We start from the raw sequence: 70,103 nt of genomic DNA, 5'->3' as shown, positions 1-70,103 counted from the left end.
AAGCTATCCCTCTCCACTTGCTCTCCCTCTCCCTCTCCCTCTCCCTCCCTCTCTTTGCCTCTCCATCTCCCTCTCCCTCTCCACTCGCTGTCCATCTCACTTTCCCTCTCCCTCTCCCCCCCTCTCTCTGCCTCTCCATCTCCCTCTCCCTCTCCACTCGCTCTTCGTCTCACTTTCCCTCTCCCTCTCCCCCCCTCTCTCTGCCTCTCCATCTCCCTCTAACTCTCCCTCTCTCTCTCTCTCTCTCTCTCTCTCTCTCTCCTCGGTCCTCTACTGCAGTTCAGCCTTCCGCTGGTTGTGAATCTCCGATTCTCAGGTATGATGTAAACCTTTTCCCTTCTTGCCGTTGCTTTCTGCAATTTAGAATACCTGATTAGGGATTTGCATTTTTGAATCCCTTTTTAGGGATTTGCATTGTCGAAACCCTTTTTTAGGGTTAGCATACCAAGGAGCATTCATCTGTGGTTGAGTGGGTGAAATCCTTGGATGAATTTCAAGGTAATGCCACTGGACTGAAAGAGAGTAGGGGGGTTTAGGCCTTTGGACTCCTTACCCTTGAGACCTGAAATCAGTTGTAATTCCACCTGTTCTAAGGACATCACAAGCAGGCTAATGAAAAAATAAACATGCATTTTGCATGTTCAGGTATTTGAAATTGATTTTTTTTATTTCCTTTCCCTTAAGGAATTGATGGATCTGATCAGGAATCAAATTCCTATGCTAGGACAAAAAGTTAGCCACTGCAGAACATGTTGCTGTATAATCTCATGAGCCCTGTTTGTGCAGACCGGGCTATTAAATTTTTATGCAAAATGCCAAGTGATTGGCTGTGCACATGGGGTGTTCGATGAAATTCCTAAGAGGAATTTGATCGATTGGAGTGCACTTGTTTCGATTATTATATTCAGCAAGTGTACTAAATAACTCCTATTGCTTAGTGGAAAAATGAGCCAATTAAAAATGCTTTTGGTTTTCTTAATTCAACAAATGCTTATAGTCATGGATGTGCAATTTGGCCATAAATGCTACGCCATTTGCAATTTCAGTGCAACACATATGATTGCTTTATTTTTCCATTTGATTTCATTTTGACTTGATTCATGATTTTTTTTGCTCAGTTTTAATACTTCATTGCTTTGAAGCATTACTGGAATTTTTTGTTGTTGTCAATGTGGTGGCATGTTGCCTGGTTTAAGGATTTAATTTATGGATCTTAGGCCCTTCATTTGCATTTAAGAATAATCAATTGTCCTATTTGTCTTGTGGGTTTGAGATCTGATGAATCTGATGGTTTGAGAATCTTTTACATTACTCGAATATATTCAATGCAGGTGCAGATGCAAGTAAATCTCCTACCATAGATGCCTTAATTGGCTATCAAATCCTTTTAGCCTAGACTTCCCCTTTGTTTAATTGATCACTATGGGATGCACCTTGAATGAAATGCACATTGTCATCGGTTTACCCACACTATGGGATGCACCTTGAACTCATCCATGCATACATAAAGGTCCATTCACATGCATGCAAAATAAAAAATAAAAAAACACATATATGCATACATTTTTTTTTCCTATTAGAAAACCTATTCTGAATTGTTGTTTGGAAGCAATTCTCTTTTTATTTTTTGTGTTTGAAGGAGTTGTTGATTGTCTACTTGTTGCTTCCAGGAACTGGACTTTCTGACAGCAGTATGCTTTCAGATTTTTGTGACTAGTGTAGCTGTACCTAAACTGTCTTGGAGTTTTGTGTGGCGCCTCTAATGCATTTCTGCTTTCATTTTTGTTGCCTATTTGCTTATGCTTGATGGAACTTGTTGTTAGTGTTTTACCTATTTGATCTATTATGTTACAGCCTCAGTCTGTCTAGTTAACGATCTTGGCCTGACTCAGTCAACTAACAAGTACTAGAGGCTTGGAGAGTTTAAATAAGTCATGACCAGTGAGTTTCTTAGGCCATTAAGAAGATAAAAACCCTGGCCTACCCCAAATAATCATTGGCTTCAAAGTAGAATTCTCACCCCTGTTTGAATGTTTTTAGCCCAAATAGATATGGTGAACATGTTTCCAATTGCATACCTGAATTTCTTACTTCCTGTTTCCCCAATGTTTATTTTCACATATTTACATAATTGCGATGACAAATAAGAGAAAAAGACTTGGAAATAGAAAAAGCTCATTTGTATTGGATATTCTTCACTTATCATGTTAAAATGAAGACCCCCTACATGTATATATAGGCCTTTTAGGATCCCTTTTACACAATTCTTTACATTTAATGAAATTCTATCTACTTCAACTACCTATATCATTTTCCATACGAATTTAAATAATAAAACTTCTAGACAGCTCTCTTGAAGTTTCTACTCTTACACTACTTAGTTTACCACACTATAATAATTTTACAAAATTTATATTTATTTCTCAACAATCCTTAGTGATTTGCATCTATAAAACTTGTTAAAAAACAAAAGCTGCCTTGGGTTTTTGGATATACCATTAAATTGAATTGAAATTTATTTGATTTATGAACTCAAAATAATCAAATTGTGGTCTGCTTCCTTAGCTTTAGTATACAGGGTCTGGGGTGCCTACTGCAATTATGTTAATTTCTAGTTAGACAGTAACAATAATTGAAATTTGAGGGTTAATATCTTCTTTAATTGGGTTTCGTGTTTTCCTGGTGACATGCATAGTGGCGATATGCCACGGTTTTCAATTCTTTTTCGAAAGAAGTAAACAGGCTTTCTTTCCATAACTCTCTTACCTTAGCTCGGCACTTGTAATCATATCCTACAGTTCTGTTCTGCCAATACATATAACAGATCCAAGTCCCGTGCACTTAGATATCCAAGGAAAACAGGCAATGAGTCTGAATAAATTTCCATATCAAAATTGGACTTGGTTAGCAGTTGACAACTCTTGGACACATCCGTATCTGATACAAATTAGATTTTCTTACCTTTTTTCTTAATTTAAGTTCTTTGGATATTATTTAACTTGTGCCCCCTTGAAATTTATGTCATCAATCATGCTTTAACTCAGTATTTTTTTTCTTAGCAGTCTTTTTTCTTAATGTTTTCAAATGCAATCTTTTGCTGCAACTGTCAATTTGTTTCTGTTGGAGTTAGATGGAAGCTTTGTAAAATAGAACTCTTGGAAATGAAATTGACCTGTTTCTTGTATGTATTCATGTCCAAAGATTGGGTCAGCACGTGGTCCGCTCCCTCATATTATTGGCTCAAAAGAGAATATTGATGACAACAACTGTGGGCTAGCAATTTGTATCTTATTTTGTGGATATTTAATTATTAATGTTTTCTTATTTTGTTGTACACCTTAAATTTATATATGATTCATTTTTGGGATCCATGAGTATGTTTACATCCCTTGCTTTTTGTATAGGTTGGTTTTTGGATTTCTAATTCCCTTTCTGTTTTGGTTGTGTAATTTTTTAGGACTTTTTTGGTTGTTATTTGTGTCCTTTTTCTTTTTATTTTATGAAATAAAAGATTGCCAAATGATGTAGCTGTTTTCGGTTGAAAATGGCTAACCATGATGTGGACTGTACAACAACTATGTTTTCTCTATGGGGATAAACATTGGTGTCTGATGGCTCTCTTTTTTTCTTTGATGGTTAGATCTCTTACATTTATTTGATGGGGTGATCTTGATTGCTACTGGTTTCCGGTTGTCCATTTATGGTCTTCTTCAATGGGCAGTTTCCTAAATTACTTTTGATAGTTTTTTTTTTCTGGATAGACTTGGTGGTTAAAGGCGATCCTAACCACTGGATTATGTCCTAAGAATGCCATAAATGGTTCAGATTTAATGGAAAAGGGCTAGAGATTTGAATGACTACATGTTCAATATTTCCAAGATTTGATATTCCAAAGAACAGCAGCCATGTTCAATCATTCATCCTCAAATTATGTTTGCACTACATTATGTAATACTTCAGAAGAAGCATGGATTTTTATTGGTCATTAATGATGTAAGTGTGGCTTCCAATTCCAATTAGAGCTGCATGATTGTGCCATACAAAATAGTGATTGATCTGATGCACTGGCATTTACCTGGAGTTTCTTCAGGCCCATGGGACACTAGTTTGTGGCAAGCATGGTGGAAAGACTTTTGGCATTTGCACAGCAGCCCCTTCTTCACAGGTATGTATTTGCTATTGTGTTGCCAACTGTCTATAAAGAATGGAAATGCTTCCTTAACTCTCGTTAATATGAAAATTCCATGTTTTCCTTTGTTTATGATGTTATCGGATGAAATAGTCTAGTATGTTTTCCCAATAAATTCAATTTATATTGTTTTAATAAACTCAGATGTTTGTGGAGTATTGTCTTACAATGTCCACAAAATGCAGGTTAATTTGTCTACTAGTCAAATGGTGGATTTGATACCTTGATGCTTGTCAAACATAGCCAATAGGCACAATCAGTGGAAGGGACTGTTTGGTAGGTTGGATTAGGAAGGAAGCTTCCCAACCTCCATCACAGACCCTCAGCCCATGGGTAAGGTTGGCATGTGCTTTCACCTATGCCTGGTGTTTACTATCCCCCATACAGAATGGGATTCATTGTCAGGCCCGTATCCTAGACCGTACCGTTCTGTAGGCTCACGCGATCCTCCCAGTCGAATTCCGGCGACTCGGGATCTGTTATCGGCGTTTGCGCGTGACCCTGAGACGTGTCCCATATATCAGAGTTGACTCAACCCGAGAGTTGTACCAGTGCACCGCATCGTCGAGCACTGTGTTGTATCCATCCATCCACACGTGTGAGGACCACACGTGTGGGGCCTACCATGTAATTTATGGGTTTAATCCACACCTTCCACTGTGTGGGACGGTGTGACCCACTGGGATATCTATGTCTTATTTCCACCGTCCAGTGATCTGGACGGTAGACCACACCATGATGAATTTGTTCATCCACACTGTCCAGATGATCTGAACAATGCTGGACGTGTTTGGACGGTGATGAGGACTCCACCATGATGTATGTATTTTATGTCCACGCCGTCCTTCTACCGATCCCACCTTGATGGATGTGATTCATCCACACCGCCCGGCCATGTGATAGGGCCCACCTGTAATGTATATTTGAGGCCCACTTGTTGTATATTGGCCCATTGGTGCAGACCATGTGATGCGGCCCTTTTGATGTATATGAGACCCATGTGTTGCGGCCACTGAGATGTATTTTCGGCCCATATAGTGCGGCTCATTTGATGTATATGAGACCCATGAGTTGCGGCCCACTGAGATGTATTTTCGGCCCATATGTCGTGGCCCATTGTGATGTATTCGAGGCCCATGCGATACGGCTCATCATGATGTGTATTAGGCCCATGAGATGCGGCCCATCGCGACATGATTGGCCCAGGAGATGCGGCCCACTGTGGTGTGTATTAGGACCATGAGATGCTGCCCATAGTGATGTGTATGTAGCCCTTGTATGAGGCCCAAAGTGATGTATGTTGGCCCACATGACGAGGCCGATGTGACGTAAATGAGGCCTATCGTGATTGTATGTGAGGCCATGGGCCCACTATATGTTTAGCCCTATGTAGGTCACTCCTTAAGAACAATGTTGGTTAGATGTCCACATTGATAAGCAATGACGGTTAGATGTCCTCATTGTAACCTTTCCTTAGGCCTTGTTAAGCCATTCTCTTCGTGGGTTAACCCAAATAAATGGGCCCCATTCGCCTTAGACTGGCTCCATATCATTGGATTTGATATAACTACAACCAAGGGCCGATCTTTACTTATGGTTTGATCAGCCGTTCATATATGGATCCCGCCGTGTATATTGACCGATTAGCGATCGAGGCCGATTATCGTGACCGATTGCCGATTCTGATTATCGAGGCTAAGTATCGATCGATTCCGATTGTCGTGGCCGATTGCCAATTCTGATTGTCGTGGCCGATTGACCGATTAGCGATCGAGGCCGATCATCATGACCGATTGTTGATTCCAATTATTGAGGCCGAGTATCTATCGATTCTGATTGTTGTGGCCGATTGCCAATTCTGATTGTCGTGGTCGATTGACCGATTAGTGATCGAGGCTGATTATCGTGACCGATTACTGATTTCGATTATTGAGGCCGATTCCAATTTGTTGAGGCCGATTATATAGGCCGAATCCGATTGTCGAGGCCGATTGTAAAGGCCGAATCCAATTGTCAAGGCCGATTTCGATTGTCGAGACCGATTCCGATTACCAAGGCCGATTATCGAGACCTATGTGATGTATGTGAGGCTTATGTGATGAGGCCCATTGTGATGCATTTGAGGGCCAAGCGATGGAGCCCATTGTGATGTATGTTAGGCCCATGTGAAAGGCCCATCATGATGTGTATTAAGTTCTTGAGTGAGGCCCATGGTGTTGTATATCAGGCCCTTTGTGAGGCCATGGGTCCACTATAGGTTAGGCTCTATGTGGGCCACCCCTTGGGGGCAATGTTGGTTAAATGTCCACATTGTCGAGGCCGATTGTCGATACCGATTATTGAGGCCGGTTATTAATACCGATTATGAGTATGTGACAGCATAGCATCATGATACATGCGCATACGCATCATCTGCATGTTTGTTATAAGATGTGATTGACCATTGCATATGCTATAGGGCAACTTGTTGATTGGGCTCCCTGATAGGTGGAGTTGCCCCACATGAGCGCATGGTATGCGCAAGATCGATGCATGATTGGACTGTGTGACTCATGCATCTCGCATTTGTGTGACATGACCACCGTACGCCTTAGCGACATCAGGGCCGTAGCCTCCACGGGTATTTCGTGGATGGCTAGATGGGACACCGAAAATCTGTTTTACATGGGGTGCTATAGATATCCCTGGGTGAAAGTCCCTAAACCCTCTTGGTTCCAAAGGTTGCTCCAACGTCTAGACCGAGTGGATGCATGAGCGCATGAGGGCCGTATACCGTTAGGCCGTGTCTCCCACTGTGTCATGGTCGGTTGGAAGGAGGTACGGCCTTACCTGCCCGAGAGGAGGGGGTAATGCTAGGCTGAGTCTGACCAGCTCGAGGAATGGGTCCGCTATCGACGAGTTGGGCCCGATTTGGCAGGCGGATAGTGAGGTCTCTTAAACTTACCTTGTTGCGTGCGATGGGGTGGCAATCTGGTTTGTAGTGTAATAAACCCCAGTGATTTCTCCAGAAAGTAACTGTACTGATATGTAGACTTATTGAGCAAGAATTGCATATCCATTCATTCATTCATTCATTCACTATCCACTCAGGCTGGTGGTGCGTAACTATTTGTTACGTGTACCTTCACATGGCCAGGATTTTGGTTGGGCGCACGACTAACCTGAGATCAGGAGTTTACTACATCGAGTCGAACTATTCAAATTTAGGTATGGGACTTGTTTGGATAGAAGTCCCTTGTGGTGGACCCCGTAACCTGCGATACTACGTACTATTATCCCGACTTCACATTCCAGCATGGTCATTTCATTCGCACCGTATGTTACATTGCATCTGCAGTACTTAGTATTTTTGGTTACTATGTTTTTGCACTTATATAGCCTAGATGAGGTTGATGGTATTTATGGCTCGTCAGGATTTGCATATTGCATTGCATCCTCAGCATCTGTTATTGTCTTTTTATGTTTCGCATCGCATGGCCTTGGTATAGCCGATAGCATTCATGTCTTTCATCCCATAACTTTGGTACAGCTGATAGCATTCATGGACTTACCGCATATTTCTGCATTACTCTGATATTGTATGATTCGTGATCTTGTCAATATTCCCGCTTATTTCGATGGTGTATGATTTATGGGCTTTATTATATACTTGGCACTTACCTTACACACACTTTCACCACCCTCTAAGCTTTCTATAAGCTTATGCACGATAGATGCGTGCAGGTGGCGTTAGGTTGCAGCAGCGTTGAGCTTGGAGCGTGCAACGGTCTTCTGGAGTTTTGATTTTCGACATATGTATTTCCCTTTCAGCATTGTATTCAAATATTTATATTAGTGGATATGTGATGATGATGTTGCCTTTGTAATTTGGGTAAACTTGTGGTTATGCTCCATATAAAAAAAATCATACTGAAAATCCTCCTCGTAGGATCCCAGGATCGGAATCTTGCGCATGCGCGCTGGGAGCCGAGAATGGGGTACTACGAAGGCTGTCAGCACCGGATTCGGCGATCAGAAATTTTGTGAGCCTAGTTTCTGAGTTTGGAGCATGACAGTGCGCATCAGAAGTTTGTGAGGCCATTTGGACCTATTCCTCATGAAAATGAAAAATTACATGGTGTTTTTCCCCAAATGTCTAGAATGATTAGGACCATGGACTTACGAAACCAAGTTTAAGTGAACAAGTCACGATTTGATCCAAATTCTAAATCCTAGGAAATTACCAATGAACTCAATGCGTTGATCAAGCATAAGATTGATGTATCAAGCTCACGCCCACTATAACTGTCTTTCTGTGTTAGTCGAACAACGAAAATAGAAATTTTTTACTATGGATAGTGGGGATTTATCATCATAAATCATAATCCTTTGAAATTTTTCTAAGAAAATCTCGAGGATGAAAATGTTTAAGGGGGTAGATCTTCATAATAACTTAAGTACCTACCCGCACACCAGCCTATCACAATGGACTCAGTGGAAACTCACACATCACGAACCGTAGTGTCTTTACCAATTTATACAACAAAAACATTAGGAAATTTTGGGCAAAAAATTGTTGTAAGGGGGGTGGATTGTAACAGCCTAAATTTTTACCGCTTAGGATTTCAAAAATTCTTGTAAAGTTTTTGCTAGAATTATTTTAATCCATCACTTAGGGATATTTAATTCGCAATCCTAACGAAAATGCAGGTGTTGCCATTAAAAGAACCGTACAAGTTCAATTAGACACTCTTAGAAACCTATCAAATACATCCAATCACCTAAATGTTAGGACTAGCCTTGAGATTTGATATCTTGAATATCTCACCTACCTAAACTATAAGACTCGTAACCCTGTGAGACTGACCATATGCTTTGTTTTCAGTACTAGCATGTTCCAGGCAGACCAGATTGATGAGTTTTTATTGTGACTCTATTTTAATATTGCAACACTCTGAGACTTGTACCATAGCGACCGTACGAGCATTACAATTCCAACGCCGCGTGGCACGCCCCATTACGATCCCTAAATTAGAAGCTGAAGTTTTTGTAAAATCTAAGATGGGCCACATAACGCACGCGGGCCCTACTTGTACAAACTCTAATGTTGTCCAATCAATCAATACATCCATCCATCAATCAATCAAGTCATCATTTATCTCTCCCCATTAGTCAAAGCAACCCATGCCTCCTATCATGCAACCTATGCCTAGCTATCCCTCTTTCCTTCTTTCTCTTCCCATTCTACTCCTCCATCTTCTTCTTATTCCCTCTCTATCCTAAAAGTTCTACCGCAAAATTCCCTCACTCCCTCTTATTTCTACCATTTTCTAGTAAGAGAGTAGAAAGAGATTAAGAGAAAGAAAAAGATGAGAGAGAATTAGGGAGATATTAAGAGAGAAAGAAAGAAAAGAAAGAAAGATTAGGAGATGGTTTAAGAGAAAAGAGAGAGACCTTCAGAAAGAATTAGGAGGGATTAAAAGGGTAAGAGAAACATAGATGAGAAAAGAGTAATTAGAGGACGTTAAGGGTGGAGAAGAGCTTGGTGGACTGTCCGATCATCGATCCAACCGTTCATCTAACGTTGTGAGTGCATGGGAGGGTCAAAAGCCTCAATTTCTTTATGATTTATCTGTTTTTGGTGGGCCCACAAGGGTGGGACTCACCTTAATCATGTATGGTGGACCCCATAGTGGCAGGGGACCACCCCAATGGACGGATCTTCTTACCTTGCTTTCCTTTCCTATCTTTTCATTCCTTTTCTTTTATGATGAGTGGGGCCCACAAGTGGGCCACACCGTTGGAGGGCATGCCCTAAATGCTATCACAGTGTGGAGCAACTTGTGTGGCCCACCATGATGTTTATTTCCTATTTAATATGTTGATATGGGCAACCATTTTGGATGGTGGGAAACCATCGAAATTGGTTCGATCCAAAGCCATTAGCTCACAATGACCTTGCCAATTCGACGTATGGAGTGGATTTGTCTAGGTGGACCTCACCACCCTTAAAATGAACCAAGAGAGAGGGAGGGGTAGCAGCCGTAGCTATTGGTTGCAAATAGAGTATAGGGACGCTGCCGCGCAGCAGCCCAATAGCCAGTGCACCGGGAGGAATGGGGTCTCCACTCATGAGACCCACCTTGATGTATTTATTCCATCCATGTCGTCCATCCACTTCCCTGGATCATTTTGGCCATTGGGCCCAAAAATGAAGTAGATCGATATCCCCAATGGACCACACTGCGAGGTGCAAGGGTGCTGGGAAGCCCCTACGTCAATGATGCTTTTCCTTGGGAGAGTTGGGGTGAGTTTCCACTCGTGGGACTCACCTTGATGTTTTCCTTAAATCCACACCATCCACCTCTTTACCCCAGGTTATTTTGACGATGAGTCCAAAAATCAGGATGATCCAACGATCAAGTAGAACCCACCAGAAGCAACTGTGGGCCCGGAGCACCCCCTCATGTCAACCAAGTGGATGCGGGGTGGGGACATCCCAGTGGTGGACCCTACCTTGATGTATATGCCTAATCCATGCCATCCACCTATTTATTCCAATCATTTTAGGCCATACTCCAAAATATGAGGCAGATCTAAGTCTTGAGTGGACCTCACTTAGCGAAACAATTTTAGAGTGTTGAAACCTTTCAAGGCCCTCTATGGAGTCCCTATTCGCCTAGACCAGTCTAATTCATGGCCCATTAGCCTCAATCCAGGTGGCTTAGACGGTGGACGAGTCAAATAATCCACTTGGGGCCCACCTTCTTGTTGTGTCCAAACAAAAAAAAAATGCATATAAAAAAATTAAAACAGGCTGTCAAATGGTGGGCGGACACCCAGCCAGGGGTGTGGATTGGGGCCCACTCGTGGGACACCCATGTATTTGATTTATCCATTCCGTTCATCCGTTTTTCCATATCATGTAAGGCCATGGGCCAAAAGTTCAAGCCAATCTGAATCTAAGGAGGACTGCACGAAGGGAAACAAAGTCCATCTATTGAAACCTTTCAAGGGCCACTGTGGGCTCCCTGTTCGTCCAAACTAGTCCCAGAGACCATTGGATTCCTCTTGAGCTGGCCCATCTGGTGGACAGATTGGATTGTCCGAATGGACTCGATGGTGGAATATATATATATATAGGTGGCGTGGAGTGGGGGCCCATAGTGCATGTATTTCATGCATGCCACCCATCTATTTTACCAAATCATTTTAGGCCAGGAGCCCAAAAATCAAACCGATTGAGATCTCAGGTGGGCTGCGCCACAGGAAACAATGAGGGCAATATTGATGTCTATTATTAAAACCTTCCTTAGTCCTCTTTGATATTTCTTTCCTAGCCACTAGGGACTTAGGATCCCACCTTAAAGAATGTGTTGGCTACCCTAGGGGCATGGGCTTGGATTTAAGAGGGCCACATCGTAAAAACAAAGTGGTTTAGTTTCAGAAATCTTCCTAGACTCAAAGTAATATATAATTGTTATCTAACTTGACTAAGGGGCCCACCATAATGTCTATTGTGCTTCCAACTGTTTGGAGCCTAACCTTATGTAAGAGTTATATGCAGCATGGGGCCCGCTATGATATTTGTTTGTGATCCAACTTAGTTGCAGGCCCTCCTTGATATGTGTATTGTTGCCACACCTTTTTTGCCATGGAACTTACTCTTAAGATTGTGGGGACATGCCGTTTGAGTCTGACACTCTTCCCATGTTAAGCATATCTCTGTCCGTGTTTGGTTACTTTTAGACCGTCCTCTTAGCCTTTACTCGGGGATGGTTGTAGGGCCCCCTTTGATGTCTGTCTTGGGCCTACCATGATTGTTTGTGGATCCTATGATGGATGCCCTGATTAGATGTCGATAGTAGCATGTTTTGGCCGCTTGTATGCAAGGTTATTGAGTAGGCTCATTGGCTTGAAAGACGAGCCTTTTGGGCCTCAATGGACTTGGTTTCCAAGTGGGTTCCACCTATTATGAATGGAGAATTTTTCTTATCATATGGTGCGATATTATACATTTATGTTCATACAATACATCCTTGATAATTTATATAGCATTAACGTAGTAATTTGTGTTATGTTTATACTTATGATTTTTATAACATTTCTTTTACATTGATATAGTGCTTCCTTTATATTCATCTTGCATTTATTTTCTATTAGATGTTGCATTGCTTTTGCATTTGAATTAACATTGTTTTATATTGATTTAGCCTTACTTTATGCTTGATAGTATTACACGCCTCATACATGGTGGTTATGATTGTATGTTATCATATCTCATTCGCATCATATATGCATGACTTGGATGATAGCTCATTCATGGTTTTGGCTTACCTGTGTACAACAAAGTTGATGTCCCTATGGCTTAGGACATTTTAGGGGACTTATATGAGATAGGGCCGCCGTGCATGTATGCATGATTTGCATGATATGGTTGGATGACTCGGATGATGGTCTCATGCATTCACACATTTCATTATGTATTCAATTAACATACATTGTTGTGATAAAATGCTATTGATGTAAACATTATTGCATATATGGTAAGTTATATTGTTATTGTAATAACTCGAGCCTTGCCAATCGTTAAAGCAAGGGATGTTTGCCGTAGTTAGTCATTCCCAACTTATGTGGCTGACCTATGTGGAATATGGGCAATCGACAGTAGTTGGAACTACATGGATGCTTTGCACCTAATGCAGATTTGTCCGGGTTTCACCTTGGTCAATCAGATCAATCTAATGCCTAGCTTAGTCGCCTTTATGTTTGATGAATGTACGGCACATTAAAGAATCCAAGATACCCTGTTACTAGTGAATGAGGTTCATTCCTAAATGTTAGCGCGTTACGATCCAATAAGGCTCGAGAGTTGGGCATGGTTGTATAAGACATCGTATTCGAGCTATTGGCTTATGCTGGGGTGACGTGCTTGCTACATTGACAAAACATTGGGTGATGAGCTTGTCATATTAGTAAAACATTTGGTGACGAGCCTTCCTGTAGTGACCAACAAGCACTGATGAATGTCGTGATCCTATCATGTTGTTATTAGTTTTGGTAGTGTGCCTTCTCCATAATTAGAGCTTGGGTGATGACCTTTCACCTAATTGTGATTGTACTTGGGCATCGAGCCCTAAATTAATATGATTAAGTTATATGAACTATTGGGTGATGAACCCAAATTTGGATCAAGGGACACTGGTGAAAAGCCACATATTGCTGCAATAAGTTATGTGATCCAGGTAGGAACCCGTAATACGATGGTGGTATCTTAGCTTCGTTAACCTATGGTTTAAACTGTGAATAATAATTACTTGGTTAATCATGCATATCATTATGGCAAATATTATTGAGTTGTGCTACAGGCCAAGTATTATATATATCATCATAGTAAACATTGTTGGATTATGTTACAGGCCAACCATTGTGCATATCATCATGTTATTCATGTATTTAAATAATTAACTTAGGAATCGTTTGTTTTGTAATACTATTATTGCCTATGCTAGATTGTATTAATAACATGTGTAACTTAAAAAATGATACCACTGAGTTAGCTACTCACTCCCACCTGGTACGGTATTTTAAAATACCAAACAAATGATATTATTAAGGCAGGTACCACCGAGGTCTTATATATGCAGTCATAGACTGGCTCGCTTCATCGCTGATGTTTTTGGGGCATTAGGCGATAATAAAAAACCTTACAGTTTATTTATTTTAGGCATGTATATAGTGGAGTCCCTAGATGGGTGGACTTCGAGGATTAGTATTATTGATTGTATATTGTGCCTTTTGTAGTCTTCATTATGAGTGGATATCACTTTTGGAATTGTATAGTTGAATATTAGCCATATATTTTTGAATTTAGTTACATCTGCTTAATTTTTTATGTCATTGATTTAAAACAACTCTTATTATTAATTATGGATAAATGTTAACCGAACTGCACGAGCACGTGTGAACTTTCCCACATGCATTTTACTAAGTTCATACTTGAAAACTCTAAATCAAAGTCTTTGTACTAAGGTGCCGAATTTCAAACCACGGATGAACATTGTGAATTTCTCAGGAACCATCGAAAGGGCACCACCTGACTTCCCAGTGCAAGAACTTTGCAGGCAGTCCGTCTCCCTTACCAATTGTACGTGCAAGTGACATACAATTAAAAAAAAATAAAAATTGACTAAATTATGAAACTTGACTTTGACTCACCGTGGTTGAACAATTCCAAACTCTGATTTGTGGACACGTTTTTGTTAAAGTAAGACCGTTTCCACTAATCTGATTGTTAAATGATAAACTAAAATAGTTCATGGGATCCATAATTTGGACAGTTTAATTTGAATTACTTTCATACACATGCAATTCCTGAGTAGTTTTTTTGTTCTTGCATATCAACAATCATAATACCAGAGTATCAAACTTTTCCTCACTCTGAAATAGAGTTCTGCTCAAAATTCAATGGTACATTTTCATATCATTGTGACTGCTATGCATACAAATCAATCAAGATGATATGAAAATCCATCACCTTGGTTATTTCCTCTAATAATTATTGTTATGACAGATTTTCATTTCAGTTATTTCCTCTAGTAATCCTATCCGTTGAGTCATGCCTTCCATATAGATGGTTGAGATGATCAAGAGTTGACATTTAATGAAGGAGATCCTCCAATTGAATAATTAGGAATTAGCATTGATTAATCAATGGTAAACAGGAGGTTTCTAATGATCCAGATGCAGTCGATCCATCAGTCTCTACGAGAGAGCCTATCTAATCTGAATATATGTGCCACATCCAATCCATCCATCAGAGGGGAACCATTACTTAGCCATAGCCCAAGAATCAGGACAGTCTGCTAATCATGTGGACCACAGTTTACAAAACAAATGCACGGATTCTAACCCGTTCAACTGTTTCTATTATTGGGCCCACCTGCTCAGTGGACAAATTCGTTTTTGGCAAGAACACGGTCGGACCTGCCTGATGGATGGCTTGGATTATGCACCTATCTGCCACGCTGGCACGTGGGAGCCTGTACAAGACTTCCTTGTAAAAGTTCCCATGTACCAATGGATCTCAGTCAATTCCCTCTACTATTCAACGTGTCCCACGTGCATTTTATCCAATCCGTCCAAAAAAATGGGCCACCATGATAAGCTGCTGACACTAAAAGTAGGATGGTCGAACTCATTGGGTGGACCACGGCAGTACATCGAGTGTCATCATCGGTTGTCCATTTATGCCCTAGACGATGACTGGATATGCCTGATTTTCATACATGGTGATGATGATGGTGTGGCCGACCTTTTTACAACACGAATAAGTGGCTGATTTTATCCATTTGATTTGTTGTACGGAAGAAGTGACTTTACATGAAAGTTCACATACAGCCGCTGTATATGATCAAAAGCTGATTTTATAGTGTGGACTTACAATCGCTTTGGTTGGGATTCAAACTTCACCCACAAGACGCCCTAAAAAAATATTAAAAAGCGTAGGCTACGTTAATAGTTCGCTGTCATTTCCTTAGGCTGTGGTGCCTCTTGCATCACGCATGAGGCATGCATTTACAACAATCCAGACCGTCTGAACTATGGGCCTCTTTGTGGATAGATGACAATCCAAAATTCATGCCAATTGAACAGTCATAATCTCCTAATTCGGTCCTTGAATTTCGATCACTGAAAACTTTATTTCACCTTCTATAATTGGTAGTAACTAATTGAATGGTTAGGATCATTATGTGTGCTTTTCAGGCTATATATAATTTATCCATAATACGACACAAATGTGTGCCACGTGTACGGTGGATAAGATCCCACAGCCTAAGAAAATGATAAAAGGGTCTTGGTCGTCTTGGTATAAATAATGTTATCGTTTCAAAGTCGGCAGCCCAAGTCAGAAACCAGCTACCCCAGTAAAGCCTTCTCATCTCATGGTCTGATGGGGGTTTGATTCTATATTAGTTGTGTGTCATTTAAAAAATATAGCCAACACCGCACAAATCATTGACCCATATGTAGGTAGATGGAGCATGCATAATCTAAACTAAATTGCATTGAGAAGATGACATTGACCATGCATTTGATAGCCATTAATTGGATGCTTAAGATCAATTTTCAGTGTAATTATATACACACAAAGACCTTTGGTCTCCGGCGAACCTTGATGGGCAACTCGTACATCAGATGTGTTAACCCATGTTAGGCCTAGGGACCAAAAATAAAAAATCAGTCCTACCTGTGATTCAAGTGAGCCACATGGCTGGAAACAATGTTAAAGGAGGACACCACCCTTTAAATTATTTTCCTTCATGTGGCCCGCCGAAATTATGTATAAGATTGATTGTTAGGAGCTGAGTATAGATCTTAGTTTGGCGTACGATGGTGGGAGTGAATTTCATATAATTATTATAGTGGCCCTTGAAAAAAATTCAAGAGATGGACATTTCCATTTCAATTGCTTTCTTTGGTATGGGTCATTGTAATAACATTCGAGCGTGATGTTTTGGCCTTAGACCTAATGTTGGATGAAGCATCAAATCTTCAGAGTAGATTTCTCTTAAATATATCTGTGGACTTTGTACAAATCAAGGGTGGATTTCTCTCTCGACTATTTCTAATCTTACAGCTCACTTGAAGTATAACTGAGGCTGATTTTTAGTCCTGCAATTAAAATAGAGTGGTGGGTTATTGAGTGTGTGTGTGTGTGTGTGTATATATATATATATATGAAAATGGTACTATGAGATCAGCCTCATGGGAACTTCTCATGAGGTCAAGCTGGGTGGGCGCCACCATGATGTGTGTTGAACATGTATCCCATCAGCCAGATGCACCATTCCAAAGTGGGCCAAGGGCTTGAAAATCAAGTTAATCCATAACTCGGGTGGGCCACACCACATACAACATTTGAGAGGGTTACCCTCCCATTAAAAAATTCATAATCATTTATTGGGCCCACTGAGATGTGGTTCACAAATCTAGCCCATCCATTGTGTGTGTCCCACTTGGATGAGGGGTCAGACCAAATTTCAGCTGCATCCAAAACTCAAGTGGACCCAACCAAGTGATTTTATATTTTTTAGCTGTCTTCACATGGTTTTAGATGGTATGGCCTACCTAAGTTCCATATCGGGTTGAATTTGGCATATCCCATAACCTAAAGGACACCCATCAAATGCAGGGTGTTGACGTTCGACACACATCACGGTGGGGCCCACACAACTTGACCCCATGGGAGGTTCCCATGAGGTTGACCTCATGCTACCATTTCCCATATGGTACTACGAGGTGAATTCATAGGAACTTCCCATGAGGTCAAGCTGTGTGGGCCCTACCATGATGTGTGTTGAACATCTATCCCATAAGCTAGATGCACGATTCCAAAGTGGGCCAAAGCTTAAAAATCAAGTTAATCCATGACTTGGGTGGGCCATACCACATACAACAGTTGAGAGGGATTACCCTCCCATTAAAGCATTCATAATCATTTATTGGGCGCACTGAGATGTGGTTCACAAATCCAACCTATCCATTGTGTGTCCCACTCGGATGAGGGGTCAGACCAAGTTTCAGCCGCATCCAAAACTCAGGTGAACCCCACCTAGTGCTTTTATATGTTTTAGGCATGTTTTCACATGGTTTTAGATGGTATCTCCCACCTGAGTTCCATATATGATTGAGTTTTTGGATATTCCATGACCTAAAGAGAACCCATCAAATGCAAGGTGTTGATGTTCACCACATATCACGGTTGGGCCCACAGAGCCGGACCTCATAGTACCATTTCCACGCACACACATTATATATATATATATATGAAGTCTGGTGAGTTTACAGGAAACCTCACTACAGTTCTCCGGGTGGGGTCCGCATGGTTTTTTTTTAATGTAAAATTCACCCCAACCAATAATCCTAGATTAGGTTCAGGGCCTAAAAATCAGCCGCATCTTTGATTCATATAAACCACACAATTAGAAAGTGCATAGGGCTTACATTCCAAACTGTCCCTGCCAATGGTCTATATGGGCTTGAATTTTGAGCCCCAGCCTGGAGTCTACATAATCATTTTGATGGGACTAATAAAAATTAAGGGTGGATGTTTCTCCTAATTTTTTTCTTAATGTGACCCACCTGAATTACAACACATCCTAATTTTTTTGGCTCGAGGCTAACGTGGTATTATACATCTAATTGTCAGAGTAGATCTCACACGCACATCACGAGTGGGCCTGTAAAGGAAATATAAAATTTTAAAAAAATAAAAATAAAAATTTATAGAGATCACGGTGGTCACGCACATTTTCTTCCTGCAAGTGGATTACGCGGTGGGACACGCGACCAACTTCGGTGGTGTTTTTGGTCTCCAAGTTCTATAGGCCCGGGTCCTTACTCTTGCTCGGATGGTAGACTCTAGGAGTTTCAACTCCCGGTCAAGGGTTCGATTGCCCATAGGTGGTGAAATTCCACTAGCGTGAGTGTGTGTGGGGGTGTGTGTGCTTGTGTTAAAAAAAATAAAATAATAATAATAAATAAAATAAAATAAATCTGTAGGCCCACAAAAATGAATATATCATATCCACACCGTCCATCGTTTTGGAGAGATCATTTTATTTCATTAAGCCCAAAAGTTAGGCAGATACAAAGGTCAAGTGAACCACACCACGGAGAGCAGTGGAGACAATGACGACCACCGTTGAAACTTTTCTAAGGCCCATCATGATGTTCATTCACAATCTAACCTGTTAATAATGTCACATAGATCTGGATGAACAGTGAAAAAAATATCAGCTTAATCCTAAACTTCTATGGCTCTTAAAAAAGTTTTCAATGGTAGACGATCAATCCCCACTGTTTTCTATGGTGTGGTCCATTCGAGATTCTTATATACATTATTTTTGGGTTAGTGGCCTAAAATTCCCTCTCCAACTGGATGGACGGTTTGGATATAATACAAAGATCATGATGGAGCCCACAGATCTTAGTGACAGTTGAAGGGTCGTGGAGGACTCTCAAGGTAGTGTGAGGTGCATTTACACCGTAAATTTTTAATTTTATTTTCCAACGGCTGACGAGAGTATATGTATCAACATCACAATAGCGTTGCATGAGTGCGACTTATGAGGATGATGAGTCACCACCATTTCTTAATTAGTAGAAAATTAATATAGGAGACTAGCAATAACCTGATATATAGACCGAGAGAGATACAGGGACGCTAGAGGCGCTTACACAGAGAATAGACAGAGAATCCATCTATCTATTATCCTCTCCATAGAAATGGTGCTCAGGTTGTACGGTAATGCCAAGACCACGTGCACGGCACGTGTGCTATTATGTCTCTACGAGAAGGATGTCGAATTCGACCTTGTGCCGATCGATCTTTTCGCTGGTGAACACAAGCAACCACAATACCTCTCCACCAAGAACGTACGTTCTTACAACTCTCCATTTCTTTATGTTTTTTTTTCTTCTTCTTCTTCCTTTCAAGGGGATGATATGCAAGTTAATCAATTCATCAATCTTGATACTACGTTTGGTCCAACTCCAACCAACACTTTTGTGGGCCATATTTACTGGACAATCCTAGCCATCCTTGATATTCGAAAACATTTATCCATCGACCCATATATATATATATATATATATATATATATATATATATATATATATATATATATATATATATAGATGTGGGAAAAGGTTCTATACGGTCAAGCTTGTGGGAACTCCCCGTGAGGTCGAGCTGTGTGGGCCCCACCATGATGTATGTCAAACATCAACACCGTGCATTTGATGGGTCCCCTTTAAATTATGGGATATCCCAAAAATCAGCCACATATGGAACTCAGGTGGGCCATACCATCTAAAATCATGTGAAGACATGCCTAAAATATATAAAAGCACTTGGTGGGGCCCACCTGAAATTTGGATGCATCTGAAACTTGGTCTAACCCCTCATCCAAGTGGGACACACATAATGGATGGGCTAGATTTGTGAACCACATCTCCGTGGATCCAAAAAATGATTATAAATGTTTTAATGGAGGGTAACCCCTCTCAACTTTTGTATGTGGTGTGGCCCACACAAGTCACAGATTGACTTGATTTTTAAGCCCTAGGCCCATTATGGAATGGTACATCTGACTGATGGGGTAGATGTTCGACATACATCCTGGTGGGGCCCACACAGCTCAACCTCATGGGGAGTTTCCATGAGCTCGACCGTGTAGAACTTTTTCCATATATATATATAATCACCTCCATTACTATTAGTCTGCTTCAACATCATTATGGGAGAGAAAGTTGTTATATGTGGATACAACCATAACAGGCCTATTTTGAAAACTTTTTTTTTTTTTTTTTTTCATCTTTTCCACTTTGTTCTTCATTTCAAACAGGAAAAAGGCTCAGAAACTAATTGGGAAATTGACCATACTAACCTTGAAGTTTAGGCAAATTACCTAGAAAGTTACGACATTCCATATATCTTAAGAGTGGCCTTCTGACATGCTTTAGAAAATTACTTGGACCAAAATGCCATTGTCCTTGTTTCAGTATAGTTGTATGGTTTTCTAGGGAATATGAAGTTACGATCGTATTTAATGCCAAGAAAGTGATGTGTACGGAACTCTTTTTTTGTGCATGGGCAAGGATCAAACTCGTGGGGCCGACATTGATGTATGTGTATAATCCATGCCGCCCATCCTTTTTACAATGTCATTCTAGGGCTAGGGCCCAAATATCAGCCTGATCCAGATCTCGCGTGGGTCATATAATAGAAAAAAATTGTGACAATGGAACCCATTGTTAAAACTTTCCAGGCCAAGACTTTTTGGGCCCACGCCGCCCATCCTTTTTTGTCATGTCATTTTAGGGCCCAAATATCAGCCTGATCCAGAGCTCGTGTGGCTAGTGCTTGATGGTCTGTGGGCCACTAAGCACAGTTGGGATGTCAAATAAACAGTACAGTGAGAACATGTTTATATGAGATTCATTCCATCCATCTGATCATATTTTCACCATGTATCATAAATTTCATTTAAATATAATAGTCATTTGTATCACATCATAAGGAAAAGTGTCATATCCATGACCCATTTAACATGAGAACCACGACCCATTTAACATGACAACCACGATCCATATATATTGACAACCACAACCCAAGGAAACGACGACCCATTATAACCACGACCCATATAACATGAGAACCACGACCCCAAATTACATGACAACTACGATCCATGACAACCATGACCCATGGGATTTCCCATTGATGACCAGATGCGTACCATTTCTGTCATTGAGCTACAGAGTTGTCCTTAATGACCATAATTACAATACAATATGAATAACAGTTCTCTTCAACGGGCACCCAGCGAGTTGAAAAACTCTATTGAGAATGTCTTGTTTTAGCCTGATTAAAAACTCTGTTGAGAAAGTCAGGCTTAAAAAGACATTCTTAATAAAGTTTTTCAGCTCGCTAGGTGCCCATTGAATAAAATTGTTATTCACATTGTATTATAATTATGGTCGTGGTTGTCATGTTATATAGGGTCGTGGTTGTTACGTTATATTGGTCGTGGTTGTTATGTTACATGGGTCGTGGTTGTCATGGATCGTAGTTATCATGTTATATGGGTCGTGGTTGTCATGGATCGTAGTTATCATGTTATATGGGTCGTGGTTGTCATGGATCGTATCATGAGGTCAAGCTGGGTGGGCCCTACCATGATGTGTGTTGAACATCTATCCCATCAGCCAGATGCACCATTCCAAAGTGGGCCAAGGGCTTGAAAATTAAGTTAATCTATGACTCGGGTGGGCCACACCACATACAACAGTTGAGAGGTTTACCCTCTCATTAAAAAATTCATAATCATTTACTGGGCCCACTGAGATGTGGTTCACAAATCTAGCCCATCCATTGTGTGTGTCCCACTTGGATGAGGGGTCAAACCAAATTTCAGCTACATCCAAAACTCAGGTGGACCCGACCAAGTGATTTTATAATTTTTTGTCATATCTTCACATGATTTTAGATGGTATGGCCCACCTAAGTTCCATATCGGGTTGAATTTTGGGATATCCCATAACCTAAAGGACACCCATCAAAAGCAAGGTGTTGACATTCGACACACATCATGGTGGGGTCTGTAAGTTTAACTCCATGGGAAGTTCCCATGAGGTTGACCTCATGCTACCATCCCACACAGCTTGACCCCATGGGAAGTTCCCATGAGGTTGACCTCATGTTACCATTTCCCATATGGTACTACGAGGTGAATTCATAGGAACTTCCCATGAGGTTAAGCTATGTGGGCCCTACCGTGATGTGTGTTGAACATCTATCCCATCAGCCGGATGCACCATTCCAAAGTGGGCCAAGGGCTTGAAAATCAAGCTAATCCATGACTTGGGTGGGCCACACCACATACAACATTGAGAGGGGCTGCCCTCCTGTTAAAACATTCATAATCATTTAATAGGCATATCAAGACGTGGTTCTCAAATCTAGCCCATCCATTGTGTGTGTCCCACTTGGATGAGGGGTCATACCAAGTTTCAGCTGCATCCAAAACTCCTATCGGCCCCACCAAGTGATTTTATAATTTTTTGTCATATCTTCACATGATTTTAGATGGTATGGCCCACCTAAGTTCCATATCGGGTTGAATTTTGGGATATCCCATAACCTAAAGGACACCCATCAAAAGCAAGGTGTTGACATTCGACACACATCATGGTGGGGCCCACACAACTTGACCCCATGGGAAGTTCCCATGAGGTTGACATCATGCTACCATTTCCCATATGGTACTACGAGGTGAATTCATAGGAATTTCCCATGAGGTCAAGTTATGCGGGCCCTACCTTGATGTGTGTTGAACATCTATCCCATGAGCCAGATGCACGATTCCAAAGTGGGCCAAAGCTTAAAAATCAAGTTAATCCACGACTTGGGTGGGCCATGCCACATACAACAGTTTAGAGGGATTACCCTCCCATTAAAACATTCATAATCATTTATTGGGCGCACTAAGATGTGGTTCACAAATCCAACATATCCATTGTGTGTCCTACTTGGATGACGGGTCAGACCAAGTTTCAGCCACATCCAAAACTCAAGTAAACCCCACCTAGTGCTTTTATATGTTTTAGGCATGCATGTTTTCACATGGTTTTAGCTGGTATGTCCCACAAGAGTTCCATATATGATTGATTTTTTGGATATTCCATGACCTAAAGGGAACCCATCAAATGCAAGGTGTTGATGTTCGCCACGTATCACAGTTGAGCCCACACAGCCGGACCTCATAGTACCATTTCCACTCACACACATTATATATATACACCATTTCCACGCACACACATTATATATATATTATAGAAGTCTGGTGAGTTTACAGGAAACCTCACTACAGTTCTGCGGGTGGGCTCTGCGTGGTTTTTTTTAGTAAAATTCAGCCCAACCAATAATCCTAGATTAGGTTCAGGGCCTAAAAATCAGCCGCATCTTTGATTCATATAGACCACACAATTAGAAAGTGCATAGGGCTATGCTTACCTTCCAAACTGTCCCTGCCAATGGTCCACCTGAATCATATATGGGCTTGATTTTTGAGCTCCAGCGTGGAGTCTATATAATCATTATGATGGGACTTGTAAAAATTAACGGCGGATGTTTCTCCTAATTTTTTTCTTAATGTGACCCACCTGCATTACAACACATCCTAATTTTTTTGGCACGGAGGCTAACGTGGTATTATACATCTAATTGTCAGAGTAGATCTCACACGCACATCACGAGTGGGCCTGTAAAGGAAATATAATAATAAAAAAAAAAATTATAGAGTTCACGGTGGTCACGCACATTTTCTTCCTGCAAGTGGATTACGCGGTGGAACACACGCGACCCACTTCGGTGGTGTGTTTGGTCACCAAGTTCTATAGGCCCGGGTCCTTACTCTTGCTCCGGTGGTAGACTCTCAGGAGTTTCAACTCCCCGTCAGGGGTTCGAGTGCCCATAGGTGGTGAAATTCCACTAGCGTGTGTGTGTGGGGGTGTGTGCGCGTATGTAAAAAATAATAATAATAATAATAATAATAAATAAAATAAATCTGTAGGCCCATAAAAATGAATATATCATATCCACACCGTCCATCGTTTTGGAGAGATCATTTTATTTCATTAAGCCCAAAAGTTAGGCAGATACAAAGCTCAAGTGAACCACACCACAGAGAACAGTGGAGACAATGACGACCACCGTTGAAACTTTTCTAAGGCCCATGATGATGTTCATTCACAATCTAACCTGTTAATAACGTCACATAGATCTGGATGAACGGTGAAAAATAATATCAGCTTAATCTTAAACTTCTATGGCCCCAAAAGAAGTTTTCAATGGTAGACGAACAATCCCCACTTTTTTCTATGGTGTGGTCCATTCGAGATTCTTATATACATTATTTTTGGGTTAGTGGCCTAAAGTTCTCTCTCCAACTGGATGGACGGTTTGGATATAATACAAACATCATGGTGGAGCCCACAGATCTTAGTGATAGTTGAAGGGTCGGGGAGGACTCCTCTCAAGGTAGTGTGAGGTGCATTTACACCGTAAATTTTTTATTTTATTATCCAACGGCTGACGAGAATGTATGAATCAACATCGCAATAGCGTTTCATGAGTGCGACTTATGAGGATGATGAGTCATCACCATTTCTTAATTAGTAGAAAATTAATATAGGAGACTAGCCATAACCTGATATATAGACCGAGAGAGATACAAGGACGCTAGACGCGCCTACACAAAGAGAATAGACAGAGAATCCATCTATCTATTATCCTCTCCATAGAAATGGTGCTCAGGTTGTACGGTAATGCCAAGACCACGTGCACGGCACGTGTGCTATCATGTCTCCACGAGAAGGACGTCGAATTCGACCTTGTGCCGATCGATCTTTTCGCTGGTGAACACAAGCAACCACAATACCTCTCCACCAAGAACGTACGTTCTTCCAACTCTCCATTTCTTTCTGTTTTTTCTTCTTCTTCTTCTTCCTTTCAAGGGGATGATATGCAAGTTAATCAATTCATCAATCTTGATACTACGTTTGGTCCAACTCCAACCAACACTTTTGTGGTCCATATTTACTGGACAATCCTAGCCATTCATGATATTCGAAAACATTTATCCATCAATTCACACACACACACACACACACACACACACACACAGGAAAAGGTTCTATACAGTCGAGCTCTTGGGAACTCCCCGTGAGGTCAATCTGTGTGGGCCCCACCATAATGTATGTCAAACATCAACACCATGCATTTGATGGGTCCCCTTTAAATTATGGGATATCCCAAAAATCAGCCATATACGGAACTCATGTGGGCCATACCATCTAAAATCATGTGAAGACATGCCTAAAACATATACAAGCACTTGGTGGGGTCTACCGAAATTTGGATGCATCTAAAACTTGGTCTGACCGCTCATCCAAGTGGGACACACATAATGGATGGGCTGGATTTGTGAACCACATCTCGGTGGGCCCAAAACATGATTATAAATATTTTAATGGAGGGTAACCTCTCTCAACTTTTGTATGTGGTGTGGCCCACACAAGTCACTGATTGACTTGTTTTTAAGCCCTAGGTCCACTATGGGATGGTGCATTTGACTGATGGGATAGATGTTTGACATATATCATGGTGGGGCCACACGACTCGACCATATAGATCCTTTTATATATATATATATATATATATATATATATATATATATATATATATATATATATATAATCACCTCCATTACTATTAGTCTGCATCAACATCATTATGGGAGAGAAAGTTGTTATATGTGGATACAACCATAACAGGCCTATTTTGAAAACTTTTTTTTTCATCTTTTCCCCATTGTTCTTCATTTCAAACTGGAGAAAGGCTTAGAAACTAATTGGGAAATTGATCGTACTACCTTGAAGTTTGGGCAAATTACCTAAAAAGCTACAACACTCCATATATCCTAAGAGTGACCTTCTGACATGCTTTAGAAAATTACTTGGACCAAAATGTCATTGTCCTTGTTTTAGTAGTTGTATGGTTTTCTAGGGAATATGAAGTTATGATCGTATTTAATGCCAAGAAAGTGATGTATACGGAACTCTTTTTTTGTGTGTGGGCAAGGATCAAACTCATGGGGCTGACATTGATGTATGTGTATAATCCATGCCACCCATCCTTTTTACAGTGTCATTTTAGGGCTAGGGCCCAAATATCAGCCTGATCCAGAGCTCATGTGGGTCACATAATAGAAAAAAATTGTGATAATGGAACCCATTGTTGAAACTTTCTAGGCCAAGACTTTTTAGGCCTACACCACCCATCCTTTTTTGTCGTGTCATTTTAGGGCCCAAATATCAGCCTGATCCAGAGCTCGTGTGGCTGGTGCGCGGTGATCTATAGGCCACCAAGCACAGTTGGGATGTCAAATAAACAGTATAGTGAGAACATGTTTATATGAGATTCATTCCATCCATCTGATAAGGAATCATATTTTCACCATGTATCATAAATTTCATTTAAATATAATAGTCATTTGTATCACATCATAAGGAAAAGTGTCATATCCACGACCCATTTAACATGAGAACCACGACCCAGGAAAAGTGTCATATCCATGACCCATTTAACATGACAACCATGACCAATGGAAACGACAACCCATTACAACCACGACCCATATAACATGAGTACCACGACCCCATATTACATGACAACTACGATCCATGACAACCACGACTCATGGGATTTTCCATTGATGACCAGGGGCATACCATTTCTGTCATTGAGCCATAGAGTTGTCCTCCATGACTATAAACAAATATATAAGCTTAATTAGAAACTACCGTGGCCCTTAGAAGTTTGAACGGTGGACATCACTGTCCACTACTGTAAATGGTGGGGGTCCACTTGAACTATAGATCTGTCTCATTTTTCTCATGCCATCAAATAATCTCTTAAAATAGTTGGAAGGTGTGGATACAACACATGCATCATGGTAAGGTCCACACACATGGCCCACCAATTAAATGGACAGTTTGGATATAACACAGACATCAAGGGTGGGGCCTATTGGTCGTCCAGCAAATGCCTAGACGGCATTGATAACACATACATGGTGGGTTCCACCATCCACTGCCATGGACAGTGTGAATAAAACACATACATCATTGTGGGTCCCACGTGGGGCCCACCATAACATAAATTTTCCATCCAATCTGCTGCTAAGGTCACGCAGACCTGGAGGCAGAGGAAAAATAAATTTTCATATTGACCCAAAGCTTCTGTAATACCCAAAAAGGGTTCAATGACAGCCGTTCAATCACCATTTTTTCCTATGATGTGGGCCACCTGAGCCATGTATATGGCTGATTTTAGGAAGGGGGCCCCCTGCCCTATGGGGCCCACCAATGCACGGTGTGGATGCCCAACACACATCACGATGGGGCCCACGTATGGGACCCCTGTCTTGCCCGCCCGTCCATGGTGACGCCAGCAGTAGTGTCCTGCGTTGCTGACACTACAGCAGCAGCTGCTGCATGATTATTTATTTATTTTTAAAAATCGATTTCTTAGGGTTTTTCCCAAGTGGGGCCCACATCAGGTGGATCCACTCCACCCATTGGATTCCATAGCTCAAGACTGTCCAAAGGAGCCCAATATGCAGCATGTTTCGGCAAGTAAAATATCAAGGTGGGTTTTTAATGATAACAATACGGTTTTCTATGCTATGGCCCGCCAGAAAACTGGATTGACTTCATTTTTCGGCTCAACGCCTAAAACAGGCTGAGGAATGGAATAGACGGTGTGGATTGAATACATACATTAAGGTGGGGCCTGCATGAGCGGCCCTTCCCAAGAGCTTGAACCAAAGCTAATATTTGTGTTTTCAGTTGACGTCTAGCGTCCCTGGACACTGGACGGTTTGAGCTTACCACGCATATAAGGTGTGCCCTACTCAGGTGGGCCACCGAATGATGGATGGTGTGGATAAGACATACATCAAGATGGGGTCCATCCGAGTGGGTCACACGGCCACATCATCACACAAAGAAAATAAAAAAAGAGAGGGAGAGAGAGAGTGAGAGATAGACACACACGTGTGATGAAGGGTAGGGACCCCGCCACTATGGGCCCTCCCTATATACATACAACAAGATGTGTCCCACATATGTGGGCCCTCAAATCACCAAATCAATAAATAAAAGCACCCACCTTTGATCTCCTCTTCCTTCTTCCACCAACGCATTCCATAACTCCAAAGAATGGATTTTAACGGTCGAAATGGACTTTGGATGGTGGGGATGGGAGATAGGAAGGTGGGCCACACTAGCTATCTCATGCGGAGCTTGGACCTGGGTTGCTTGGGATGAAAAAAAATGAGAGAGAGAATGAGAGAGAGAGAGAGATGATGGAAGAAGAGTGATGGGAGAGAGGGATGGATGTGTATACTTGGGTAAGGAAGAGAGTTGACTTTAGGTAAGGGTGATGTAAGAGGGGGATGGTTGCTTGTACTTGACTTGATGGGATGGAGTACTTGACTTTTGATATGATTGATTGGACATTCTCTTGAGATTGCAACGCGTTACATTTTTCCTCAAACTGAACGTGGGTCCACATCCCCCTGCCCGGGTACCGGATTAGTATGCAAGACACGACATTGGAACTGCGGCAACTGTGTGGTCGCAATAGTACAAGTCTCGGATTAAGCCGACTCAAATCTACGGGATATGACTTAAGGTCACCCGCAAACGTCGATTACAAATCGCGAGTTGCCGAAATTTGACGAGAAGGATCACGGAAGCCTACGGAATGGTACGGTTTAGGATACGGGCCTTATACACGCTGATTCCAAAGGGAAGGGTCGTGGATATCACGAATAATGGGTTGTGTTTGTCATACACACTGGGTCGTGGCCTAACCACGACCCAGTGTGTATGAACCACGACTCTGTGTGTATGACAACCATGACCCTATCATGTGATAGTGGTTAACATGTACATTGGATCGTGGTTTTTATATAGGTTGGATCATGGTTGTCATCCAATGTCGAATCATGGATCGGGGGAAAATGGAATAGCAACCACAACCCGTGTAACATGAAAATGATGACCCATATCACATTACAACCATGACCCTCGTGATTGTCATATTATATGGGTCGTGGTTCTCATTTCCTGCTCCCAGATTGCATCATGTTATATGGGTTGTGGTTCTCATTTCCTACTCCCAGATTGCATCATGTTATATGGGTCGTGGTTTGCATGGGTCATAGTTGCTATGTTGCATGGGTCATGGTTGTCATGTTATATGGGTCGTGGTTCTCATTTCCTACTCCCAGATTGTATCATGTTATATGGGTCATAGTTCTCATTTCCTGCTCCCAAATTGCATGACAACCACGACCCATACATGCACATAAGATCCTTACCATCCATCAAGGTTCGAAAAGTAACGTGCCCTTCCGTACAAAAGCTATCCTGGCATTTTTCGAATATGAGTTATCATGTTATATGGACAGCATGAATTATGGACGGCAAAAAGGGTGGGCGGCATGAATTATGGACGGCATAATCCATCGGTCGTGATTATCATGTTATATGGGTCGTAGTTGTTATGTTATATGGGTCGAGGTGTCATGGATCATAGTTCTCATGTGATATTGGTCGTGGTTATCATGTGATATGGGTCGTGGTTGTGATTATGGACGACATGAATTATGGACGGCATGGATGGGTGGCATGATCTATGGACGGCAAAAAGGATGGGTGGCATAAATTATGGACGGCATAATCCGTGGATCATGGTTGTCATGTTATATGGGTCGTGGTGTCATGGATCGTAGTTCTCATGTGATATGGGTCATGGTTGTCATGTTATATGGGTCGTAGTTGTTATATTATATGGGTCGTGGTGTCATGGATCGTAGTTCTCATGTGATATGGGTCGTAGTTGTCATGTGATATGGGTCGTAGTTATAATGGGTCGTAGTTGTTATATTATATAGGTCCTGGTTGTCATGTTATATGGGTCGTGGTTGTGATTATAGATGGGTCGTCATGTTAAATGGGTCGTGGTTATCATGTTATATGGGACGTGGTTCTCATTTTAGGGCCAAGGCCTATAAAATGGAGACAACCACGACCCATGTAACATAACAACCATGACCCATATATCACGACAACCGCAACCCTTATAAGTGATTTCACACTTTTCCCTGTGATGTGATACAAATGACTATTATATTTAAATGAACTTTAGGATACATGGTGAAAAATTGATTCCTTGTGAGATGGATGGAATGGATCTCATATAAACACTATGATGTATATGCCATCTGGACGGTATGGATGCAACACATACATGGTGGTGAGGCCCACAAACCACCGAGCACCAGCCATTGGCTGGTGGGGCAGGGGGAGTAGCCATCCCGTCACTTTCTCAGATTTTGTAAAAGAAGTTAACTTCTTATTCACTCCAAGACCATACAACTTCTAAACCAAGACAGGGGCATTTTCATCCAAAACATGTTAGAAGGCCACCCTTAGGATATATGGAATGTCGTAGCTTTCTAGGTAATTTCCCCGTACTTCGAAGTCAGTACGGTCAATTTCCCAAACTAATTTGAAATTACATCTACGCTTATTTTGAAGATTAAAAGCACACTTCAAATAAAATTCAAAAAATAAATTAGAGTGGACTTTTTCTTTTAAAACACAATTTGCATATTTTAGGATTAAAACATAATTTGCATATTTTAGTCTTTCATCCCTCTCTATGACTTTTTCTTTTTATTTATATATATTTTCTTACTAATATTTGTTATGTTTCATTTTCTTGGTATGTTTTACAGCCATTTGGTCAAACACCTGCCTTAGAGGATGGCAATCTCACACTCTTTGGTTAGTTTCCTCCGTAAAATTTTTGTGTTGAACATCAAAAGAGAATAATCACTTCTATTTAGTTTTTGTTTAAGCCCAACTAAGGGTTGAAGAGAACTAATCAACACAGCTTGTTGTATCATACCATCATTTCTGCCAACACACCACCTGTGTAGGAAATCAGTACCATAAAAACAAGAGGCTCCACTATAAAGATAACGGCCCCTTAAAATCAAGATGATTCGATCACCAAGTTGGCCACAAGTGTATGATGAGTCGGACTATCAATTGTGCATTGATTCCAAAGGTGTGGCCCACCTGATGAACGAAGCCTGATTTTTGTGTCAGGTGATCTTCATGGTGGGAGCTACTTTTTCCATTCCACTTATATCCTATTCAAATATATCGGGAGGAAAGCCTATAGAAAAGGCGATCAATTATATATATATATATGCTCATTAACAACTGTTTGGTGTGTGAGACTCAATCATGGTGTTTGCATGCTATCACAGCCTTCTATCACCCATGATAAAAGGGGGATGTCCCAAAAATCACATCGATCCAGGTTTTTGGGTGGCCATTTTCTGTTTTCTATGGTGTGGCCCAGATGATAGTTGGATGACATGATTTTTAGGGCATTTCATTTTCATGGAGGGAGTACCTTGGATGGGTTGGATGTTATACAAACACCGTAATGAGCATCACACAATTAGTTGGATATACAATATTGGTGGTTGAGCATCTCTCTCACACATAATTAGTTGGCATTCTAACTAGTGTTTATTATATACAAGGTAATCCTACTTTTATGGGTATATCCCCTATCCATTTTAATGCTATGTGTGATACTAAATTGTCGATTAGAACAGTTCATTTAGTAAGCCATCAATCACAACAATTCATTGAGTAAGTCATGGTGCAAATCATGTTGATTGGATGTCTTAACCCTTTTAACGAGGCCAATTTGTTATAATTTTCCATTATTTACAAGTCACTAGACACATATTTAGAATAATCAAACCTAAGTGCTAATCTGCAATCATAAGCAACATAAAGTTGAAATCTATCTTGTAGATGTTTCAGGATGGTGGAATGGAGCTATTTTTGTTCATCCACTCAATCTTAGCTACCAATTTTCCATGCAATTGATAAGATGCTCAAGACCCTTCAATTGGCATAAATTTTACACCATGCATGGCTTGTTCCTAATTGCATGAACAAATGAACAGTTCAGATCAATCATAAGTCATCGCATGTACCATTAAATCGATTAGGGGACATTGCTAACATCCCCGTGAAGAGTAAAGGGTGTGTGTATGTGTATGTTCCGTTAAGGTCCCGCTTAACATTTCTTAGGAAACCACACAAGTTTTGTTTCTATGTGCAACTCATTAGGACTAACAATATAAAAGATTTAGTGGATAAAAATAACTTCTAACACAAACAAGAAAATCATCAAACACGTAGGATGTAAGAGACATTAGGATTTTTTACGCGAAAAACCCTCCAATGTTAAGTAAAAAACCACAAGACCTAACTAGATACAAATCCACTATAATTAAAATGATGGAAGTACAATCATCAAGAGACCTCTATTGGATATCCTAACTACATCACCCAAAGGTGGATTGCATGTAACATAAAATAAATGAATTCTCACTAACTAGGAATCATAGGAAATTTCTAACACAACCCTTGGAGAAGACAATCGAAGGAACTGGTGTTGTGGATGGAGCTTCACGAACCTAGATAAGGAGATTTCGGTAGTATAAGGCTCTTGTTCTTCTTCTCTTACAAAATTCTCATTTTTCTTCTTCTTTCTCTTTTTTTCTTAAAGAAAGAAAACCCCAAATGTTACTCTAACTATCTCTAAGCAAAAGAACATTTTTTTTCTTATTTTAGTTGCTAAGCCAAAAGACTAAAATGCCCTCACATACATGTGGCATTAAAATGCTACTTAAGCCCACACATGGGGTCCCACTTAACATGAAGAGGGACCCCAACAATTTCCCCTTCCCGACTCATGAGGAGAGCTTTGACATGCCTAAACCTATTATACTTTTGCAAAACTTATGATTGTCTCTAGGTAGGGCATTGGTCATGATATCCGAACCACTCTTGTCGGTATGGATCTTCTCAAGTTGTAGTAATTTTTGTTTAAGAGCATTCTGAATCCAATGATATCTTACATCTATGTGCTTAGATTTGGAATTGAGACTTAGATTTTTACTGAGGTGGATGACACTTTGACTGTCATAATAAATAACATAACTCTCTTGCATCAAGCTAAGTTCTTAAAAGAATCTCTTCATCCACAATATTTTCTTGCAAGCTTTTGTCATTGCAATGTACTCAGTTTCTATAACAGATAAGGCCACACATTTTTTGCAACTTAGATTGCAATGACACTGCTCCACTACAAAAGTAAGCATATACCCGATGTGGACTTCCTGAAGTCAATGTCGCCTGTCGTATTTGCAGATGTGTAACCTTCTAACATATGCTTACCACCTCCAAAGCATAAACACACATTTGACGAACCCCTAAAATATTTGAGAATCCATTTAACTGCTTCTCAATGCTCTTTGTCAAGATTTGTAAGAAATCTACTAACAATACCAACTGCATCTGCGATATCGAGCCTCGTGCATACAATAACATACATCAAACTTCCTATTGTCGATGCATAGGGAGCTTTCTTCATTTCTTCATTTTCTTTCTCACTTGGGGGACTTTTCTCACTTCTTAACTTGAACTGTCCTACAAGTGGGGAACCGACAGGTATTGCCTTGTCCATATGGAATCTTTCAAGTACTTTCTAAATGTACATTTCTTATGATAACCAAACCAAGCTTGCCAACTTTTCTATCATGAGAGATCTTCATGCCTAAAATTTGTTCTACGAGTCCTAAGTCCTTTACGACAAAGGACTTGCTTAACTCCTTTTTTAACCCGTCACTTTTGCAAATATCTTGACCAAGTATCAACATATGATCAACATAGAGCGAAAGAATAACAAAATCACCATCAAAAAATTTCTTAGTAAATACACAATGGTCTGAAGTGGTTCTTTTATACCCATGATCTACCATAAATGAATCAAACTTTTTGTACCACTGCCTTGAAGCCTGTTTTAACCTGTATATGCTCTTCTTCAACTTGCAAACTATGTGCTCATTGCCTTTGACTTGAAAACCTTCTGTCTGTTTCATATATATCTCTTCTTCTAAATCACCATGTGTTCACTCCCCAAGTATAGGGTTGTGATGTAGTAATAAACTCGGTAAGACCGAGGTCGAATCCACAGGGACTGATACCTGTACGTTATCTAAAATCAAGTAGAAATAGAACTAGACTAAGAAGTGATATAATTTAGGAAATAATTGTGGAATAATTATCTAAGACTTTAAGGAATTCAGAGGAAGGAAACTAGGGATTCAGAGGATCCACTTGTAGAGATCAGGGAGATCTTATGCCAGTATCACAAATTATGGAAATTTACTGAACTGCCATTGATATAGGTTTCAAGAGATGAAAGGTGTATGAATTAGAATGGATTCCATCACCAAACCATGCCCAGAAGACAAAGCAAACAACAGAATAAATCTAATTACCAATCAATCAACATGATTATGAAGGTTAGGAAGGGTACCAACATCCAACCATGCCCAGGAGACGATGGTGAACATCAGGGTTTCCTGACATTATAATCAAAATAAGAGAAGAGGAATACTCAAAGCCATTGCAAGCCCATTGTAATTTCAGTCACAACATGCCATTAAAAACTAAAAAATATTCCCATAAAATTAAATCAAAAAAATCTCTTCAATCTAATCAAAGGGCACCAGCAACATCTCTCCCATCAGGCTACAAGCTTCACCCCTTAGCCCTAGCTAAGGGGTTTAGCCACACATTAATGGGCTAGATCTCATAATAAAATAGAGAAAAAGAAAGAAGAAGAAAACAATGAAGAAAAACAAACTCTACTCCCTGTCTCTTTCTCTCTTGGCGTCTCCACCCAGCCCCAAAACCGTTCCTCTTTTTCTTCAATCCTCCACTAAAGACGAGCTTCCAGACGTGCAGCAGCAACCCAGCCTTAGATCCCTGCCCCTTTCTCCTTTCTTCCCTTCGATGCCCCCTGAGCCGTCAGCTCTCTCCCTTTTTATAACTTCCAAGAAGACGGTGGCTGGGAGTGCGTAAGAAGCTCTTTACGCACTCCCTGTTGTAGCAGGAAACCATTGCTTATGATGAAATTCTTCGGGGCCCATTCTAGAGCTCAGACAGGCGATCCACTCCATTCATCAACTTCTCCTTAGATTTTTCGGGTAGGCAACCGGTTTTGGCTGTTTGTCGATTCAGCTCAGGGAAGAATTCATTCCATCGTTCATCCTTTTGTTGATCACGATTAACGCATTCTCGCACGCATGGAGAGAAAAGGACACCTAGGCTTGAACTGTAGGGCCCTTAGGCTCCTAATGGACGGCCCTGATTAAGCCAATGGGCCCTGATGGAGGCCCACAAGAGGGGACCGCAACCTCTGTTGCGAAACAGAGGTCGCGTACCCGTGCGCTGTGATGGTTGGAGGTGTCCGTAGTGATGTTTTCAATAAGATCCACTCCGTCTACTGAAATGCTGGCGAAAAACAAGTAGGAATTGTCTGGTTTCATATTGAATTCCGTGTGGCCCACTGATTCTTTCGTTCCACCGTTAATCATCCGTTTTAACAGCTGAAATCCAATCTTCTTTATCTTCTGAGAGTACGCCGCCTAGGCGATGTTCACGCCCACCCTCTTGATACAATGGACGGTTCAGATCATTACACCAGGTGTCGAGTGGGCCCCACTGAGAAGGACCGGCGGACGACAGTGAGAACGTTGTTGCGTTTTTCGGATTTGGAGAAGACGCAGTCGGTCAGCGTGAGCTGACCGACTTTGGCTGTACGGGTGCACGGCTGGTGCACGTGCACCTTATGTACACTCAGTATACATGTGGGTCCCACTTGATGTATGTAAGAAATCCGCTCCGTCCATTCATATTGTCAACTCATTTAACCCGTTGAGACCAATTTTTAAGAATATCCAAATAGCAGGTGGGCCCAAAAGTAATGGTTTATGGGCTGATCTGTCCGTTGGGTCACTTCGACAGGGATCGAACGGATGAAATTCGAATTGTACGGTTAATTTATGGCCCTCAGGGCATGTATGACGTTTCGACCTGAACGGATAGTGGGAACCTTGTGATCTTTCATTATGAACCAATTTTGGGCCACTTGAACTTCAGTTTCTCGATTTTCACGGATCTCCGGTGTGTAAATTCGATGATCTTGGTCCCCTGGGGTCCGTCCCCTGCCTTGGTGTCATCAGAGCGTTAAATCCCAGCTTTAAACACCCTTTCCCAGTTCAAGCTCGTGAATACACCCTGCATCACAAACATGATTAAATCAGGCCGTTAAACATTACTATGTTTGTAAATCCAGGTAACAACTGGGTCTGATATGCAATATTTGACCCTGAACACAACCCCCAACCAGCATTTTGCTAGTCCCGAGCAAAGTATGCGAAAAATAAATTGAGAATTACAGGATAATTTCTACAAACTCAAGAGATTTATGAAAAATAGTTCAGATACTCGAATTCTAAGATTCATGAATGTTGGCATTACTTTTTCCTGAAATCAAGCTCACGGTAAACTTCATAATCAAGTTCAAAATATTAGTCCATCAATTAGTATAATTCTAAATATTGAATTCCATGGATGTATAGTCCAATCTCGACTTGCCAACATTAAGATTTACCTTGATATTTAAGAATATCATTGGTAACAAAGAAGAGAAATCACGATAACCCAACTTGGCTTACACCTTATCTTTTTATTCTTTAAATTTTTTTTTTTTTTTTTTGATTTTCTCATTAGAATTAATGTTAAGAAGAGGGATCAGATCCTCACCTACAGGGAGCAAACCTAAGGTAAAGACTGTACACCCAACTTTTTCACATATCATTCATGGGGAATCGAATCCTCACATATAGGGAGCAAACCTATGGTAAAGACTGTTCGCCCAATCCATTCGATTCAAGTGGGTTTCTTTCATGTTTAGTGATTACCAAGTTAGTCCTTTAATATCGAACTGAAACCTTAATATGCAAGCGAGATGTGTCCTGGGAATTCATGACTCAATCAATGTTTACAATTCTAATACTGGATTTAACAATTCAAACTTAGTTGTGAAATTTAATAGATGATTGAATCCAAGAGTCATGAAGTACCAACATCACGCATCTTGAAATTCTAAATGCCCTAGATGGCCTGTCAAAATCACTTCGACTTCATTAGAAATCCTGAAAAATTAAAAATTTTCACAACTTTTGCTCAAGACCAAGAAAACACTAATTAGGAAACCTAATCTCCCACCCCCAACCAAAAATCTACATTGTCCTCAATGTAAATGAAATAAACATGCAATACACATGAGACAAGAAAATATAAGAGGAGTGATGGGAAGATAGTACGACGAAGGAATCAGAAGTTTTCCAAAAATATCTACGTAAAAGAGAGTCAGGCACAAGAGAGAAACCAACAAAAGTAAAAATAAAATCCTACTTATACCACTTTCGCAGTGCTCTCGATTGCATTTAGCCATGCAACAAGCCTTTAAACCCCAGGTTACCCCTAGTGGACGAGTTGTAGTCTCGTGAGGGTTTGCGATAATGTTACCCACAAACATTGAACTTGCTAGGAAAATGAAATAAGTTGAAAAGTGGGTTGCCTCCCGGGAGCGCTAAGTTTACCGTCTTACCAGACAAAAGCAACTACCATAATCCTATGAAAGCGATAAACCTACCTATACCTCCATCGGGCTAGGAGATCAGTCCTGGTAAACAGGATCAGTCAGAGGCATGGACATGTCCTCTGAATCAAATTGCTCGACAAATGGCTTTAAACGATGTCCATTTACTTTAAACTCCTTGCCATTGTCGGGATCTCTTATCTCGACGGCCCCATGAGGATAAGCAAGTAATAACAATGTAAGGGCCGGTCCAACGAGATCGAAGCTTACCCGGAAAGAGATGTAATCGAGAATTATACAAAAGGACCTTCGACCAGGCGTGAATGATTTTCGCAAAATGTGTTGGTCATGGAATGCTTTCATCTTGTCCTTATAAATTCTCGAGTTCTCGTATGCGTCGTTCTGGATTTCTTCAAGTTCATTCAACTGAAGTTTGCGTAGCGAGCCAACATTGTCTAGATTGAAATTCAGATTTTTGATCGCCCAATACGCTTTATGTTCCAACTCCACAGGCAAGTGACAAGCCTTCCCATAGACAAGTCTAAAGGGAGACGTTCCAATAGGGGTTTTAAATGCAGACGGTATGCCCATAAGGCATCGGTCAATCGGATTGACCAATCCTTACGATCCGGGTTAACCGTTTTCTCCAAAATGTGTTTAATCTCCCTATTGGAAATCTCCTTGTCCACTTGTCTGCGGATGGTATGGGGTGCTCACCTTATGAGAGATACCGTATTTCTTCATTAAGCTCTCGAATGGTCTATTACAAAAGTGTGAGCCCCCATCACTAATGATGGCTCGAGGCGTCCGAATCGAGAAAGGATGTTTTCTTTAAGAATTTAATGACCGTGCGATGGTCATTCTTTCGACACGGAATCGCTTCGACCCATTTAGTGACATAATCCACTACGAGCAAAATATACAGATTTCCAAACGATTGGGGAATGGTCCCATGAAATCGATGCCCCAAAGAATCAAATGCTTCAATGATAAGAATGGGATTCAAAGGCATCATATTTCAGGACAATGCTCCCAATTTTTTGACAGCTCACAAGCTTTGCAAAACTCATGAGTGTCCCTAAACATAGTGGGCCAAGAAAAGCCACATTGCAGAATCTTGGCCGTGGTCTTTTTAGCGAAAAGTGACCACCACAGCCTGAGAGTGACAGAAGGAGATGACGCTCTGATGCTCATCGTCCGGTACACATCTCCTTAGAATTTGGTCCGCAATATTTAAATAAATAAGGATCATCCCAGAAAAAGTTGCGCACCTCGGTGAAAAATTTCTTCTTATCTTCGCAGTCCACTGTGTCGGTATGGCACCTGTAGCAAGATAATTAGCAATATCAGCGAACCAAGGTGAATGGGAGACTATGAACAATTGTTCATCAGGGAACATGTCATTGATATGGGTCGCCTCAAGGGAATCAGAGGTATTAAGGCGAGAAAGGTGATCGACCACTACGTTCTCTACTCCCTTTTTATCTTTAATTTCCAAATCAAATTCTTGGAGTAGAAGGATCCATCGTATCGGGCGGGGCATAGAATCATTCTTAGAGAGAAGATACTTAAGTGCCGCATGATCTGTATAGATAATGATCTTGGATCCGATCGTAGGACCTAAATTTGTCCAAGGCGAACACTACGGCTAAGAGTTCCTTTTCCGTAGTCGAGTAGTTCACTTGGGCAGATTTAGAGTTCTACTGCGTAATGAATGACGTAGGGCTTCTTGTCTTTTCTCCGGCCTAGACCGCCCCAAGAGCATAATCAAGCATCGCACATAAGTTCAAAAGGAGGGCTCCAGGGGTGGCTGCATGATAGGTGCGATGGTTAACGTGCCTTTAAGCTTGGTGAACGCTTCCTGGCACTGCTCCACTCGGACGGAGCATCCTTTTGAAGAAGATTACATAAAGGGCGAGAGAAGACTAAAGTCCTTTATGAATCTCTGGTAAAATCCTGCGTGGCCTAAGAAAGATCGCACGTCTCGATGTTCTTGGGTGGAGGTAGGTTAGAGATAAGATTGATTTTTGCCTTATCTACCTCGATTCCTTTGACGAGATGATATGCCCAAGGACAATTCCTTCCGAACCATGAAATGACACTTCTCCCAATTAAGTACAAGTTCTTTTCTTCACATCTTTTCAACAGCACACATTTAAGACTTTCCAAGCACTTCGAAAGATGGACCATAAACAGAGAAGTCGCCCATGAAGACCTCTAGATATTGCCCCACCATGTCGAAAAATACTAAGCATACATCGGAAAGGTGGCGGGGGCATTACATAGTCCGAATGGCATCCTTCGATAGGCAAAGGTGCCGTAGGGACATGTAAATGTGGTCTTTTCCTGGTCTTCAGGGGCTATCTCTATCTGGTTGTAGCCCGAATACCCGTCAAGAAAACTATAATAGGAATGACCAGCTAACCGTTCCAGGATCTGATCAATGAATGGTAAGGGAAAGTGGTCTTTCCTCGTGACGGTATTCAACTTCCTGTAGTCAATGCACATTCTCCAACCAGTAGTGACTCTAGTTGGCACGAGTTCATTATTAGCATTGGCTACGATGGTGATTCCGGACTTCTTAGGGACCACTTGAGTTGGACTCACCCACTGACTATCAGATATGGGGTATATAATACCCACGTCCAGTAGTTTAAGAACCTCGGCTTTAACCACTTCCTTCATGTTTGGATTTAGTCTACGTTGTGGTTGCCGAGCGGTTTTTGCATTATCCTCAAGATATATGTGGTGAGTACAAATCGAGGGATCGATTCCCTTGAGGTCCGCTATCGTCCATCCTAGGGCTCCTTTATGCTCAATGAGAGTAGATATAAGCATACTCTCCTGTTCTTTCTCCAGGTGGGCAGAGATCACCACCGGATATGTCTCATCTTGACCCAAATATGCATATTTCAAATCAGAGGGCAAAGGTTTTAGGTCGCCGGCTTGAGGTTGACCAGAGGCACTACATCGGTTGTGGTAATTCTTCAAATTGTGGCCTCCATCGGTTAACTTCAAGTACCGGCGATCAAGCAAGGCGCAAGTCTCCCTAATCATGTCATCATCAAAATCATGGGAGTGGGCCAGGCACGTCTCTAGATGGTCGGAGGATAAGGTCAGAGGTGTCGTATCTTCCACGAAAGATTCAATCATGTTAATGTCGTGGAAATCGTCATCATCCTCTGAGTTGCTGCCATTATTGAAAAAAATGTTTGACTCCAATGTCAAATTTCCAAAAGACATAGTCATGATACCATTCCTGCAATTTATAATTGCATTTGACGTGGCAAGGAATGGGCGACCAAGAATGACAGGAATCTGAGTGCTCATGTTATTGATGGGTTCAGTGTCCAGGATGATAAAGTCTACAGGGTAGTAAAATCTATCAACTTGGACCAACACATCCTCAATTATCCCTCTTGGTACACGAACAGAGCGATCAGCAAGTTGTAGTGTGGTTAGGGTGGGTTTTAATTCACCCAAACCTAACTGTTTATATACCGAGTAGGGAATCAGATTGACGCTTGCTCCTAAGTCAAGAAGTGCGTGATCAATTCGATGGTTCCCGATTACACATGATATGGTTGGGCTACCGGGATCCTTGAATTTCTGCGGCACGTCTTGCTTCAGGATGGCACTCACTTTCTCAGTCAAGAAGATTTTCTTTTGAATAATTTTCCGTCTTTTGGTCGTGCATAAGTCTTTCAGGAATTTGGCATATGAAGGTATCTGTTTAACGACATCAAGTAGAGGAATGTTGACTTTCACCTGTTTCAACACCTCTAGGATATCCTGAGAGTTAGAGAGAGATTTTGGTGAAACCAACCGTTGGGGGAATGGAGCAACTGGCTTCTCTAGAAGTTCCGGTTCCACTTTTTGTGGGACATCACTGGATCCATCATTGTTGTCCTCTTTTGGTTCTTGAGGCTTTTCGGGCCTAACCGGAAGAGTTTTATCAATGATCTTCCCACTCCTAAGAGTGGTGATGGATTTAGCATGTCCCATCTGATTTGAAGAGCTGGGATCATTATTCTCGTATTGTGGTTTAGGATTGGGGAGAGGTTGTGCAGGAAGCATCCCCTTTTCTATAACCGTCATACGAGAATCTATCTTTTGCATAAAATCTGTGATTCCCCGCATTGCCTGAGCCAGCTCTTGTATGGGATTTTGAACCGGTTCCTCTTGAGGTTTCACTTGATTTGGATTTTGATTGAAGAAACCTGGAGGAGTCGCCGTTTGTCCATTCCTCCAACTAAAGTTTGGATGATTTTTCCAGCCAGGATTGTATGTGTTGGAGTTAGGTCCAGTAAAAGGTCTTTGATAGTTATTTACGGCATTGGCTTGTTCATTCAACACTCCTCGAAAGGCAGGTATTGTAGGACAGTTTTCAGTTGTGTGAATGTTGCAATCACAGATGCCGCAAACAACTTCATTGACCTTATCCTTCTTTCCTTCCATGGCCTCAACTTTCCTTATGAGCGTAGTCACTTTACACTTGAGATCATCCTCTTCTTTCAAGAGATATAATCCACCTTTCTCCTTTGATTGAGTTGGCCTAGACGTGGTGTTCGACTTTGGGTAATAGTCCCAGGATTGTGTTTTTTCAGCCAAACTGTCGAGGTAGTCCCATACCTCGTCTATATCTTTATTAATGAACTCTCCATTACACATTGTCTCGACCATTTGGCGCATGGAAGATGTCAGTCCGTCATAGAAAAAATTTGTAATGCGCCATGTTTCAAATCCGTGTTGTGGGCATGAACTGACCAAATCTTTGAACCTTTCCCAACATTGAAAGAATGTTTCATCTTCCTTTTGGGCAAAGTTCATGATCGCTTTTCTGAGGGTAATCGTTTTATGGTGTGGGAAGAATTTTTTTATGAATTCCCTCTGCATATCGTTCCATGTGCCAATGGATCTAGGACGCAGTGAATGTAACCACGTCTTAGCTTTCTCTTTTAAGGAAAAAGGAAAGAGTTTCAGCCTAATTGTATCTTCAGATACATTAGGAAAACATAATGTAGCTATTATTTCATCGAACTCTTTCAAATGTAAATATGGACTTTCAGATTCAAGTCCATGGAATTTGGGAAGGAGTTGGATAACTCCTGGCTTGATGTCCATTTGTCCTGTGTTTTCAGGAAAAATCATGCATGAGGGCATACTTACTCCCGCCGGTTGTAGAAAATCTCGTAAAGTACGAGGCGGGGGTGCCTGTTGCACCTCATTCTCATCATGGTTATCCTCCACCCTGGGTGGAAGTAGAGGAGGTTGGTCTTCAGCCATAACCTCAGTTAACTCAGGGGATTTCGAGCGGTGTCTAGTCCTGCGATGGATAGTCAACCCCTCAACCACTCCTCCTTCAGTCAAGAGACGTCGAGTGTTGTCACGAGCCCACTTGGGCATGAAACACTCGCAGCCCTCAATTCAAAGCCTAATCCTAAGGAAGGAAAAAAAGAAAATCTAAAACGAAAGAGAGGGAGAATTGGAAAGGAATTACCAAAGTGAAGCTCCTAAGTTAAGGACCTGCAAAATAAAACAAAAAATAAGTTAGATTCTATAAAGGAGAGGAACGATACTTTAAAAGAAAAATAACAGTAAAGTAATTTCTAAAAGAAAGTATTCTTTAAAGGAAAACGGAAATTTCTAAAGTAAACTAGGAAAGCCTAAACTAAAAAGTAAATTACTACAAGAAAATTGAAAAATAGAGAGTAGGGAAGGAGTGTACCAAAATAGAGATTTCTATCTTAAAGGCCTACAAAATAGGAAGGTTAGTTTCTAAACAAAAATCCTAAAAATAAATTAAGAAACAGAATTAGATTCAAAAAGTATTAGAATTAGAAAGTTTCTAAAATCTAAACCCTAATTCTATAAAAAGAAAAAGTAGAGATTTTAGGAAAGAATTACCAATTTAGAGATTTTATGTCAGGATCCTACAAAACAGGAAACAAGTTAGTTCTAAAAATCAAATAGAAATAAGAATCTAAAACTAAAGTTAGTAAAATCCTAATCTCAAACTAATTCTAAAACTAATTAATCCCAGAAAACGTAACCGTCAGTCCCCGGCAACGGCGCCAAAAACTTGTTCACTCCCCAAGTATAGGGTTGTGATGTAGTAATAAACTCGGTAAGACCGAGGTCGAATCCACAGGGACTGATACCTGTACGTTATCTAAAATCAAGTAGAAATAGAACTAGACTAAGAAGTGATATAATTTAGGAAATAATTGTGGAATAATTATCTAAGACTTTAAGGAATTCAGAGGAAGGAAACTAGGGATTCAGAGGATCCACTTGTAGAGATCAGGGAGATCTTATGCCAGTATCACAAATTATGGAAATTTACTGAACTGCCATTGATATAGGTTTCAAGAGATGAAAGGTGTATGAATTAGAATGGATTCCATCACCAAACCATGCCCAGGAGACAAAGCAAACAACAGAATAAATCTAATTACCAATCAATCAACATGATTATGAAGGTTAGGAAGGGTACCAACATCCAACCATGCCCAGGAGACGATGGTGAACATCAGGGTTTCCTGACATTATAATCAAAATAAGAGAAGAGGAATACTCAAAGCCATTGCAAGCCCATTGTAATTTCAGTCACAACATGCCATTAAAAACTAAAAAATATTCCCATAAAATTAAATCAAAAAAATCTCTTCAATCTAATCAAAGGGCACCAGCAACATCTCTCCCATCAGGCTACAAGCTTCACCCCTTAGCCCTAGCTAAGGGGTTTAGCCACACATTAATGGGCTAGATCTCATAATAAAATAGAGAAAAAGAAAGAAGAAGAAAACAATGAAGAAAAACAAACTCTACTCCCTGTCTCTTTCTCTCTTGGCGTCTCCACCCAGCCCCAAAACCGTTCCTCTTTTTCTTCAATCCTCCACTAAAGACGAGCTTCCAGACGTGCAGCAGCAACCCAGCCTTAGATCCCTGCCCCTTTCTCCTTTCTTCCCTTCGATGCCCCCTGAGCCGTCAGCTCTCTCCCTTTTTATAACTTCCAAGAAGACGGTGGCTGGGAGTGCGTAAGAAGCTCTTTACGCACTCCCTGTTGTAGCAGGAAACCATTGCTTATGATGAAATTCTTCGGGGCCCATTCTAGAGCTCAGACAGGCGATCCACTCCATTCATCAACTTCTCCTTAGATTTTTCGGGTAGGCAACCGGTTTTGGCTGTTTGTCGATTCAGCTCAGGGAAGAATTCATTCCATCGTTCATCCTTTTGTTGATCACGATTAACGCATTCTCGCACGCATGGAGAGAAAAGGACACCTAGGCTTGAACTGTAGGGCCCTTAGGCTCCTAATGGACGGCCCTGATTAAGCCAATGGGCCCTGATGGAGGCCCACAAGAGGGGACCGCAACCTCTGTTGCGAAACAGAGGTCGCGTACCCGTGCGCTGTGATGGTTGGAGGTGTCCGTAGTGATGTTTTCAATAAGATCCACTCCGTCTACTGAAATGCTGGCGAAAAACAAGTAGGAATTGTCTGGTTTCATATTGAATTCCGTGTGGCCCACTGATTCTTTCGTTCCACCGTTAATCATCCGTTTTAACAGCTGAAATCCAATCTTCTTTATCTTCTGAGATTACGCCGCCTAGGCGATGTTCACGCCCACCCTCTTGATACAATGGACGGTTCAGATCATTACACCAGGTGTCGAGTGGGCCCCACTGAGAAGGACCGGCGGACGACAGTGAGAACGCTGTTGCGTTTTTCGGATTTGGAGAAGACGCAGTCGGTCAGCGTGAGCTGACCGACTTTGGCTGTACGGGTGCACGGCTGGTGCACGTGCACCTTATGTACACTCAGTATACATGTGGGTCCCACTTGATGTATGTAAGAAATCCGCTCCGTCCATTCATATTGTCAACTCATTTAACCCGTTGAGACCAATTTTTAAGAATATCCAAATAGCAGGTGGGCCCAAAAGTAATGGTTTATGGGCTGATCTGTCCGTTGGGTCACTTCGACAGGGATCGAACGGATGAAATTCGAATTGTACGGTTAATTTATGGCCCTCAGGGCATGTATGACGTTTCGACCTGAACGGATAGTGGGAACCTTGTGATCTTTCATTATGAACCAATTTTGGGCCACTTGAACTTCAGTTTCTCGATTTTCACGGATCTCCGGTGTGTAAATTCGATGATCTTGGTCCCCTGGGGTCCGTCCCCTGCCTTGGTGTCATCAGAGCGTTAAATCCCAGCTTTAAACACCCTTTCCCAGTTCAAGCTCGTGAATACACCCTGCATCACAAACATGATTAAATCAGGCCGTTAAACATTACTATGTTTGTAAATCCAGGTAACAACTGGGTCTGATATGCAATATTTGACCCTGAACACCATGAAGGAAAGATGTCTCGACATCTAGTTTGAGGGATGCTCACCTTTTAAGGAAGTGGGATAGTGGAGGTGATTTCGATAAACCAATGCATGATCTGAGGCTCCCATTTCCCGCCGACCCTCCAAAAAATTCAAGCCATAAAATGGCTTATAAGGAGTCAGAACCAAGTAGAGTCAAAGGCATGTTACCTCTACGTGCCCGGCGATTGGAGACTTAAGGAGGGATGAGAGAGTGTCATGCGGCTAGTCACCCACAGAGGACACTGGCCCTTATAGCACGAGGTTACTACTGGCCAAATATGGAGGAAGAGGTTTAAGGGTATGTGAGAACTTGTCGTCTTTGTAAGCAAGACAAGGTGGAGTGACTAAACCGCTCGACCTCTAGATTCACGTTTGCAGCCAAACCCAATATGACCCGTATGGATGATATCTTCACCACTAGTGAAAAAATCTCATTAAAATCAATGCCTTTCTTTTGCCAAAATCCTTTCACAACCAACCTTGTCTTGTAACTTGGTTGTGAGTTCTTCTCTTCAGTCTTTAATCTAAATACCCCACTTGTTCTTGAATACTTTCTTGTCCTTTGGTAGCTTCACCAAGTTATAGGTGTGGTTCTTATGTAAAGAATCTATCTCATCTTACATAGCTCTTAGTCAGTCCCCTTTATGTTCATCAATTTGAGTTTTTTGATAATTCTCAGGTTCACCATCATCTTTAAGCGTGACATACTCATGAGGTGTATACTTCTTGGATGGTTGGCTCGCTCTAGTGAATCTTCTCAACTGAGGCTCAACTGGTGGTTCTCCATGCTCAGCATCACCAAATATTTCTTCTTGGCCCTATGCATCTCTCCCATTATCATGCACTATGGGACAAGAAACTAGATCTATATCAATAAGATCATGAATACTAGGCTGGGGCTTTTCAACTTTTATAAAGTCTTTAATTATTTGGTCTTCAAGAGAGACCCTATCCCTGCTTCTAATCACCTTCTTGTTAATTAGAGTCCATAATCTGTAGCCAAAATTTTCACCCAAGAAGATACATTGTTTTGCCTTGTCATTAAATTTGGACTGCTCATCTTTAGGAACATGCACAAATGCTCGGCAACCAAACACCTTTAGATATTCATAGGAAACATATTTCCCAATCCAAACCCTTTCTACAACATCTCCATAGATTAATTAAGTAACAAACAACTTTCATAACTTCTCCCTAAAATGATCTTGTCAATTTGGCTTGTGAAAGCATATACCTGATTCTCTTCACAATAGTGCAATTCATCCTTTATGCTACACCATTGTGTTGCAGAGTCTTGGGAATATATTACTCATGTCAAATTCCATGGTCTTTACAATACTATTCAAATGGCCCAATATATTCACCACCATTATCTATATGAATACACTTCAATGGTTTACCTATTTTCCTTTCCGTCATAGTATAAAAATACTTGAACACATCAAATACTTGACCTTTAGTCTTCATGGCATATGCCTAAGGTAACAAAGTAAGAAGCACCTCCTAGAATTTTCACTTTCATGTGACCACAAATGTCAGACCAAACCAATTACAAAACATTTATTTTCTTTTGGGGAGGCTTTTTATAAAATGAAACTCTATGTTATTTTCCAACCAAGAAGTGAACACAACTATATAAAGGCATACCCTTTATATTGGGAACGAGTTGCTTCTTAACGAGAATTTATAGATCCTTCTCGCTCATATGGCCCAATCACTTATGCCATAAATCAATAGAAGAATCATTCTCCATTGTGTTCACCCCAGCTCTGCACAGCTGTTCTTGAGTCTTTTATAAAGTGCAACAGTTCTTGTCTCTTACTACCACAAGAGACCCTTTTGTAAGCATCCATTGGCCACCACCAAAGTGATTGTTGAAGCATTCTTCATCCAATCTTCCCGCGAAAATTAAGGTGAAGATCAGGTACATGCTTCACATCCTTGAGAACCAACATTGGTCTCAACATGCACATCATCCATTCCCACAATTTTTTAAGAGCGACCATTACCTATCTTCACAATACTAACATGTGAAGAACTTACAAGCAGTATCGTGCTATGAAGCATCAATGTCAACTACCCAGTCTGTGTCATGACATGTGAAACTGAGACATGATTATTTACAACCCGAGAAGATAATAATATCATCATCTAAGAAAACTGCAGTTGTGTCCTCTTCTTGCTTTCCCTTCCCTTTTTCTTTCTTCTTCTCCTTCTTGGGCTTTTGACACTCATTTTCGTAGTGGCCTAACTCTCCACAATTATAATAATATTCAACATCCTTTCTTGACTTAGAGTTACTTTTTTACTTCTCATGTTGGTGAAGTTTTCTACTTTTGCTTCTCCCTCTATTTTCTGCGACAAGTGCTTGATTGAGTGGAACTCAAGGATTTTCGTCTTGTTTCTTCATTCAACAAACTACTTGTTACTTGGCTCATTGTAACAACTTTATCTGGAGTGGAGTTACTTAGAGACACCACTAAGGTCTCCCAACTATCGAGCAAAGAACTGAATAGTAACAAAGGCTGCAACTCATCATCTAGCACCATCTTTATATAAGAAAACTAATTCACAATACTTTGAATTTTATTCAAATGCTCTGTAATTGAGCTTCTTTCTTTATACTTCAAATTCATAAGCTTCCTAACCAAGAAATCCTTGTTGCTTGCTGTCTCTCTCATACAACCCTTCTAATTTCTTCCAATGTGGTTGTGTCAAAGTTTCTGTAGTCACATGATGAAAGACACTATCATCCAACCATTGACGAATAAACCCAATGGCTTTTCAGTCTAGTTTCTTTCATCTTGGCTTTCCAAATTATTCAATTATTTTCATTCAAACTAACCATTCAACTTGTGTTTGCTTCCATGATTCAGAGACAAAATAATTAGAACCAACTCAAAGCTCTGATACCACTTGTTGGGAAACAACACAATTTTCCCTTCTATGTGTAAATCAATGGGATTAATAGTGGATGAAACTAACTTCTAACACAAATAAGAAAATTATCAAACATGTATAATGTTACTTGTCAAATTGAGCCTCGTTGATGCACCGTCTTGAGATGCTTCTTTAATGCTCTCGTGTACTTGAATTGACTTCTTAATTGCTCTCATGTTCATTGATGTCGATGGTTCAGGTCCACGAACAAACACCTTGCATGTGATGGTTCGATGAGGTGACTAAGGTGATGGGAGGAAGATGGAATCTCCTACAACTAATGAATAGTTGATTTTCAAAGGGAGTTTACTTAGATATGTCTTCTGGATGATTTAGATAAGGATATACATATAGGCTTAGTGTCCAATCTCTAGAAAACCTATTTAGGTAAATCTTTTTTGAAAATTAATTATCCATTAGTTATAAGAGATTCCACATTCCTCCCATCACCTTTGTCACATCATCAGAGCATTGCATGAAAAGTATTTGTTCGTGGAGTTGAATCATCGGCATCAATGAACATGGGAGTAATTAAGAAGCCAATTCAAGCATATGAGAGCATTGATGAAGCAAGTCAAAGCAATGCCTCAATAGGGCTCAATCTAACAAGTAAAGTTGTCAATTGTATAGTTCATTCACACTCTTTGTGTAGGATTAAGTGTAGACTTTGGGACCCAAACTCGAATATGCTCTTGTGTAGGACCTAAGTTATTGTGGAGGGTTGAAATCACAAGACACAGTTGTGTATATGTTAGTCTTCGGTGGGAGCAAAATACATGGCCTTGGATTATAACTACTAGTGGTTATTAGTTAGACGATAGAAAACTAACTAAAGTCTCATGAGGGAGCCATCGACATGAGTGGAAACGTGTTCCTCCAACACGGGAGTATGCATGCATTAGGTCCTTATGTAGGGCTATAAAGGTTAAGTGTGAACCTATTAAAAACTCTTAAGTTAGTGAATACTGGTACATTCAAGGAGAATGCGTCCGCCATGAGTGAAGTATGAAAATCGAACTACTATATATGCTTGTGTTTGTGATTGTCGTTTAAGCACAATTTTATTTATACTTATGTGTTTAATTAATTAAATTATATGAATGCCTTAAATGGATTATATGCTAGACACTTAACTTGTAAGCACACACGAGCTCACTATTTCTTATAAACTAGTTGCTTAATTGTTACACCTATTATAGTCAATGTGATTGGACCTACTTTGGCTTAGAAGTCTTGGTATTAATTTACCTTATTGGTTTTAATTGATAAATTAGATAATTAGGCAAAGAATTTTAAAGTGGTCCTATTCACCCTCCCCCCTTTCCCCTCTAGATCTTAACCATAATTCTAAGCTCCGCCAAGCTTTCGCATGTGCCGTTATAAACAATCTACTCAATTTCAATTGGTATTAAAGCTAGAAAATGGTAAAGATCAAGTTCATCTTCATCATGGAGGTTGGAATACTCATTAAAGTGGTGAAACTAAAAAAAAGATGACTTATACCTCATTGGTTTAGAGGCTTATGATGATATACATGAGTGGGGAATCACTTAAGCTTCTATTGCACTAAGAACCCATCAAAATGTTTAATGCCCGAATGCCCTTTATATAGATTTCAATTTAAATGGTTATAAAATGAGTAGATTAACGGCATTGTATATCGATCTATTGAGGGTTGTTGATCAATCAAACTTCATCAAAATAAGTTAGAAAATTCATTGGACAGTTTTGGCCATGTTTGATCGATCGTGCTCCACCTTCGATTGATCGAGCTAGATCGAGCCTTACTTGAAAGTTTATTGTTTTGAGCAGTTTAGTTTACAGCAGCTTTGCACCTCTATGCACTTATTTATCATATTTTAATTGGATTCTTAAGGCTAAGGAATGATCAATCAAATATTTATCTATTAAGATATGATCATTTAGAGGCTAAGGTGGTTTTGGGTGTAAGGATAGTGTCACCAAGGCAACTCTATATGCTTGTTCTTCATTCCGTGATGCTTCTTGTCTTCTTGTGTATTCGGTCTTCAGCTTCTAAAGGATCAACCGATTCACTAACACACGAACTCACGCGAGTGACAAATAGATGCACAAATCAATGCACTAACAATACAATCATCAAGAGACATCTCTTAAATATCCCAACTACATCACCCAAATGTGGATTACAAGCAACATGAAAGAAAGGAATTCTCACTAACTAGGGATTGTTGAAAATTCCCAACACAACCCCTTGGAGAAGACAATCGAAGGAACCAGCGTTGTAGATAGAGCTTCACAAACCTAAATGTGGAGATTTCAATGGTAAAAAGGCTCTTGTTCCTTTTCTCTTGTAAAATCCATTTTTTCTCTTCTTTCTCCTCTTTTCTTTAAGAATGAAAACCCCTTCTGTTGCTCTAACTATCTCTAAGCAAAAGATCATTTTTTTTTTCTTATTTTAATTGCTTGGCCAAAATACCCAAATAACCTCACACACCTGTGGCACTAAAATACTACTTTAAGCTCACACATGTGGGTCCCCACTCAACATGAGGAGGGACCCAACAACATCCTCAATCCTTTTAGTGGCATGTAGGAATTTATCATCAATTTAAACTATTTCATTCATATAACTAGGAGCAAGCCATGGTGCAAGATTCATGATGCCAATGGGATGATCCTAAACCTTTGAATAGAGCCAATTTGTTACAACCATTTGAGCCATAAATTACATGTTTAAAATCATCAAATTAAAATTTTACTTTGAAATCATAAGAAATACAAATTGGGCTTTATCTACCAGATGTTTCAAGATGAAATATTGGACTTCGTTTCTTCAGTCAATCTTGAATAACCATTTTCATGCTATTGACCAGAAGCTTACGATCATCTCTGTTTGGCATGATTTTTGCATCATGTGTTTCTCCTAGTTGTATGAATGAATGAATCATTTTGATCAACAATAGGTCATCCCATGCGACCTTTAAAAGGTTTGGGGACATTAATTGTTGACCTTCGCACAGGTGGGAATGTGAGAAACTGACTCAACTAAGTTAACTAAGTAGTTTTTATACATTTTGATCACTGACTTAAGTCTGATGGTTGACTAGGAAACTGGAACCACCAAATCATGGGCATTTATTGTGATAGATCATAAACGAAAATATACAGTGACTTTGTTTCTCATCTGGCCTATAAGTGGTTACTCATTAATGGACTGTTGAAATGACAACAGTTCAAATTCAACGTACAAATTAATAAGAGATGAGGACATTCAATTAATCTGATTCTGAAACCTATGAATACTGGGCTCAATATGGACAGTTTAATTTGAGTTAATGTATGAGACTTATACAATTTCTGATGGATTGTTTTTCAAGCACCACATTATGCTATTTTATCAATAACTCATCTAGAGGTCTTACAGAATGCTCTGGACAAGAGGTTATTCACTGTGGCTTGGGCTTTCGTTTTGTACAAGTGGGGCCCATAGTTCGGTTCACACCATTGATGTAACATGACTCCACGTCGATGGCCAATAATATCGAACCGTTTGGATCACTAAACCATAGGCCCCACTGGTCCCACACAGTATAGATACAATATGAATCTAGCTTAGAACACCCAGTGTTTTCCTATTGAATTTTATTTATTTATTTTTATTTTTTTTCATCCAACGGTCAGAATCGCGTGCCATCACCAAGTACGTTGCGGCCCAGTACAAGGACAGAGGCACGGATCTTTTGAGAGTGGGAAGCATTGAGGAATCAGCACTGGTGAATGTATGGTTAGAAGTGGAGGCCCAGCATTTCAACCCACCCATCACAGCTATAATCAGCCAGATCGTCATTGCGCCTCTCTATGGTGAGACACCCAACGATCAGGTGGTGGAGGAGAATGCAGAGAAGCTTGGGAAGGTGATGGACATCTACGAAGAGAGGCTTTCGAAGAACAAGTACTTAGCTGGTGATTTCTACAGCTTAGCTGATTTGCACCACCTCCTATTTAGTTACTATCTCATGAAGACTCCCAAGGCTTATCTCTTCGACTCACGCCCCTGTGTAAAGGCGTGGTGGGACAACATTTCGTCGAGGCCCGCTTTTAAGAAGTCGCTGAGGGCATGACGATCGTGTAAACACAAGTTGTTGTTGTTGCATGAAAAGATAGGTTTTCTCTATAAAAGGTTGTTGTTGTTGTTGCTGTTGCTGTTGCTGTTACTGTTATGGATAAATAAAAATACTTATTGTATTTAGGCCTTGATGGGCTCATTTGACTTATACCTATAACCCTATTTTAGATGGATTGGATTGTCTACGTGGAATTTTAAATTGGGTTGTGAATCTATTCCTTGGAAACTGACTCCTAATGAAAGAAATTTTATCCATAGGTGTCGGTGAAAACTATACCCATAATTTAATTTTTGTATTTAGATATCGGAAGAAAGTTGTTAGGGATCTTATATCATTTTAAAAAGAGTTCTGCTAGTAGCTCTCAAACCTTTAGATGGGGGTGACTTGAACCAATCATTCATTTATCCAACTAGAGCAAGCCATGGTGTATGAATCATGCCAATTAGATGATCCTAATTCTTTAAATGGCACTAATTTATTAGAACTGTTTGTTGTTTATGAGCCATATATTATGGTTGGAATTATCAAATCAAGGTGTTACTCTAGAATCATAAGAAATATAAACTATGATATATTTAGTAAATGTTTCAAGATGATGATTGGATGTATTTTTTTTCTTCAATTAATCTTGACTGTCCATTTTTATGATATTGATTAGAAGGTTAGGATCATCCAATTGGCATGATTTTTTCACAGTCACTTACTGCTAGTTGTAATAATGAATGTATGGTTTGGATCGACAATAGGTTATCCACTGTGCCACTCAAAAGGTTCGGGGATAATGCTAATGTAGCAAAATCCTTCTTTGCGTGGTAATCCATTTTTCAAAGAGATCGGAACCATCAACCGCTAAAGTTTGAAGGTCATGCAGTAACCGTACCCTAGCTAATCGGGTCGAAGTTGTGTCCTATAGTACCCTTACGGGGTTAATTGGGTTCAGGTATTGCCGGGTCTAGTTCCTTTCTTAGTTGGATCTATTTCTTGAAGACCCAGATCTAATTACCGGTTCAGATACCCATTAGGTCCTGGGACACAGGTTAAATAAGGTCATTTGCATCATTCAGCCCACTCGATGGATGAATTAGATCACACACACACATGTGCCACTTTCACATGTGTGTGGTTTGTAAGTGGACTTTATTACATGGGTCTGACTTTAAAATTCTAATTTTGTTGTTAGAATCATCAAAACACGCACACGAAATAAAAACTATAAATGGACCCGACCTGATCCAACTTGACTTTAATTGGGTCCATGTAACGGCCTGACCCCAACTGGACCTGACCTGGACCCATTAAAATTGGGTGGGGTACATTGGGTATCCGCCACAAATAGGCCAATCCACTACAAAGCTTTGTAGGTGTCTTACAACATCCAATCCAATCCATCCATCTCGTGCATCTCCTCATGTTCTTTTTTATTACTGAGAATCAGGCCAGTCCATCACTCAAGTAGGCCACACCATTCACAACGGTTGAGATGGGAAACCCACAATTAAAAACCTCTTAGATTAAGTGTAGAGCTTCGTTCAAAAGATTCACCCACCAAGATGACAGGCTGAAAATTGGTCCATTCCGAAACTCAGGCATGCCACAGCACATGATTTTATATGGTGTGGCCCACCTAAACCTTGTGTCAGCCTGATTTTTAAAGGCGAAGGAGGAAATTAAGAGGGACAGGTAATGGATGGATTGGATGTCATGAAAACATTGGGTTGGGCTGGGCCAGTGATTATTTAGAAATGGGCCTCAATCAGTGGTGACAGCCCATTTGCTTCCGAATCTGTAACTATGGCTGGTGACAGGGACTTGGTTGATACGGGATTCAGAGGAAATAGAAATTCGAGAGTAACAATCAAAATCTCACATTGTAGCATGTTTGTGAAAAATCCGAGCCATTCGTTTAGTGTGTCCTAGCATGGATTTTCCATGGCCCAAGAATAAGGTCAGTTCAGTTATCAGCTGGGCCACATGAGTACGGGAAAAATGGGCAGTTAAAGATTCACTAGTTCTCCATCTTCAACCTTTAATTTGTACGGCCCAACTAATGATAGCACTCGAATGATTTTCGAGCCAAAGGAAAATAGACGGTAGGACCCACCTGATGAATATCACGGATATCCAAGCCGAACCATGCTCATGCACCTGAAAATGAAGTATATGCGCACATCCTGGGCTCGAGGCATTAATATGATAAGTTGTACAAGAGTTGGATGGACTGCAGACTTGAAATGAATCGACTTTCTAAATTACAACTAGCAACCTGCATTTCCATTACCAAGCATAAAAACATCTAAATTCTCATCTGGGTAAGAGTTTATAATCTTCATCTGCATTTGTTGGAGAAGGACAGAGAACTTGAGTGCTTCGTTCATGGCCACTCGAGCATTCTCCAATGCCTCTTCTAGTTCTGGACGGTGGAGGTAGTAAGAAGTCATCTGCTTAAGGATCTCGTCATGCCTTTCTTGGAATTTAAGCAGTCGTTCTTCTGCCTGTTCGAGTGCCTCGGTTATTAGTCTCAGCTGCTCCTGGACGATTTGCTGATGTTGCCATTTTTTCAAGTTTGGCAAAAGGAAAAGGAAAGATGAATAGAAGCCAAACAGAAAGAAGGTAATTCGTTTGAAATCCATGGAATACAATGAGAAGAGAGTGGAGAAGATGATATAATTAAGAAAGGGAAAGGATGGGAGGATTCCTTGCTTTGATTGAAAGAAATGCTTTGGTTTGTTTCCAATGCCAACCCAAATGCTAATGTTTGATTCTGAAGATAATGAAAAGGTGAGTAGAGTAATTACTCTGTAATTGTATTTAACCAGCAAACGATCACAGTGCCGGAATGGGCCATGCATGAATCACGAGTCATGACTCACACCGGCGTGTCAATGGGTGGGGTCCACGTGGCTGCGTGTTCGAATGAACCCAATGACTCATCTGGTGGGCACCACCCTGGATTGGGCATGATCGAAAATTCACAATGCTTGAACATTGTAGTCCACAAATTTCCAGTTGAATGTGAGGCAATGAGTAGTTTTGGTTTCTAGTATCCATCTCAATACCACTGATTGAATGGGCAGGATGAAAAATCAGCATGGTTTTTGGACATGTTGAATCTGCTGTAGTGCCAACAATGTGGACGATTTGGATCACCTAATCATGCAGCAATGTGGGCCCCATACAGTGCCACCTGAAGTATGTGCCGAGTTGCAACTCGCTAATCAATTCTCTGATAACTCGAGTATCTTTCACAACTATCAAAATCATCAATCTGTTATTTTATCCCTAGACTCAAAGCAAAAGCACTTTGCTTTTGCAGCTTTGTTAAGGCTAATCAATTCATCACTGCTCGTAGGAGATGGAACTTACTGCTAGCAGGAATGAGTTCTATCATAGGTAACTTTGGTTAGATGACTCGCTGGTTTGTCGTTGGGATAACTTCCAGTCTGAATTGAAGCTAACTAGATGGCAATTACCCTTTTTCGGATGTGAATTCCGGCAAGGCAACCTAATGAGACAAGCAGCCGAACTGTCATCTACCCATTTCACCATGTATATCCAATCCAATCGCAATTTAGAGTACATCCAAACAGGTGCCAACTAGGGAATTGGTTTTAAATATTGTTGGGTGAAAGACAAGCCACCATCTAGCATTCAATCCACATCCCTACTAAACAAATTTCCAGAAAAAAATAAAAAAATAATAGAAAAGACAAAAGCTCTATATTATATGCAAAATCAGGATCTATGGTCCTAACAAATCATATACATTCTCCTTGGATTCTTCTAGTTCTACAGAACTACTTCCCACATCCTTCTTAAATCCCCTCTCTTTCATCAACCTCCTCACCTCCTCAACACCACTCCATCTTCTATCTCTGCATAGAAATTAGACAACACAACATAATAAGCACTGTTGTCAGGCTCAAACTCTATAAGCTTCCTTGCTGCCATTTCACTCAGTTCCATGTCTCCATGAGCTCTGCATCCAGACAGCAATGTCCCCCATATCACAGTATTAGGTTCAAATGGCATCATTTTGATGAATTCTTTTGCTTCGTAGATAAGACCTGCGCAGGCCAAAAGATCGACCATACACCCATAATGCTTAATCTCTGGTGGGAACCCGTACTTCCCGTCAACCATCAAATAGAAAATCCGTTGACCCATTTTCACCAAGCCCGAGTGACTACGGGCAAATAGGACCCCTGTTAAGCTCACTTTGTGATGTAGAGCGGGGGGGTCGCATACAGTTTCATGGCCAAGATGGATCAGAAAAGGCCCGGTCGATGACAGAAGTGATCCGGACCATCGGACCTTAGATCGGGCGTATCTCGCAATCCGGAATGAGTTATCTAATGTAAAATATATTATTTTGGGGTAGAACGAGCTACTTTAGCCAACCAACCCGGCTATGCGGGGTTGTGCAGCCCGGAATTGTGAAAAACCCCATGATCGACAATCGTTTCCCTGTTTTAATTTCGTTTTTACTATAAATAGTAAGTTTTAGTTTGATTATAACTCTTCATCCGTCGGGCTTTAGGAGTTGTGCCCAACATGAAAAGAGCTTAGAATAATTAGGAGAACGGTTTGGTGAAACCAAATAGGACACTTACTATTTTTGGCCGAAAACCTTGCACACTAGTAGACATCATGACCATCTATAAATAGTAAGTTTACTATTTATAGTAAGTCGCGGATTCTAGGATTTGAGTTGTAGTTTGATTCTGATTTCTTTCCCATTGCTTGGTACCCCTATTTAAAGGGTTGTGAACTCATTTTTACTCATTCATTAATCAATTTCGAATTTATTAGAATTTATTTCTATTTTCTGCTTTCTTTCCTCGTGGATTCGAGAAGTCTCTGTGAGGAGTTCAGAGAAGTTCAGTGGATTCGGAATAGTTATCCTCTTGAGGAAGACGGTGCTCGACCTCACGTCCTCCCCTGCGTCACCTGGTTAGGTTTGATCCCTTCCTCCTCCATCCTAAAGAACCAGGACAACGCCTCCTCCCCGTTTTTCGCCAAAGCAAGCCCTCCCGTGATTGAATTCCATGTAAACACATTCTTCTCAGCCATGCTGTCAAAAACACCCAATCCAATTTCAATTCTGCCACATTTTCCATACATGTTGATCAAAGACGTACCCAAGATCACATCCAATTCCCACCCATTTCGAGGGCCCCATGGCCTGCGCATGCAGCCTATGCATTCACCATTGTCACCCGATTTGGTGAGATCCCCGCGTATTGCATACGTTGGAAAGCAATCAGCGCCTCATCAAGTTTCCCGTCATTCCGATGGTCGGAAATCAATATGGTCCATGAGACTGAATCTCTGTGTCATTTCGTCGAACAAGAATTTGCACATTTCCATCTCCCCACACGAAGAGTAGAGATCCAACAAGGCATTCCGGACATAAAGATCATCAAGATGGCCCATCTTCAAAATGTGGGTATGCACAGTTTGGCCTTGTCTCAGTTCTCAGAGGTCAGATAGGAAAGGGAAGGTATAGTGATTGGGAGGGATGGATTTACACCGCATTTGGGTGTATATGAGGAGGGAGAAATGGGGGGAAGGGGAATGTGAGAAGGCTCTGATGAGGTTGTTGTAAATGAAGGGATTGGATGTTTGGAAGTGGTTGAAGAGATGGAGGGCTGATTGCAAGAGGCCCAGGGTGTGGGAAGACTGGCATTTTGTGTAGTATATTTGAATTTCAGTTGGAAGTATTTGTACGACGGAATTATTTGCAAGACTTTGGTGCTAGTTTTCCGCAATTTAGAAATTGGTGGCTCCTTGTGCTACTTACAAGTGCCACTGATGTACAACTATCCAGACCATGCAAATTGTAGGTCCCTCTGTGGATGGAGCATATGTCTAAAATCACACTAGTCAAGCAATCCTAACCATCGAATCAATGGTCATTAAATGGATGGTCAAAAGTGAATTAGTCAGTGGTCCAAATTGGAATGGAAAAAAGAATCAGATGGTTAATATTATCTTCTCAGTGCAATTCCTCAATTATATCATCGGTTTTGACTGTGTATTTAGAGCTAGGCATTGGACCGAGTCGGATCGGATTCGGTCTAACTCAACTTTGTTCGAGATTTTCAGGCCTGACCCGAACCCGATCCGATCCGGGACCGAGTCCGGGTCATCTAACCCGAACAGATCCGAACTCCTGCTGGCTTGAATCGATCCGAGTCCGACTCGGTCAGGAAAACCGAGTCGGATCATATTGGGTAAGACTCGGTTCGTTTGTTTCTTTCAATGGTGTGGAAATCATTATTCTCAGTCCCTATGGTGCGACCTACTTGATTATTAAATATACTTAAAATTTAATATCAACCCCTAAAATGATCTGAAAAAACTGATGGACGTTGTGGATAAACTAAAAAGTTCAAGATGGGCCCACATAGTTTACTCAGAGAGATAAAAACGTACAGCTGTATAGCTTCCTGAAGAAGCTTTACACCTGCTACATAACTTTTCCAAGAAGCTTTATAAAGAAATCGGATTGCGTACTGAGTTACTCAGTACGCTCTTATCGTACTGAGTAAACTCTGTTGGGCCTACCGTGAATTCATTTGGTTTATCCACGCCGTCCATCTGTTTTTTCAGATCATTTTAGGGGTTAAGCCCAAAATCGATTCATATCCAAAGCTCAAATGGCCCATTCCATAGGAAACAGTGGAAGTATTGATTTCCACTGTTGAAACCTTTCTAAAGACTCTAGTGATGTTTATTTGTCATCCAACCTGGTAGTAAGATCAAAAAGACATGGATTAAGTGAAAAAAAAAAAAAACAACATCAGCTTGATCTAAAACTTTTGTGGCCATCAAGAACTTTTCAACGGTAGACATTAAATTCACATTGTTTCTGGTCGTGTGGTCCACTTAATCTTTGAATATGCTTTGTTTTTGGGCTAACCACTTAAAATTAACTAATAAAATGGATGGATAGAGAGGATAAAATGCATAAATGACGGTGGGCCCCACAAAGTTTACTTAGTACGCTACCTGTTTGGCCACCTGTATTAAGTGGGAGTAGCTGGGATTGCATTCGTCTGCCTGCGATATCCACTGTACAGCCATGTTTGGAGAGGCTTTTTCAACCCGGGATAATGAGCATCAGGTCTCCCGCCAATACCATCTGTCAAAAAGATGGATTTGGCAATCCCATCTACTGTATGCCGTAACCCACTTCGACTTCACCACTGGGTAATAAATTGCTTCCCTTCTGTATATGTTGGTGACATCCACATGAATGAAACCATTTCGGTATGATGCCAGACCAGATGCCCCTTCTGCTGTATGTGATTACATCTACTCTGTCAAGACATTTTTTGAGGTTAAGTTTAGATCATCACACTAAAACTGAAAATTTTGCAATGCTCAAATCGACCACACCATTTGAAACAATGTGAATGGTTCATCTTCGGATTTTGCTTCCTAGGGACCACAGAAGTTTTGTATCAATTTGATACTTGTGTTTTCACTTAATCAATGTCTTTGTGATATTATCAACAAGTTTAATGAAAATAAAACATAACGCTAGGTGATAGAAAGGTTTCAACGGTTGAAATCATTATTCCCAATGGTATGGTCCACTTGAGATTTATATATACCTCATTTTTTTTGTCTCACCACTAAAAGGATCTAAAAAAAAAAAAAAAAAGATGGACAGATTGGATAAGACAATATTCTCACAGTGGGCCCAAGTGAGTGTAATCAGTACGATAAGTTTTTACTGAGTAAGTCACGTTCAAATCCTGGTTGTTCAAAGCCACTATTGATCGCAAATAACCAGTTGGTTTACCAGTCCATCTGTCCAACGTGCCAATATGTCATGCATGTGAGACACCAGGGCCATGCAAAATGTAGGCCCCACCCTTGTGAACGACCTCTCAGGCAGGCCACACATTAGAAAACAATGGAATTTTTAAGTCAACCCTGTTGACAGGGTGATTCAATATGGTAGTGTGGCCTGTTTCTCAAATTGACCAGCCTGATTTTTGCCACACATTAGAAAACAATGGAATTTTTTGCAATCCTATCTTTCCCAAATATGATTTATCCTGCAGGATGAAAGTTACTCCCGTATCTTCCAAACATGCCATTAAAAAGCATGGGATAGACTCAATCCAGAGACAATACCTTATACATGCATTTAATGCTACTTTTTCAATTCCATCCAGGTTAATCGGGCCCGCCATAACATTTATTTTACATCCAATCTGTTCATAAGGTCACAAGTACCTGATTGAAAAGGAAAAATAAATCTCATAAGGTCACACGTAGCTAAATGAAGAGGAAAAATAAATTTGATATTGATCCAAAACTTCTGTGACCCTGAAAAAGGTTTCAATGGTAGACGTTCAATCTCCCACTAGTTTTTGCAATGTGGTCCAGTTGATGTTTAGATCTGTCTTATTTTTTATCTCAAGTGTTAAAATGAGCTCACCAAATGGATGGACGGTTTGGATATAAAACATACCTCGTGATCAGACCCACAAAAACCGCTTCGTACACCATTCTTTGATCGAGCTGTGACTCTCTTTCTCTTTCCCACTTTCTCCCTTCTATATCTCTCCAGCAAAGAAATCCAAGCTCCAAAACCTTTTTCTTGTCTTCTTCTTCAACCGAAATAGAAAGATATGTATAGAGAGAGAATCACATATTATAGAGATAAAGAGAGAAAGAGAGAGAGTTGACGGGCTCAGGTGTACTTTGGGCGGGAATTTTTGGCGCCGAACATAAAGCCTAAGCAGTAATATATATATATATATATATATATATATATATATATATACACACACACGGTCCGGATCGGGTCGGTTCGAATCGGATTCAAACAGGGCCTATCCGGATTCGACCTGAAAATCATTCGGATTTGGATTACGCTACCCGATCCTGACCGATCCTGACCATCGGTTCTGTTTGAATTGGGTCAGATCGGGTCGGATCGGGCTGGATCCATCGGTTCAGGTATGAAATGCCCAGCACTAGGTAGATTGGGGGCAATTACACCATGTGTACGGCAGAAGAGTCACCACATTTTTTATTTTGTGCTGAACTAACATGGGAGTCTTATACCTGGAAGGAATTATAGGGTGATGAATCTGGGAAGCGGATTGGCTGGTGTACCACACACCACTGATATGGCTGATGTGTATACGTGTCGTGCGAAGACATGCGCTGACGCTCCTCCAGCTCCAAGCTGTACGAACGGTTCAAAGGAGATCAAAGTTATATGGCCCCAAAATGATCTATTTATTATATCCACACCGTTCATCCATTTGGCAAGATCATTTTAGAGCATTATTCCAAAAATGAGTCATATCCGATTCTCAGGGGACCACACCACAGATAGAAGTGGGGAGAATGATTCTCACCGTTAAAACATTCATAGGCCCACCATAATGTTTATTTTCCATCCAATCCTTTCGTAAGGTCACACAGACATGGATGGAGAGGAAAAACAAATATCATATTGATCAAGAAGTTCTGTGACCCCAAAAAAGCTTTCAATGGTAGACGTTCAATCCCCCACTTCTTTTTGTAGTGTGATCCACTTGATATTTGGATCTGTCTTATTTTTTGGCACAAGCCTTACAACGAGATTGCCAAATGGACAGACGGTTTGGATATAACACATGCCTAATGTTGGGACCCACAGAACTTGCTGACGTCAACACACTAGCAAGTTCGGTGGTGTGTGGCCCACAAGCCAATCCGCTTCCGTGAATCTGGGGATGGACTAGGATGTGAATACTTTGTACCTGATGCGGCAGTTTGTAAATATGGGACTGTGCCAGGATCAGAACCGTTGATCTGAAGTAACACGTGGTGGATGAAAGGTCAAAAAAAAAATTACCAGATTGGATGAGCTGAACGCTTGGATCACTGCCTTAAAAATAAACGGTTAAGGATAAGGGACAGGAAAGGATAGAGAGAACTATCATAAATCGGATGGATAAAATCATTCAATCTAGAAAAAAAAAAAAAAATTTAAAAAAATGGTTTATTCAAAATACAAAGTGGGGCCCAGATATTATGGGCAGACATCTGCCTGGGCTTGTTCGGCCCATTTATGATGGGCTTTAATTGAGGCCCAATTCCTCTGCTTGGTCAAAATGCTCGGTCTTGCCAAGAACTGGGCTCATGTTATGGCCCAGTACAGCACTGTTGGATCTTCCAGATTGTACAAGTGCGGCCAAATGATGCCATGTTTCAGTGATCTACACTTGATATTATAGGCCCTCCATGATCTCAGATTGGGAGGATCCCAGCGCTTAGATGGCCAACAAATCGACGGTTAAGAAAAAAAGTAGAGGAAATTAAACAAGAAATGCGAAACATTATGGACGCGGATTGCCTACGACACAGGTGGGGCCGACGGTGATGTTTGTGAGAACCCCGTCCATCTGTTTTTACAGATCATATTAGGATATGAGCCCACGAATGAGGCAGAACTATAACTCAAGTGGGCCGTCCCATTGGAAACCGTGGGAATTGATTTTGTGCACCGTTGAAACATTCGTGTGCCTATAGAAGTTTTGGATGAGGTTAATATTTTTGTTTTCAGTTCATCTAAATAAGAATAGCCTCATGAACGGTTTAGATGGTGTATAAACATCTGTGTGGACCTCAACCTACCCACCTTTTTCTATAGTGTTGCCCTATCCGTTTCATTTTTGTCTCGATTATTATCATGACATGAGCGAAAAAAAAAAAAAACAGAATTTCTCCGAGATATCACGGTAGCCCACCTTGTATCCGACGGCGGCAACCTGGGATTGCATCCTGCCATTAGATGGAAATTGTCCGAGCAGGAGCTCTACGGCCCTTGTTGTATTTTGTTTTAAAATATATATATATATATATATATATATATATATAGAGAGAGAGAGAGAGAGAGAGAGAGAGAGAGAGAGAGAGAGAGAGAGAGAGAGAGAGAGAGAATTTTAAATATTTCAATTTTCCGCTTTTTTAAAAAATATGTTGTTTTTGAGCCGTGTGTTTAATAACACATTGGATTTGTTTAAGAAAATTTTCTTACCTGACGACCAATAGCTTTAATCTTTGTGTGAGAGTGTACTTACACTTATATTTTTTCATTTAACTCAGCACTTTTAAGTTAAACTGTAAGTGGTTCACTCTCATAGACAATGAGTGCACTGTTGGAATCGAGTTATAGTCATTGTATCCTAGATGTTAATTGCTCTGGAAACTTGTTACACTTGGAATATTGTCCAATGGGAGTAAAATCAATTTCAAACCGATTGACTCACATCACACTTCGACTCAACTCTATAAATCTTATATCTTATTTCTTTTATTTTCTTTTTTCTTTTTTATTTAAAATAGTTTATTTGATTTAACCAAATATTCCAACAGGCCCATCATGTTGGATTAATCCATTCATTTATTTATTTTAGATAAATTTATGGTATAAGTCCAATATATCGAAGGCTCAGGCAAACTACACCTCAAGAGTCCACCACCGTGATGTTTATTTACCATCTAGCCGTCATATGGTCAAAGAGGCCTGGAAGAAGGGTAAAAAATAAATTTAATTTCACCTTCATCCAAAACTTTTATGGCCCTTGAGGAGTTTTTAATGGTGGACATTCAATCCCCACTTTGGGGTCCACTTGAGCCTTGAATCTACCTCAATTTTGGGTTCATACTCTAGAATAATTCAAAAAATAATAATAATGATAATGAACATTATGGGCAAAGGCCATATATCACGGCGGTACTTAGAGCTGTACATGAACCGAGTTAGCTCAATTGACTCGCTCAACTCGACTCAAAAAATCTCAATTCAACTTGGTTCAAAACTAAGCTTAAGCCAAGTTGAGCTGATTTTTGGAGCTCAAAAAAATTTTGAGCCGAGTTCAAGCTTGTCCGAGCTCGAATCAACTCAAATCAAACTCGGACCGAACGAATTCAGTGACTCAGTTATTTTGATATTGATGTTTCTCACCGAGTGTTTGATGAAATGACTCAACAAAGTGTTGTTTCATATGCATACATTCTATGGGATCAGCTGGAGGCGAGGAAGGAATGGATATGAAACAAATTAATACCAAATAAAAAAAAACATTACATGATAAAACTACTCTTGTATCTTGATTTTGAAACTGCCCATTGAGTGTTTAACGAAATTACTGTAAATTATTGTTATTGTTTTTTATATTGTGAGAAATTGAAGGTACACTTCATGTGTTTGAGAAAATACCGCACAAGCTTGAACTCAGCTAGAATTGGCCCAAGCTGCTGATCGAACCGAGCCAATTTAGCCAGTTAGGCTCGAGGACTGATCCAAGTCGAGTTTGAGTTGGGTCAACTAGTGGCCGAGCCAAATCAAGCTCAACTTGGTTCGACTCGTGTACAGCTCTAGGGGTGCATATTTAACCGGTAGAACCGTAGAACCGGATCGGAACCGACCAAACGGTCCGGTTTGGTCCGGTTCTAGAGTGTACCGATTCCGGTTCCGGTTCCAAAAATCAAAGAACCGGTGACATCGGTTCGGTTCTCGGTTTGGGGGTATGTAGAACCGAACCGAACCATGAACCGATCCGTAGAACCATACCGTGGATCCGATCCGTAGAACCGAACCTTGAACTGAACCGATGTATTTTTGCACACTTTATAATTATTTTCTCTAGAATAATTATTTTTGTAAATATATTTTTGAACACCTTATACAACATCTAAACCATTCATCAAATGGACCACAACATGGATGAACATGGGCTTGCAATTGGGCTGGATTATAAAAAGCCAAGAACCGTGGAACCGAACGGTTCCGGTTCGGTTCTAGGGTGCCAATGGTTCGGTTCCGGTTCCAAATTTCCTAGAACCGTTAGGAACGGTTCGGTTTCGGTTTCACCCCAGAATCGGACCAAACCGAACCGTGTGCACCCCTATACAGCTCTAGTGGTACCCACATAGCTTAGCGGATTGCATTCAGGCGCAGGATTCAATCCACTTCCTTGGCAATCCGTGCCCAAACATTATGGGCACCTAGACCTATGAGGCTCATCAGGATGTATGTGTTTTATCTATGTCGTTTATTTTAGGCATGAACCCAAAAAATTCAGATTCAAGGCTCAAGTGGACAGTGTGACCTTATGAATAGATACGATGGCAAATAAACATAACAGTGGGCCATAGAATGGTTTAGGGTGTCATTTTCAACACTACTTTATGCGGTGTGGTCCATTTGAGCCTTGGATCTACCTTATTTTTAGGCTCATACCCTAAAATGATGTGGAAAAAAAATAAATGGACAGCATGGATAAAACCAATAAATCACAGTGGCCCCCTCAGAGCCCCTTCCAGACCGAGTCCATCCACACTAGGAATTAGCTAGAGGGACTGTCCTGTCAGGGGATATGTGGGGCCACCATGATATGTTTGTTTTATACACACTGTCCATTCATTAAAAAAATAATAATAAATAAATAAATTATTTTAGGCGATGAACCTATAAATAAGGCAGATTGAATTCTCAAGTCGACCACACCACAGGAAACAATGAGGATTGAATGCCTACAGCCCAAAACCTTCTTGGGCCTCGGAAGTTTTAGATTAAGGTGATATTTATATTTTACCTTAATCTAGATCCCTGTAAACTTATGAGCAGACTGGATGTCAAATAAACATGACTGTGGGCATTAGAAAGGTTTCAACAGTGGAAATCAATACTTCTACTATTTTCCTGTGGTATGGTTCACTTGAGCTTTGGATATGCTTGAATTTTGTGATCAACCCCTAAAATGATATGAAAAAATAGATGGACGGCGTGGATAAACCACATGCATTCACAGTGGGCCAACAGAGCGATTTCCATCATACCACTCGTGGGGTGCATGGGCCATCCATGTGGACCCATTTGTGTATGTATAAACTACAAACCAAGGGCGATAATTCCGTATAGCGGTTAGAACCGGAATATGGTGGGCCCGTTTCTCTTCCAAATATGCGGCGGTATGAGTGTGAATATGTATTTTCCATACAGTGTTTCCGACTTCAATGTCAGCAGTGTTGGAAAACAAACCAATTAGAAGCGCAATCTGCCACCTTCAATTCAACGGAAGAATATACAAGAACAGTTAATGGTAGACATTCTCATTTGAAAAGTGAGATCATCATCCGATAGGTGTGGAATCTCACATGTGTGTCATCCAAGGTATGTCCCACTAGATGTATGGTCTCGATTAGGTGTTTCAACCTTCCACGTGTGTGGGTGAGAGATGAGTCTACCAAATCCCGGTACTCCCCGCTCTACCATGTCATTTTCGTAATACCAAAATGGGTACTATACAGCGTTGTACAAATGGGCCTCATGGTTCAGTCATTCAAACTGTTGGTACGACCTTGATAACCCATTCACCAAAAAATCCCTCACATTGGAAGAATCCTAACCGTTCAATAAATGGTAAGCAAAGAAACTGTTTAAAGAGAAAATATCACAACGGTCCACATTCAACGAAGACCAAGAAAAAAAAAAAAAAGCTGGCCAAACATTACATGGTTAGGACCATCCAAACGGATATGCGGTTTGAGTAGCGCTGTCGATGGACCCGGCTTTCCTATTGGGCTTTCACCTGGTCCCTTCTTTCTGGGCTTGGGCTGGAATATTGAGCTCAAGGACCGGGCCAGGGCTAAAATCTTTAATAACTAAGCTGCATTTGGACTTTTTAGGAGGCTGACAGGCAGGCCCATTTAGGATTTTAGGTGTATGTGTGTGTGTGTGTGTGTGTGTGTGTGTGTATAACGTGCGCACCACTTCTCATAAGAACTCGTGAAAACTTTTTCAGAACTCATCACACGTGCTGTGGGCCCAAAATGTGAACAGTCCATGTGATGCAGCACCCCATGAAACCCCAGGGCCTGACTTTTACTCTTATCTAAAACTTTGGTGGGCCATAGAAAAATTTGGGCCATGTGGATTTCATGGGGTGTTGCATCACATGGACGGTTCAGATTTTAGGCCCACATCACATGTGATGAGTTCTGGAAAAGTTTTCACAAGTTTTTTTGAGAATTGGTGCGCAGGTGGGCATGCATTCCTTGTGTGGGTGGTACTATGAGATCCACCTCATGGAATTTCCCAAGAGGTCAAGCGGTGTGGGCCCCACCATGATGCGTGTCAAACATCTACCCCATCAGTCAGATGAACCATTCCATGGTGGGCCACGGGTTTAAAAATCGTGACTTGGATGAGCCACACCACATACAACAGTTGAGAGAGGGGTTATCCTCCCATTAAAACTTTCATAATCATTTATTGGGCCCTCACAAATCTAGACCATTCATTGTGAGTGTCCCACTTGGATGAGGGTTCAGATCAAGTTTCAGCCGCATCCAAGTGTTATATGTGCTGTGTGGCCCACTTGAGTTCCGGATACAGATGATTTTTGGGATATCCATTAACCTAGAGGGGCCCACTAAATGCACAGTGTGGATGTATAACACACATAACGGTAGAGCCCATACAGCTGGACCTCATGGGAAGCTCCTATGAGTTCGACCTCATAGTAACATTTCCATATATATATATATATATATATATATATATATATATATATATATATATAAAGCATGATGGGTCATACTATAAGAACAGCCCAGATCTTCTAGAGAGTGGGTCCCGGGCTCAGGTTCAAGCAATGGTTTGGCCTGTCACGAGCTGGGCTTGGCCAGTGTCCGGGCCCGTTGAGAGCCTTTGGTTTGATCAGATTTCTAAACACAATATCTGTTATGCGTGTGTAAGATAGTACGGGCCCAGTTTTCTCATTTGTAGGTTACATACATCTAGAATGAAGCATGCATCATCATCAGGTGGGCCACATGTACACAGATTACCAACCTACGACACTGCATGTAGTGATACCTTTCTGATGGATGGCTTGGATATTGCACCTATATATATGACCAGATATTTTAACGGGTCTAAGAAGATGAGCTTGATTTCAACCCGATATTAAAACAGGTAGTAAGGGTCATTTAACAGCATGTATTTGTATTCTAGATTTTAGGACTTTGGAAGTTTGTATTCTTTCAGTGTATTAGGTAACTTGGATTTTCAATCTCGTGGAATTCATAAATCATGTTTGGCAGTTTGGATTTTAACTAAAATGGACCTCAAAGAGAGAAGGAAGTGAGTAGTTTCAACGGTTGAGTTGATTGAAAATTCAAGATTTTTCAGCCACCTTTTGCTTATATTTTAAAAGGGGTATTTAGAGGATTTTTTATTTTTTTCAATCCAAGTTAGATTTGAAATTCAAAATTGTGTGGGTGCCAAACATGATTTGAATTAAAAATCCCATATTCCAATTTCTAACTTCCCAAAATTCATGTTGCCAATTGCCAAACGACCCCTTGTTATAGGATCCAAATTTGAAGTGGGGTATACAATTCAGGTAGCCTTTCTTAGCCTTAGAAATCAATATATATATCTCTTTCTCTCACTCTCACACGTGACATAGACAATGATCTAAAACGCTTACAATTCCTAAATCCTAATCTACTTTAATTAGGGGAATTGATCCTACTTTCTAAAATTTTATATTGTGCAAATTCCCACGTAATTATATAATTAGAGGGAATTGATCCTTCATTCAAAATGTTAGGTTCTTTATTCTTGGATTATGGGAATTTACTCTAATTGCAATCACAATCAATGCATATGTTAATCAAAGTTAGGCACTATTAATTGAAATTAGTTTTATATACAATCATG

At 40.6% G+C, this 70,103-nt stretch overlaps 1 protein-coding gene, 1 non-coding gene and 2 pseudogenes across 2 annotated transcripts; 2 read left to right on the top strand and 2 right to left on the bottom strand.

Moving 5' to 3' along the window:
- Positions 1-25,023: 25,023 nt before the first annotated feature.
- On the top strand, positions 25,024-53,347 carry LOC131224911 (glutathione S-transferase F13-like). The gene is made up of 3 exons (XM_058220351.1): positions 25,024-25,191; positions 31,108-31,156; positions 52,908-53,347. Exons 1-3 carry the CDS (start codon positions 25,042-25,044, stop codon positions 53,345-53,347), a joined length of 639 nt encoding a protein of 212 aa, XP_058076334.1. The 5' UTR covers positions 25,024-25,041.
- LOC131226471 (small nucleolar RNA R71) lies at positions 42,664-42,770 on the top strand. Its single transcript, XR_009161853.1, has one exon. It is a non-coding gene; the product is annotated as a small nucleolar RNA R71 (small nucleolar RNA).
- Positions 53,348-57,048: 3,701 nt separating the features above from the next.
- LOC131224909 (pentatricopeptide repeat-containing protein At5g56310-like) lies at positions 57,049-57,574 on the bottom strand (annotated as a pseudogene).
- Positions 57,575-58,279: 705 nt separating this feature from the next.
- On the bottom strand, positions 58,280-60,439 carry LOC131224908 (pentatricopeptide repeat-containing protein At5g66520-like; annotated as a pseudogene).
- Positions 60,440-70,103: the final 9,664 nt, after the last annotated feature.

The sequence above is a fragment of the Magnolia sinica genome, chromosome 14 (assembly GCF_029962835.1).
Source record: "Magnolia sinica isolate HGM2019 chromosome 14, MsV1, whole genome shotgun sequence".
In the NCBI taxonomy this organism is placed as follows: Eukaryota; Viridiplantae; Streptophyta; class Magnoliopsida; order Magnoliales; family Magnoliaceae; genus Magnolia; species Magnolia sinica.
The sequence above is the reverse complement of the archived record's forward strand: the minus strand, read 5'-3'. Positions and strand labels throughout refer to the sequence as shown.

Bases quoted from the DNA above. Each gene is read 5' to 3' on its own strand.
- LOC131224911 (XM_058220351.1), top strand. From the start codon at position 25,042: ATGGTGCTCAGGTTGTACGGTAATGCCAAGACCACGTGCACGGCACGT. The intron at 25,192-31,107 runs GTACGTTCTTCC...TATGTTTTACAG, and splicing joins AATACCTCTCCACCAAGAAC to CCATTTGGTCAAACACCTGC. The intron at 31,157-52,907 runs GTTAGTTTCCTC...TCCAACGGTCAG, and splicing joins TGGCAATCTCACACTCTTTG to AATCGCGTGCCATCACCAAG.